The sequence below is a fragment of the Sesamum indicum genome, linkage group LG13 (genome assembly GCF_026168435.1).
Source record: "Sesamum indicum cultivar Baizhima isolate 11 linkage group LG13, ASM2616843v1, whole genome shotgun sequence".
Classification (NCBI taxonomy): Eukaryota; Viridiplantae; Streptophyta; class Magnoliopsida; order Lamiales; family Pedaliaceae; genus Sesamum; species Sesamum indicum.
Window position 1 is genome coordinate 558,211 of NC_142669.1, and position 72,089 is coordinate 630,299.

Genomic DNA, 72,089 nt, shown 5'->3' on the forward strand with positions numbered 1-72,089 from the left:
AGTGCGATCTGCGATCTCAAGCCTGATCATTTTGGCGCCGTCTGTGGGAACGTAAGTAGGTAACGGAGAGACGTTCTAAGAAGTATATACCGGAAATGGAGACTCCGGTGGAGGACCGAGAACCAAATGTATACTTGACACGGCGAGAAATAGAGACTCCGGGGGATGACCGGGAACTAGCGGTACACTTGACACGACGAGAACTGCAACAGATGATGGAAGAAGCTGGAAGAAATGCCCTTGTAGCATACGAAAAGGGACAGCTACTCCACTTGAGAGGGAGGTAGCCGGGAAAAGGTTGTTCCAGGAAGGAGACGAAGGGCGAGATCTTGAGGGAATGAGTAAAAAGGAGGCAAATAAGAAAGGTCATCCCCCTTCGGAGGTTGGGTCCAGCAGTAAGGCTCCAAGTCATCCAAGGGGACCAGCTATATCTCGAGCTGAGGTAGACAATGTTAGTAAACAGATAGCTTTGTTGGGAAAGCAAATTGATGAGCTCAAGAAGCGGGGGGAAATAGTGGCACACAATCGCAACTCCCCTTTCTGTAACAAGATACTTATCGAAACGGTTAATCCGAGTTTTAGGATGCCAGATCTTCCAAGATACGATGGAACACGGGATCCGCAAGAGCATCTAGCCGCCTTTGATATGGTAATGAATCTATATGGGCAGTTAAGTTCCATAGTTGCTAAATTGTATGTTACCACGTTGACAGGGAAAGCTCAAGAGTGGTTCACGAATTTGCCCTCGGGTAGCATAGAGTCGCACGAGCAATTGGTACAAAAATTCGCATTCCACTTTGCGAGGAAGAGAAAGCAAAAAAGATCGGCCACACATTTATTCACCATTCGGCAAGGGGAGAATGAAAGTTTGAAAAGCTTCATGGGGCATTTCAATAACGAAACGTTAGAGGTGCAGGATCTCAGGATAGATATGATGACTAGTATCCTTATCCACGGGCTGAAAAAAGGAGTTTTTGCATCTGCTTTAGCAAGGGACCCGCCAATGGATACAGAGCAGTTGATGGCATTGGCGCAGAAATACATTGATGAAGAGGAGATGAATGCAATGAAGGATGAGGAATGGAGGGTTACATCAGAGCAGGCAAGAGATGGAGGATTTGGTAGAGATCGAGATGTGCGACCTAAAAGGGAGAAAGAAAAGGAACCACCTTACCAGTCGAAATACAGTAAGTACACCCCTTTAAATATGACTAGGGCCAAAGCTCTCATGTTGGTGGAAAAAGATAATGTATTGATATGGCCGAAGCATACAAGGATCACTCCAGCTAAAAGGTATTCGAACAAATACTGTCGGTTCCACAGAGAGAAAGGACACGATACAGAGGAGTGCTACCAGTTGAAAGATGAAATAGAGCGGTTGGTTCGACAAGGGTATTTCAGGAGACAGAGTTTTCATAATTTTGAAGAAAAAAGACGTGATCGAAGAGGTAGGTCGAGAAGCAGGGATCGCAGGTCCAATTGGGCAACTGAACGAGAGAACCAGAAAGTAGGAGAAAATGCGCCTGTGAAAGGCATCATCCATACTATAGCAGGGGGATCGGAGGGATGGTCGAGAAGAGCTAGGAGGAGATTCGAAAGAGAGAGTAGATTGGAGCGACGCAAGCAAGTGGTAAATATGACGGGCAACCCCGAGATCGTGTTCGGAGATCGAGATGCAGGTGCAAGGATCGTAACAGATAATGATCCGATGGTGATAAGGATGGATATAGCAAATTTCACGGTCCATAAGGTTTTGATAGATAATGGGAGTTCAGCAGATATAATTTCAAAGAAGTGTTGAATAAGATGGGGCTTGATAACATAAGGGTGGAACCAGCAAGTACTCCGTTGGTCGGTTTTGGAGGAGGCGAGGTCGCTTCGCTGGGAAGGTGGATTCACCTGCATCCCTGGGAGAAGAGCCAAAGCGTAGAATGTTGATGGTAAAATTTTTAGTTGTTGATATGCCTTTTGCTTATAACGTTATCCTGGGGAGACCTGGGCTTAATTCTTTCAGGGCGGTAGTGTCAACATACCACCTCAAGATGAAGTTCCCTACTCAGTGTGGGATAGGGGAGGTCGTGTGCGACCAGATTGAAGCTAAGAGGTGTTATAACTTGTCCCTGGGAAAGGGTGAGAAGAAGGAAAAGAGGAAACTTCATGAAGCAAAGAAAGAAGAGTGGCAAACATTGAAGACTGGGAGGTTAGAGCCCGTTGGACACAAAGAGGTGGAGTTGATACAAGGAGATCCGTCGAAGACCACCAAGATAGGACCCAGTCTAGAGCAGTTTGAGGGTGTCATGATCGCCTTCCTAAGAAGTAATGTTGATATGTTCGCATGGGACCCGTCAGATTTTCGAGGTATAAACCCGGAGGTGATAGTACACAGGTTGAATGTTAACCCTTCAATGGGACCTGTCCAACAGAAGAAACGAACCTTTGGAGGTGAGAAAAATACTATCATTGAGGGAGAGGTAAATAAGTTGCTTAGAGCAGGTTATGTGTTCGAGGTTCAATACACAGATTGGTTAGCTAATGTGGTGTTGGTACCGAAACCGACTGGTAAATGGAGAATGTGCACAGATTTCACAGATCTCAATAAGGCGTGCCTAAAATATCTTTATCCATTGCCTAGGATTGACGTCCTAGTGGATTCAACGGCGGGATATGAAATTTTCTCTATGATGGATGCGTATCAAGGATATCATCAAATTTATATGGCAACGGAAGATCGAATAAAGACCTCTTTTGTGACTGATCGGGGTATTTTTTGTTATAATGTTATGCCTTTTGGACTGAAAAATGCAGGGGCAACATACCAGAGGTTGGTGAACAAGATGTTTGCTCAGCAAATTGGGAAGACCATGGAGGTGTACGTGGATGACATGCTCGTTAAGAGCCATAAGCCAGACGAACACTTGGAGCATTTGAAGATAACTTTTGCGATCATGAGAGAACATGGGATGAAACTCAATCCCAATAAATGTACATTCGGTGTCGCTGGAGGAAAATTTCTAGGCTACATGGTCAGCGAGAGGGGAATAGAAGCAAACCCTGAGAAGATAGAGGCCATATTGAACCTGAAGTCACCCACGTCCATTAAAGAGGTCCAGAAATTGACAGGTAGGATCGCCTCTCTTAATCGCTTTATTTCTAGATCTGCAGATCGCAATTTACATTTCTTTAAAATATTGAGAAAAGTGAAAGGATTTGAGTGGACTGATGAATGCGAGCGAGCCTTCCAGAAATTAAAAAGTTACTTGAGGTGGCCGCCTCTTTTGGCAAATCCCAGAGAAGGGGATATATTGTACCTCTACTTAGCTATTTCGAATAATGCGGTTAGCTCGGTACTAATAAAAGAAGAGGGTAAGATTCAGAACCCTGTATATTATGTGAGTAAAATGTTACAAGGTGTGGAGACCAGATATGCTGAGATCGAAAAATTGGCATTAGCCGTGGTCGTGACTGCCAGGAAGTTGAGACCATATTTTCAGTCGCATCAGATAGTGGTAAGGACGAATCATCCCCTCAGAAATATCCTCACGCGGCCAGAGGCTTCAGGTAGAATGATAAAGTGGGCAGTCGAACTAGGGGAGTTCGACATTACTTATCAGAGTAGAACAGCAGAGAAACCCAGATTTTAGCTGACTTTGTGATAGAGATATCCGGCGCCCCAGAGGATCCAGGAACATGGATGTTGCACGTGGATGGATCCTCTAATGCTAGCAATGGAGGAGCAGGGATACTGATCGAGGGACCCGGAGGTATTGAGATTGAGGTCGCTATGCGATTATCTTTCTCTACAACAAATAATGAAACCGAGTATGAGCCCTAGTCCTGGGTCTGGAACTAGCATTTGAAGCTGGAGCGCAGGTCCTTGAAGTCTACAAAGATTCGCAGTTGGTCGCTATGCAGATTGAAGGGGCGTATGAAACCAGGGAAAAGTCTATGACGGAGTATTTGAGGAAATCAAAGGAATGGATGCAGAAATTCTCCAAATGTACTATCCAGCAAATTTCGAGAAGTGAAAATGAAAGAGCCGATGCCTTATCAAAGTTAGGGGCTACGCTGGCAGGGATAAAGGACAGAAAAATCACAGTGCTGATAAAGGAACGATCAGCGATCTCAGAAGGGGCGGAAACTAACATGGTAACTTCAAAATGCCCATGGATAGAAGATATCACAGCGTACCTCAAAGAGGGGGTCTTACCTGCTGACCTCGGGCATGCTCGACGCATAAAGTTTAAAGCTCTGAGATTTGCGTTAGTAGGGACGCAGTTATATAAAAGGACGGTAGAAGGACCTCTTCTCAAATGTTTAGATGATCCGCAGGCTAGGTACGTTTTGCGAGAAATTCATGAAGGAAGTTGTGGGAACCATTCTGGAGCCAGATCGTTGGCTCAGAAGATAGCCCGGCAGGGATATTTTTGGCCAACGCTGATGAAGGATTGCAAGGAATTCGTACGAAGGTGTGAGAAATGCCAGAAATTCGCTTCACAGATTCACACGCATGCAGTGCCAATGACTCCTGTTTCAGTTACGTGCCCATTCGACCAATGGGGTATAGATATACTGGGACCATTCCCTCCTGCTCGAGCTCAAAAGAAGTTTGTTATAGTAGCAGTGGAGTATTTTTCTAAATGGGTGGAGGCAGAAGCTGTCTCAAAAATCACCGAAAGGGAAGCTATAAATTTCATATGGAAAAACATAGTGTGCAAGTTCGGAATACCCAGGGTGTTGATATCTGATAATGGGACACAGTTCCAAGGTAGACAGATAACTGCATGGCTCCAGGAATTGAAAATACAGCAGAACTTTACGGCGGTGGGATATCCCCAATCGAATGGTCAAATAGAGGTAACGAACAGAACTATACTACAGCATTTGAAGGCCAGATTGAGTTCGAAGAAAGAGTGGAGCGACGAGCTCCCGGGAGTACTATGGGCTTACAGAACGACTCCTAGAACTTCAACAGGTGAAACTCCCTTTTCTTTAGTTTATGGTTCTGAAGCTGTAATTCCTGCAGAAATAGGAGAAGAATCGCAGAGGATTATGAGCTTCGACCTCGCGAGGAACAGAGGACAGCGAGCATTCGACCTGGATATAGTAGAAGAAAAAAGAGATGCAGCGCGGGTGAAGATGCTGCACCACAAAAGTCTAATGTTGAGAGGTCATAACAAGAATCTAAAACCCAGATCGTTGCAGGTGGGGGACTTGGTATTAAGAAAGGTGGAGGTTTCAAAGCATGTTGGGAAGCTCGATCCCAATTGGGAAGGACTTTTCAAAGTCATCGAGATTGTGGGAAAAGGGACGTATAAGTTACAAGATACTCAAGGCAAGGAGTTACCACGACCTTGGAACATACAGAATCTTAAAAGATTCTATGTTTAGAATGCCCTTAGATCAGTGCCTGAGAAAGGCTAACTAATTGAAAGATATCTATGGTCGAATAGAATTATCTTGGGAAAAAGTTAATCTGTGAAAGATTACGGATGTTTAGTCTGAAAAAGACCGATGTAAATTATAACCTGTAAAAGGTTAGGCTGTAGCCTGAAAAAGGCAAATAAAGTTCTTTTTTAATTTGTGAAAGATTATTTAAACTCTAGGAATAGCTCTATTATGATTTACGCGAGCAAATTATATTAAAAAAGTGAGATTGAATCTGTGAAAGATCAGTTATCACGATCGCAAATAGTAAGTTCGGAAGAAAAGTTGAACAAGATAACGAAAATCCTGAAGATTGAGTTACATATTCTCAATTTCGTCTAAAAGAACAGAAAACTCATCATTGTCAGCAGCGGGGGTATCGTCTTCATCAAGCAGAGGCTGGAGGTTAGCATCAAGGCAAGGGTTGAGGCGAGAAATGTCAAAGTTAGGGGCAAAGCCATTGAGGAGGGTAGTTTGGGATTTGCAACGATCAAAGCCCTACATCAGATAATCAGCAGCCTTAATTTCAATGGCAGAATCGAAGGTTGGGGTTTTCAGAAAATTCCGAACACCTTGAAGGCGAATCTCTCGGGTTTGCTGCGCGAACTCTTCTGATTTTATAAAGGCCTCGCGACCTTCAAGGACGCCCGCGATCTTTCCCGCAGCATGACCCGCCTCAAAACCTCTTTTTTCTCCATCAGCAGCTACTCTAGAAGCTTTGGAAGCCACTTGTGTTTCGAGTTCTTTGATTCGGGCCTCCAGTATCGACCTCAACCTTGACCACTCTTCTTCCTTAGCAGAAAAAGCGGTAAGTTGGGTTCTCAATTCTCAGTTCGTGCGATCAGCTGCGAGTTGATTTTGGCGGAAACCAGCACATTTCAGACTAAGACCCCGAACAAAGTTGGCCGCCTGAACAGAAATAGTTGAGATCAAAAAAATCTAAGTAAGAGAAAACGAGTAAAGGAAGAAATACCTGGATGACAGAATGAGCACAATGTTCTTCCATCCGAGTGAAGGAAGTTTGCAGGAGAGCGGCTTGATCGCGAGGAAGACAGCTGGCGTCATATAGCTCCCAAGAGTCTTGACCGGATCGGGTTCGGAACACAGAACTTTGAGGAGAAATCTGCCAATCCGGAATCCATTTATCTCCCTCAATATGGGCTACGGGGTGGTCTGGACCTCGGAGGTCTAGTCGGGCAGTCCTCCAACATTCCGTAATACCTCGTAGTACGTCCATACTTCTCATGTCTTCTGACCCGGCCCCTTCAGAGGGTAGTCCTCCCTCACCAGATTGGGATTGAGTTCCCATTAGGTTAGGCGATTTACCACGAGATTTCTGCTTCCGCGAAGATTCAGCAAAATCCCCATCATTAAAAGTGCGATCTTGTAACCTCAAGCTATTGGATCGAACGGTAGGTTGACTTGGGGGAAGGAGGCCCCGTGATTGAGTTTCCTCGCTACCTACCTCAATGGGAACAGGGCCTGGAGGTACATCAGCATCGGGCGTCGAGGAGGCGGCTGGAGCAGGTTAAGAAGGGGATGTGAGCTGTGCAGCCGCTCGAGCTTGAGCTTGAGCCTGGAATTGGGCGCGAAGGCGTTTGTTGATGCGGGCTTGGCTCACCATGGAAACTGTAGGAAGGAAAAATGTCCCGTTAAACGCTGTAAGAGAAAAGGAAAAGAGAGATAGGAAATCGTATCACCTAAAGTACCCTCCACCTGGAGGGGAGCAGGAGTTAGATGGGGGAGCCAGAGAATCTCTTCGACTAAAATCTTCTTTGGATTATACCGGTAGGTGGTAATGCTGCTTATTTGATCCCCATCTAAGCCCTCACCTTCGGTAAGGGGTGTAGGCTTATCTACCTTCCAATCAAGGGAGAAGGGCCATTCGCGACCAGGAGGGGGTTTGACAAAAATGAATTTGGCTTTCCAAGGACCAACATTGGAAGTGAGGGGGTCGAGAAACCTACATTCTTTCCGGGAGGTTAAGTAGAAAAAACCATTATCTCCAGACCGTGCTGAGGTCGTGAAGGAATACAGCGACCAAAAGTTTTCGAAGCTGGGTTCAAACCTATGTACGCGCATGATAATGACAAAGAGGATAATGTGCCGAATAGAATTAGGAGATAATTGCATAGGTCATAAATTCAAACGATGTAAGATCAGTGCTACGCAAGGGGGTAAGGGAAAGCGTAATCCTGCCTCAAAGTGTTGCAGGGAGAAGGAACAAAAATCGGGGGGAGGCTGGTGCATACGGTCGGAGGGTTGAGGAATTACTATTTCATAGTTAGAGGGGATGAAGAATTTATCCTTTATTTTTTGAATTTGTAACCTTACAGTGCTGACTATTCATGTCCAAGGAGTAAGCTGCAAGGGTAGGTGAGAACCCTCGGGAGCAAGAACCTCACCTAAATCAGACCTATTTGTTTGATTACGAGCGCGAGGTCTACGCCTAGGAGGTACTAAATCCCTAAGAAGCATATTGGAAGGAGCGGACGAAGAAATATCAGCGGAGTTAGAACCTATATTAAAAGTGTTAGGGGAAGACATGGTACCTGGAAGTAAACAGGAGGATCGGGAGTTGAAGGAGATCAGCTAGTTGAAGGAAATCAACCGGAGATAGAACGCTTCAGTGCAGCAGCTTTTGAATGAAGTGTAGAACCATGGGGGTGATTTGAAATGGATTTGTATATATATATTTGGGAAGGCGGTTTCAAATTTGACCGTTGTCCAATCCCCAGGCAACATCTGTCCTCCAAAAGAGCTTGAATCGAGGTACGGCTCGATGAAGGACACGTGGAGGGTCGTAAAGACACCGAGATCATCAGCTCAACAGTCGGATAGGGCTGTTCGACTTCTTGAAGTGATGTCACTCAAGAAGTGGGGGAGTAATGATGAGGGGAAGTCAGAAAAAGACCGATATACCCTCCAGAGGAGGGGCAGAAATAACCTAAGGAAAAGAGAGGGGTTTGACCAAGTATTAACTTTGTCTAAATTATTAGATAGTTATGGGCAGGGTTAATGCCTTAAAGAACGGACCATGAGGGCATTATGAGCAATCGTGGGAGCAGGTATGAAGATCATGGGGGAGACACGTCAGCTTGTGGATGTGATCAGTATAAGTGGAAGAAAATTGCAAAGAGGGGGTTAATTTTTCTTGGAATCAAAAAGAGAGGTACTTATGGTTAGGAGATTGATTTTTTACAGAGAGGAGAGGAGAGATATCTTCATCATTATTATTGACACTGACTTGAGCGTCAGAGTATCTTCGCCGGGACTTTCCCCGGCTAGATAACATTTGTTTTTCATTGTCAGATTATCGGTGATCAGGAGCGGAAGGTGGATAACGACCTGGAGTGCGATCTGCGATCTCAAGCCTGATCAGACGGGAAAACGACTCAGAACAAGCAGAGCTGATGGTGAGGCGGAGGACGTGATCCTGCGGAAGACGATGTTGTGCTTCTTTTTTTTAATTTTATAAATTTAATATATGAATTAAATCAATTATGCATTTCCATATTTAAATATAATTATTTTAAAATATTAAAACTTATTTACTTTAATTGATATAAAAATATAATTTTAAAATATATTCAATACAAAATCAAATTAATTAATAATATTTAGAATAAAACCATATATTTTGATTTTTAAAAGCTATAAATATTAAAATAATTCTAAAAATAATTGATATATAATAATTTATTAATGTAATAATATTCTATATATATAAATATATGATGAATACTAATTTTTTATTATTTATAATATATTTTAAGTAAAATATGAAAGAGGTAAAGAATTAATAAAAAAATAAAATCAGGGAATAATTGCATAAGATAGGGATAATTTTACCATTTAAAGTGATCAAAGACTGAAAATAGGTCAAAATATGATCGCGCTCTCATTTTCGAATAACATAGAGGGGTATTATGCAATTTTTTCGTTTGTTAAGGTTGCGATAAAACGTAATTTACTCATGTGATACGGAAAAAAATCAAAAACTCCCTGCGAGTAATATGTCTATCTTCATAGGACTGAATAAGTAATAGGACTATATTTAATTAAATAAATAATTTTGAGTATTATATTTTTTAAGGTTAAAAATTAATAAAATGTTTACCTGATATGATAAATTTGTTTTAAATGCTAAATGACCTCGATGTCTCTCGTTTATTTGCCAGTGAAAAATCGGGGACATAAAGGATATTTGAAGTCTTGATTTGATTGCCTTTATTAGCCCAATAACTCAATCCACCACTTTTGATGAGTTGAATCATGAAGCTTTTCTAGTAAATAGACTCGAGCTTGTGTCATTATACTTTACTTTCCGTCGCTCCAAGTAATATCACACTATTTTATACTATTTTGCTTATGTAAACTAATCAAACAAAGTAAACATGAAAATTGTCATCTGGCCTGCCGCCATGGCAAGTTGGAGGAGGAAAATGATACCATGTTAGAAGAAAATAGAGGAAAATTGGACTACTGAAAAATTTTCCATAATTTAGTATTTTTTTTCCCATGTAAAATTAGCATTTTCATCCCAATATATGGGCTTTGGGATTCTTGCATCTTCAAACATAAAGTAATAGGAAATTGAGCTGGATATCACATAACATACGGCTGAATAGTAATTTACATTCCTGTGATATTAAAAATGAACATATTATCCCTTTATGAAAAAAATATAGCAATTTATCCCCCTATACTTTTTAAAATGAAGCAATTTACCTTCTTATACAGGGAGGTAAATTGCTTCATTTTAAAAAATACAGGGGAGTAAATTATTATATTTTAAAAAGTAAAGAGAGGTAAATCGCTATTTGTTTTTTCATAAGGGGGTAATTTACTCATTTGCGATATCACAATGGGGTTACTTGCATTTTTTCCCATAATATATAGACCAATCAAGTAGTCATAAATATAGGGATAAGTATATTCTTTCTGAGGTTTGGTGTAATTACACATAAATTCCCTATGGTGTGGAAAATTACATTTAACATCCTTGAAGTTTGCTTACGTCTAACAAATAAGTTATTCCTTGATCAAAATTCAACGAATTTGTCACTATTAATAGAAAAAAAACCTTTATTTACCTTCAATTGACTTACTACTGATTTATTGCAGGTCATATAAGTCTTTTAATGACCAAATTACTCTCATACGTCTTCACACGTCAATTCATGTGAGGAGGCATATCGTCACCATTATAAGGGTAGTTTAGACAAAGAAAAAATTATTTGACCTGCAATAAGTTAATAATAAGTCATTCGATGGACTTATTTGTTAGACGAAAGCAAATCTCAGAGCTGCTAGATGCAATTTTTTAAACCATAAAAAATTTAAATATAATTACACCATACCTCATAAAAAACAGAGTATAATTATCCCTAAATATTATGAGTTTAGTGGACAGGATGAAATTTCTAACTGTTTAGAAAGAGAAACATGAAAATAGTGTGCTGAATTCAAGACCCGGACAACCCAACCTAAAAATTTATGAATTTTAGCTTTAGATTCACCAGACTTATCATAATCCTAAAAATATTAAAAATAACTTTGCAAATAATATCATCATAACTTTTAACATGAAAAATAGTGTTATCAATATAAAAGCCTAACCATGTACAAATCTATATGTGGATACTTAATTTTTGGCAAATTGAATCATTAAAACATATTTTTTTATTGTAAGTAATGTTATATTTGGTCCTTTAAGTTTTCGTGTAAAATCACTTTAGTCCCTCAAATTTATTTCTTGACTTTAGCATCACTAAACTTCAATTTTTGTCTCAGTTTGGTCCCTTTGATCATTTTTCGATGAAAATGTGGCCGGAGTTTGATTTTTTAGAGGGTAAAATGATTAATTTAAGTTTGAATGTATCACTTTAGTTTTTTAAGTTTGTAAAATTATCAAATTATTTTTTTTTCAAAAAGGAGACTATTTTTTTTATATTTTTATATATGGTGAATATGATGTAATTATTTTGTACAAAAAATAAAAAAAATTTGAACTCTTCTGAACATAATATTAACATATTGCTTAATTTAAATAAAATAGTCTCTCTTTTTTTATTTCTAAAAGTGACTGAAAAATCAAAATTATAAATAAATTTAAACTTATCAAATCTAAAAATATAATAAAAAAATCTAAGTTGGTTTTTTAATCTATGTCGAATAAAATTAAATCTTAATAATATTATTAAATATCAACAACTACAATTTTGAATAAAAAATTGGTGGAATATACTTTTAATTAGATTATTTGATGGATTTCAAATATATATAAAATTCATTTTAAGAGGTTTTTATAGATTTTTTTCTATAAAACTTAAAATGATTTATATATATATTATATTCACACAAAAATAAAAAAACCAAGTTAGAAAGCATTATCTATACTTATTTTTGTTCGAAAATTCAAATATTTAGTAAATATTGTTAAGGTTTAACTTTTTTATACTTATCTTTAGCTCTTGAAATAAAAAATTAATGACTTAGGTTTTTTTTTTTATTTTTTCATATTATATCAATTTTATAAAATTTATTAACAATTTTGGTAATTTTAACTACTAAAAAAGAGACTGCTTATTTAAGTTAAGTAATATATTATTATTATATTCACAAGAGTTCAAAGTTTTTATTATCAACATATCAATATAAAAGTAAATAAAAAAAGTTATTTTTTTGTGTAAAAAAGATCAATTCAAAAATTTTACAAACTTAAGGGACTAAAGTGATAAAATTAAAGTTATTGACCATTTTACCCTGTAAAGAGTCCAAATCCAGCCACATTTTCGTTGGAAAATGGTCAAAGGGACCAAACTGAGACAGAAAATAAAGTTTAAGAATGCTAAAGTCAATAAATGAACTTTGAAGGACCAGTAATAAACATAAAAAAATATATATTATTAAGAGTTACAGTAAAACCTCTATAAATTAAAACTATATAAATTAATAAACTTTCTAAAATAATAAAATCTTCCATTCCCGATTTGGGCCTTTGTAAAAAATCATCAAATTCGATAAGATAATAAGATAATAATTTTTTGAAAAATTCTTTTATAAATATTAGGTCACATTAAAACTCTAAATTAATAATTCATAAATATTACAATTATATTGTGGTAATTTGCTAAAATATGAAGTTTGTAATGCTTTACGCATTTGATCATTCATGGATGATTTTGCGATGCCTTTTAAATGAGAAGACATGGTTGGGTGTTATGAATTATTTTATTTTCATATTGAGATTTATACAGTATATGTTTCATTCATCATGCATCAATATATTTAATTGGCTAGAATAATTTTAAGTGCAACGAATTAATGTAAATATGTATATTTAAGTAATTTCAATGAATTGATACATATGTCTATAAATATAATAGTTAATTGTATACAATGAATTGATATTATACATGAATATATTTATTTAATTACAAAGAATTGATTGATGCATGAATATAATCAATAAAACATATATGAATTAATTTATTTTTCATACATATGTACTAAATTTGCTGAATTTAAAAAATCTATCTTTTAATTAATAAAATATTAATTGATCAATAAATTAATATCTATCTAAATTAATAAAAATTCATGATTCCAAACTTATTAGTTTATAAAGGTTTTACTGTAATTTTATTTAAAACTGACACCAAGTTCAAGAATCGGGATCCACTGTGATCCTGGTCATTGACACCAAATAGTGAAAGTTCAAAGGTCAAAATGCGATTTCCTCTAACCTTAAGGCTCAAACTGCAAAGAGAATTCTCCAACGATTTTAGTTTAGAAACCTGGAAGAAAGAAACACGCACTGACAGTGTGACTGTGTGGGAGTAGTTGATGAGGAAAGATGTCCAGAATCCCGCATGAGCTAATCCGCCAAGTCCAGATCTCTACCCGGACAGCTGCGGGCCTGTCCGATTACAACCCCTCCAATCCGACCCTGCCCGCTCTGCCATCTCTCTCCGCCGTGATAGCTGCCTTCGATCCCTCGCCGCCACACCTGCGATGCGAGAACTGTAACGGAGGGCTACTTAGAGGATCCGAGTCTATAATCTGTGTGTACTGCGGCCGTGGGCCCCATTACGATGTCGTTCCAGACCCCATCTCCTTTTCTTCCACCATTGGGTATCAGTGGTTGCTCCGCTCTCTTCATCTCGATGGATCGGTATGCTTTTGATAACTCTCGTTGCTTTCTTTTCCGGGCCTAATTTTTGTGCAATGTGCAATGCTTTAAGCGTAGAGTACTTTTTATGGGTTCATGATGTGCTCATATGCATATTTTAATGGGTTTATGTAGAAATGTTTTAGAATTCCTGTTGTGCTATAATCTGGTGAAGTTATGGGAACTTTGCCGTTGAGTTTGGATTGATATGATATTATCGGTTACTGTTTCAGTCTTGTTGTGGATTATGTTGTTGGTTCATGCTATAGGACATCTTTTTTATTTTAAGCGAGTTGCTTGTATCAGAGTTTTATCCATTTCAAATGGCCCATTTACAATACAGAGTCATTTTGGTTGGGTTCAACTGTTGGAGCATTTGAAAATGGTGACTGGTCCCCCATTAAGGGTGGTTTAAGCCATTCTATTTTTAAATGTTCATGGCCAAGGTTGTTTTTGGGGTATCGGAAGGGTTTGGTCTGGGGTGTTTTTGGGGGCAAAGTGGATGCTTGAATGAGGTCAGGGGGTTGGGCCTCATGGGATTCTAGTGGGGGAAGAGGCTGTTTGGGGATGGAGGGGGTGATGGAGCAGGATTGCAACAGCAGTGAGATAAGGTGTTAAGCTGGTGGGCTAGCACGGTTAGTTTGGGATTATATGGGGATGGCTGCAATGGAAGGAGGTTTGCAGCCACGGGTGGAAGGTCTGATGCGATGAGAGCTGGTACGTGTAGGCAGCGGGGATCAGCTGACAATGAGGATGTTGGGAGCCATGGGGTGGGAGGAAATGTACATGGGCCCAGTAAAGGGGCCAACTGGTTAGGTCTTGGTGAGGTTGGGTGGGGGTAATGGAGAAAACAGGTAGAGATTTGCATGGAATCACCACATTATGCTAGTCTTCCTCAGTCCCTATTTATAACATTTTGATTTAATTGTGATGCCTCAAATGCCAAGGAAACTATCTGTGAGTATACAAGTGCATATGCTCCTAGCCAAATGTTCCAAAGATGAATGTAAACAAAAATATTCATTCGTAGTGATCATATTCATATTGATTTGATTAGTTTCCTTTATTTAATATATATATATATATATATATTTCTAGGCGTCCAGTAATTGCAATTCATAGTCAAAAGCTAATAAGTTCAAAATGATGAGTAAGTTTATAGGATAATGATTATTAATCACTTGTGATCTTGACATAAGAAGGACCTGAGCAGATAAGTTGCTTGTAATCTAATTACCAAAGCTCTTTCCTTTCATACTTTCTAGGTGGAGATCAATTCTGCAACCAAGGCATACTTTTTAATTTAAATACCTCATATATTAGTAGTTAAAAATTTCTGCTTAACAAGCATCTTGGTTCTTTGGTTGTACAGCAAATGATCGTGTTGCTAAGATTGTAGGCATTTTATGGAAACTTGAAATTTTTGTTATTGATATTTCTTTTCTTCGGTCTTGCTTTGTTCTCTTCCCCATGCATTGATTGTTTCCTAGAAAAAATAAGTTGCTTAAAGATTCTAATGGATCAAGCCGAAAGCAGAATTTTTCTTTGACGTTTTTACTCATAGAAACTGAAGGATCTAAAAATTGTAAATTGATGAATTTCTTTTGAGTGGTAGCATCGGACTAGGAAGGCACAGGAGGATCATTCATCATGATCAAGACAGTCAAAGTAGGACAATATTATATTTCCTTGTCCTTGGATTGGTTTTCCACTAGCCAGGGTTTCTATTCGTTTTGGTTCTGTAGTTGCCCCCCAAAGAAACACAAAGGAAAAAAATATGTGGGTGTCTTTGTCTTATAATGACCATTACATTCGAAATAACAGCATTCCTTGCAGGAAATGGTCAATCGAACAAACAAAAGTGAGCAAGATCAAGGCCAGAGCTCACCTAAAACTTTGACCCCATTGTCTGATTTCTTAAACTTTAAAGTACAATGGCCAGCTGAAACAGAGAAGGAAGAGAGTAGTTTATCAGACAAGCCTTCTGAAGAGAGTAAAGGATCCTTGAGTTTAACTGGAGTGGCTCCACATAAATTCTTTATAAAATCAAAGAGGGATGTCCTGTCTGATATGCCCGCCGAACAGCTGTTTATGGACAACCAGTTTGAGAATGCAGGAAGAAAAGATATTGCTGCTCCTGACCATCAAAATTTGTTTCAAAATTTTCAATCATCTGATCCAGCTGATAGCTCTTCCGAACACAAGGCTAGTGAAATGTCCTCGAGGTGGGAGGCAGATTTTCAGTCTGCTGATTCTGTAAATCATCATAGTGGTTATGAGTCATCCAAGAATTTCGCAGGTTCCTCAGACAATTCTGGAAATAAAATCCAGGATTCCCAGTCAATTGACTGTTCCACTGATGTGGAGGGTGATCTTGCTGCTGAAATCGATTCTGTGTTTGGACCTGGAAAAGATCAGAATGATGAAAACCCAAAAGACAATCCAGCAGTTACTCCAGCATTTGATGACTTGAATTCACAAGACATGTGGAATAATCTGAGGTCCAATGACTCTCGCTTTGCTGGTGGTTTTGATGCTACTATCAGCAGTAAGGATGCTCCTAAGGATGATCATGCATTAGAAAATTCGAAAGATTTTTCTACTGGTGTTGATTTATTTCAAGACTTCCAATCACAAACCAACTATACAGAGATGACGGAAAATAAGATGAGAAATGAGGACCGGGAGATAATAAATGATGACAAACAAAAAGACAATCCAGCAGTTACTCCAGCATTTGATGTCTGGAATTCAGATGACTTGTGGAATAATCTGAGGTCCAATGACTCCCACTTTTCTGGTGGTTTTGATGCTACTATCAGCAGTGAGGATGCTCCTAAGGATGATCATGCATTAGAAAATTTGAAGGATCTTTCTACTGGTGCTGATTTATTTCAAGACTTTCAATCACAAACCAACTATACAGAGACGACAGAAAATAAGATTAGAAATGAGGACCGAGAGATAATAAATGATGACAAACAAAAAGACAGTCCAGCAGTTACTCCAGCATTTGATGACTGGAATTCAGATGACATGTGGAATAATCTGCAGTCCAGTGACTCCCGCTATGCTGGTGGTTTTGATGCTACTATCAGCAGTAACGATGCTCTGAAGGATGATCATGCATTAGAATATTCGAAGGATCTTTCTGCTGGTGCTGATTTATTTCAAGATTTCCAATCACAAACAAATTATATGGAGATGACAGAAAATAAGACAAGAAATGAGGACCAAGAGATAATTAATGAGGATTCATTTGAAAAATGGAATGATTTCTTTACAGGCTCAAGCAGCTTACAAGTTCCTCCCCAAAGTGCTGGCATTCAAAGTGATTATCAGGTTCCCATTTCCGACCAAAAGTCCTCAGAGATAGATTTACTCAGCTTGGACAATCAGTTCAATGAAGGAAATCTCGGTAGCTTTTCTCAACCAAATCTGTCCTCAGAGATAGATTTACTCAGCTTGGACAATAAGTTCGACGAAGGAAAGCTCGGTAGCTTTTCTCAACCAAATCTCTTTCCCACCTCAACTAGCGATACCGATGCTCTTACAGAAGCCAATATGATTATGCCTGAAAATCATGCTTCAAGCGGGTGTGTACTTATTCTGCTTATACGAGATTCTTGCTTATTTTTACTGTTGGTTGCTGGCTTTTGACTGTTAAAGTAAATCATGCTTCAAGCTGGTGTGTACTTATTCTGTTTATACGAAATTCTTGCTTATTTTTACTGTTGGTTTGCTGGCTTTTGACTGTTAAAGTGTGTCTGTCGAATATGGAGTTCTTTCTCTTGACAAGTAGCAATTCTCTTCTGTTGGATCTAGTTGGGGCATGCAAACCTTTGAATGACGGGTCCAAATACTTCAGAGTGAGTTTGAACTTGTTAAATTCCACCAGAACGCTCGCATAATACCCAATTATGTGATATCAGAATGTTTATCTGCATGAAACAAATAGTACTGTGTTTATCCTCCACTCTATCCACATTGTGCAGTCGTCATACCTCAAACTTAAAAGTCTATTCATTTCTTGGCCGCTTCCATATCAACCTGTCAACTGCTTTTACTTATACCTGGTGCCCTGCTGTCTATGAATTCAGAACTACAGCTTCATGAATAGGGTTTTCCAGATACGGGTTTCATACCAAGGTGTTCAATTCTGTTGTTAGAACTCGTTGTCAAACTCAACCACTCTACTTCTTTACTTATGTTTGAAATATAAGTTTATGAAACTTCTTTCTTATAACCTACTTGTGTCTATTTGATGCACTAGATGATGCAATGTGTCTCGGTTATTTGGATTAATTTGTTAGCTAAACTAATCCTCTTATGGAAGTAAAGCAGTTGATCGCTCTTTGGGGTCACCTCATTGTTCTTAGATCAAGCCACTGATTGAAAGTATATCGTGTTATCATTGAATGGTCCTTCCTAGTCTGCCACAGTAGGTCCGGTCTGGGAGTAATCATTTGCATTGTTATGCCTCTTAACATCTATTGTTAAATCTTTTTCTCATACTCTGATGATGTCTGATCTTCTTGATCAAGGTATTTATATATTAGCTATTCAACTGTATTGGGGGCTCAGGAGGAGGAACAAAATACTTAAAAAGCAAACTGTTCTACTTGAAATCCAACTGATTAGCTTTCATTAAGTCTGAATGATATTTTATTTAATTTGCATAGCAAAAAGTTACCAGAACTCTTGGTATCCAAACCAGAAATTGAAACCTTGAATTTGTGAACCTGGTCCACCCCCTCTTGGAATGTTAGATATAGAGAACAAAAGTTCTCAAGCATAATTCGCCGGAAATTAGCATGTTTTCTGCAGTTTGTTAGAAAAAGTTCCGAGTAAACTTTCTGATTAATAATTACTCTGATGGAGGTATGAAGTGTTGAATTTCTTTTTGTATGACCTGCCAAGATATGAGTTTCCTCTCTAATTCTGGTGCAGCAGTTTACGACATAGAATTTCCGTAAATGGGTGAGACTGGGAATTCGGTTGGTATGGTTTGACCCCCTTAAGTTTAGCTTCTTATGCTACCCAAAACTGTGTGCATGCGTGTGCAATCATTGGTTTATCTGCAACATGGACAAAAACTCGCAAATTTTAGCTGACAAAGTTCTCCTCTTTTAACTTGTCCTGTTTTTGCCTTCATATTCCTTTCTGGATCAATTCTTGTGCTGGATGAGTGTAAAGTTCCATACTGTCTCTTCTTTGCTCTTTTGCGTTCCTCAATGTTGTCCGACTTCCTAATACTTCCGTTTGAAACTGTTTTTCAAGTGATGCTAGCAGCCCTTCTTATGAATCTGGACAAGGTGCAAATAACGGAGATGCTGCTGGAAAATCCCTCGACGATGATGTCAAGATGCTGATTTCACAGACGCATGATCTTTCTTTCATGCTCGAGACCAATCTCTCCATCCCCTCAGGTTCAGAGGCCCCCAAGTCGCCTCCAAGCCCCAAGGATTGAGAAGCTGTGTTAAATCTAAGCGTGTTTGTTGCTTCTATTGTACTTGTCTTGGTATGCCTTTTAAGTTCCGGGACATTTTTTTCATCAAGTCCCACCATTCCTTTACCACCGTTTTTATCTGTATGTCATGGTTCTGTAGATGCAGTATCAGGTACTGAGAAGCTCTAGTCTTTTGGTGCAGAGTTTATCATATTTTGGTAATATTGTCTTAGATTTGTGCTCATTATCTTGTTGAACTGTTCTTTTCTGGTAATTTCATGAAAGGAGAGCACCTCACAGTTCATAGTTAGGTCTCTTACCTCTCATTTGACCTACCAAAACCAACGATGTTTATAACCACCAAGTACATAAAGAAGCAGGAAACCACGAAGATCACCTTGAGCAAGTGGATAAACTTCCCAGCATTTTGAATCTTGTACCATATTTTTCCCGATTATGCTTTTGCAACATCAAGTAGGTGTACAAATTCTCTTATGGTTTTGAGTTGAGCTTCATATTGATCATTGTTGTTGATGTGCAGAGGTTACCTCAACATTGCATCCAGGTCCAGCAGCCACAAATTCAACTTGCACTGAGTTTGGTGGCTATCCCTTTCTCGAAGGTTGGGGTTTCGTGGCCGACGCCCCCCCCCCCCCCCCCACACCCCCAACCCAAGGAAAAAAAAAAAAAGAAAGGAGTAAATTCCTCTACAAGCGTCCTAATATAAATAGTTGATGTGTGGCCTTTTATTGTAATTTACACAATTTATTCTTTCTGTTCATGTTTTTGTACAAGTTCGCAATTTGTTATAAAGGATCCTAACAATCATACTAATCCAACCAAAAGATTATTTGATGTGCGAATGTTGTGTATGAAACGCCAATATGTATCAATCTTTTATCATGTTTTACGATGTTCTTGTCATGTAACAACTATGAAGTTCAATTTACCATAATTTTTAATGTCATAATTGTATAACAACGTTATCCTTTCACATTTCAAGAAGATTGATTGTTAGTTTACTTGATTGATTGGTACGTAGGAACTGAATTAAGTAGGAATAGAGTACAGATGAATAAAAAATTGGATTTGAATAACATTCATATGATTGGTATATGTAATAAATTAAAAAGTAATATAATTATCATTCCTTGGTTCTTAGTTAATTTCATTAATATAATTAATAATTTGAAAAAATAATGTTTAGTAATGAAATTAAATTATTGTTATGAAAAATTTGTTATTTAATAATTTTTTACAAAAATATTTATTCATATTTTCTTGAATATATTGAATTCAATTATATAAAAATAGTATTTTCAAAAATTATTTAAGGTTATAAGCAATTTATAAATCATCTGATATGTTGTTGGAAAAATATATATAAATTATTTATTTACGTAATAAATAATATATTGATTCATTAAACATATAGATAATATTTCTCTGCCAAAATTAAAAAAAATGATTCGAACAATCAGATGGGCTAATGTATTTAATCAATGCATCTATCATTATTTATTCAGTATTCAGAAAGAATTTTTTTGAGTTAGTAAAATAATTAAATATCAAAGTAATATTATTTTTTCTTTATCATGCATACATAATTATTTCTTAATAAAAAATACAAAAAATACTCAAATTTTATAACAATTAAAATTAAATATTAAATTAATACAAGAGAGAGAGAGAGAGGGAGAGAACTTTCATTCAATACATGTTAGAAATAACTAATACCATGTTGACTGAGGAAATAACGAATCCTTTATTAAAAGTATAAGAATTCTGATTGCACCATTCTCATTCTATTTTTATGTATCAATCACACTCTAAGAGTTGTATCCATTAGCAACATTGATGCCACAAGATTTATGCCACTATGATGTTCATTTTCAAAAATGTTATCTGTCGCCGATGTTTTTGATATTCCTTCCCCACACCCATCAAAATCATTCAAAATTTATTATTTGATCTGTTGTTAGTGAATTCTTCTTTTACTTTACTTTCTCTTCTTAAGAAAGGCATTACGATTATTTTATTTTATATCATATATTATTTACATATTACATCAATTTTATTTATTATATAAAGTCATCTCAGATCCAACTGGGAGTATTTTAAAAAAAATATTTTCACTTTTTTTCATAACATTTCTATCTTAAATTACAACTACAAAATTCTTATCTCCTATATTAAATTTTTTTAATAATTATAAATCAGAAAAAAAAATATTTTTTTTTTAAAAATTAAATCAGCAAACATGTCAAGGAAAATTAAGAACAGAATTGCCATAAAATGAATTTTTACTAATAACACGAATTCTACATACTTGAATTTGTGAAGCTCAATTATTTGAAATCCAAACAGTCCCTTAAACCCTCTCTTCTTTCTTTTCCCTCTCTCAGATTCTTACACTCTTCTGCGTATCAACCAAGCAAGCAAAAATCTCCAATGGCGGAACCCAAAACCAAGTACGATCGTCAGCTCAGGTAGTTGCAGTGGATTTTTCCCTGTTTCCATTTCCCTCCCCTGCATTTCCAGTATTCTCGATTTCCACCCTGCATAATATCAGTCACAATTTCGTTTGTGCTTGAAAATTGGTTTTTGCAGAATATGGGGTGAGCAAGGGCAGACAGCTCTCGAGAAATCAAGCATATGCTTGTTGAACTGCGGGCCCACGGGCTCCGAAACCTTGAAAAATCTAGTTCTTGGTGGGGTTGGAAGTATTACTGTTGTTGATGGCTCTAAGGTTGAGCTTGGGGACCTAGGGAATAATTTCATGGGTATAATTATGTTTGTTCTTCCTGAATGTTGGTCACTGTATTTGCATGTTTTTGTCTTTTATGTTAAGGGGTTATGTTTTGATCCTATTACTTTGATATGTAGTGGATGAATCGAGCGTTGGGCAATCGAAGGCGAAAACTGTTTGTGCATTTCTACAGGAGTTGAATGATGCAGTCAAGGCGAAGTTTATTGAGGAGTATCCGGAGGCATTAATTGAGTCCAACCCATCATTCTTTGCGCAGTTCACTTTGGTTGTTGCTACACAGGTTTGATGCATGTCTTTGCATTGTTATTCACTTCCAATTGATTTTTTATTCACTTCCAATTGGAATTTTTGCTGGGCTTTAAGTGGATATTGAATCAATATAGTGTGGGGTTTCACTGTGTTACCTCATGGTAGCATGACTCGTCCATATTTCCCTAACTCAGAATTGGCATGGAGTTAATAGTTACTTATTTTCACTAGCAATTTTCTAGATGAAGTTAGATTGCACACCTGTAGTTTAAGAGAAGGTCTACTTGAAGAAAAGATTCACCATGTGAAGATCTTTTGGGAGGCAGGGAATTATGATTTATAATCAATATTTGCCAGATTATTTGACTTTATACGGCAAGGACTAGACCTTGTAATGATCTGGATTTGACTTATAAGATCTCGGACTATGGCATCTTGCTTCTTTGGTCTAGCTCAAGTAAGCTCGAACCTTTACGAACTTATCCAAATACGAACTTTACTGATACTTGTTAGGTGACAAGAGGAGTGCACCTTAGAGTTAAGTGTCTTATTGATATGGTTCAGGAGATAGTAAGAATCTTCCAGAGGTTAGTTTATGGAAAGTTGATTCTGAAATAAGCCATATGGTTCAACTACTGCTTGTTGTTAAGTCAAGTCAGTCGAGTATGCATATGAGAGCCTCTGTACAAGCTTTCCAAAAGCTTCTGAACTGAAGACTTTGAACAATAGTTTAGTGGCAGTTAGTTAAATGCAACATTAGGTTGATGGAAAAAATATTGTCTTGCCTGCTTTTAAGCTTGCAGGAATTAGGTCTTTTGGCTTAAATTTCTGAATGCCTTTAATCTCTATATTTGACCATCTTTATTATGCATGATAGGATGGATAAAGAGTTACCGGTTGTTCAGTTTTGAATGCTTTTGAATTTTCCTGTGTAGCTTATTCAACACTTGAATTTGAGAGCCTGGACTTTTCGAACATTTGTCTTTCATATTCCTCGAGAACAGTTTATTTGGAGAAGGAAGAAAGTTCTAAACAGTCTAAAAAGACAATAAACAGTCTCAAAAACTTCAAACTAATTATTAGTGTGTGGATTCAATTTAATCTGAAGGTAGAGAAGGCACAAAAGATAAATCCATTCATGGTGCTTTGATACTGATCCTCTTCACTCGATGTCCATGGGTTAATTTTTCCCAATTGCCATTGTTTTGGCATTTTGGTTTGCTAAATATGAAATTTTATGAACTTGAACGATATCATCTTTTGAGAACAAGGTGATAGATAAAAAAAATTGTCTCCCCTGCCATAAGAAAACATCTCTTTTATTATGTGAAGTTCATTATCCATATAGCATATTATTACCCATCGTTTGCCTTTCTGCATGATTTTGTGTTATGATCTGTGGATGATAAGTTTTCTAGTTAAAGTCATGCCTTGTTTTCTTCTTCAGCTTGTGGAAGACAAAATGATGAAACTGGATAAGATCTGCCGTGATGCTAATGTCATGTTGATATTTGCACGTTCTTATGGCCTCACTGGTTTTGTTCGGATCAGCGTGAAGGTAATTTCAGGACATGCCATTGTTCCTTCGTTCTGTCTTGACTAGAACAGTATTTGATACGGAATAGCTCCAGGAAAAGAAAATTTTGTTATAGTAAAAGTAATTCTTTATATATACATACTGAAGAATGAGAACTTCACATTTTTGTGGGTAAGGACAGTAATCTGACTTTTCCTGCAGGAACATGCAGTGATTGAATCAAAACCTGACCATTTTCTGGATGATCTTCGATTAAATAATCCATGGCCGGAGCTAAAAAGGTTTATCGTCTATTTTACTGTATAGTTTATATCTATGTCTGTTATGACTTACAGTATACTTCTTACATTTTGTGAACTGCATCATATATTCCCCTAAAAGCTAGCAACTGAATATTTTTCACCAACAGGTTTGCAGAAACATTTGATCTGGATACAGCTGATCCTATCGTTCATAAGCACACTCCTTATGTCATCATTCTTATTAAGTTGGCAGAGGAGTGGGCAAGAAATCATGGTGGAGTTCTTCCATCAACAAGGGAAGAGAAAAAAGAATTTAAGGTGCATGATAAGCTTTTTGCCATTATACCTTATTGTTTAGCATTATTCTCTTTCTGTTGTCTTTTGACGGCGGTCCCTGCATTCTGGTTGGATGTCTTAGGATTTAATCAAGGCCAAGATGATTGCATCTGATGAAGAAAATTATAAGGAAGCCATGGAAGCTTCATTCAAAGTCTTTGCCGCTCAAGGAATTAGTAAGTTATCAATGTCCTCAAACTCCTACTTGAAGGAAAAGCTTAGTCAATCTTTGTTAACACTGAGTTTCATAATTTTTGATAGATAATTAATGAATAAGTTTGGCTCTAGAATATCAACCTTTTTCTCACATAACTAGGAACAGTTGTGACATATATATTGATAAACTACTCGATTATATCTTTCTAAAGTAACAAATATAATCACTTGAGTTGTGCTGAACATCTCCCTCTTTATCATACTAGGTCCAAGCTTACAGCAGATAATTAATGATAGCTGTGCTGAAGTTAATTCCCTTTCATCGGATTTTTGGGTGTTGGTGGCAGCTCTTAAGGTAAATATGTTGACATATAAATGTAACAGTTGGTTGAACTCATCGCTTGAACTGTACTCTTAATGTTCAAACTTTTTTGATAGTCATAGTCCTATTGTGTTTCTTATGGCAATGAAACAATTAATCTTTGAATTAGAAAGACACTGTTACATTTATGTTATGTGTCAGTATCAACTCATTATCTCCTGAATTTTAGTAAGAGTTAGTTCACTGGTTCTTACATAAAAGTAAAATTCATTCACCACCTTTCATTTTCTTTTCTGCTCAACTTCCAATCTAGTAATCGCTAAATATTTGGGGGAAGCATTAGTGATTCATGGAACTAAAATTCATTTGCTGCATTTCGTTCTCTTTTTCTTCTCAACTTTTAATTGAGTGAAAAGATCCCCAAATGTTTGGGGTAGCATAAGTTTGCCAAGCTTAGGATGGTTAAAGTTGGACAGTATTGTGATTTGGCCTATTGGCATCAAATCAGAACTTTAGGACCAATAGATCAAAAGCTTAAGATTTTGAATGGATTTTGATTCTTGTTTTGAAAGTTTATGGACTGTAGTTTTCATTAAAGCTTTATATTTCTAGCAGAACTTATGAGCTTAGTATGAGTTCTTACTCTAGTGAACATCTTTCCCAACCAAACAGCCCAAGATACACTAGGCCCTGTTTGTACATGATTATATTAGGCCCAGGAGCATGCTATGCAATTTAGGGTTTTGTAGGTTGCACGGCCCACCAGAAGAATGTTGCATGTAAAGTTTTTGTATGTTGAAGGGCCATGCACCCCTTACAATTGTGGACTATAGAATCTAGTTCATGTTAACACTTGATCTATATCAAAACTCTACTGCTTGCATTTTCCAGTTCATGCCGCTTACATTTCCTCTTGAAGTGATAATTACCTTTTTCACTGTGTGGTGGTTGGCCAGGCGAATACTGGTCATATAAATTTGGACATTGGCTTGTTTTTCGTCACTTAAGTGAAAGGGAATAGCATGGGTGAATATTGTCTAGATTAATGTGGATCCGTATTGCTATTTCTTCCAACTATCATGACTGCATGTTTCTCAGCAGTTCATTAGATTGCAAAAGTTGAATTTTCCACTTGATTATTGACTGCTTGAGATTGCTACCTCCAATGTTTTAAAGGAGAAGGCACGGAGCAATAAATTGCGTGTTCCTGGAGGCAGGATCTTGATGCATGGACCTAATGCCTCATGGAATTTTTGATATTTTTAGAATTTCGAAATGATGTTAAAAGTTGTGATAATTAGCATAAAAGATTATGGAAGAAATTCATATACTGAATTTTGAAGACAAAAACAAGGAAGAACAAAAAGAAAAGGAGGTTTAAGCTTTCTCATTATTCTTATTTTTGAGAACAGAAGATGAGTATAAAATTGTGAATAATAACAAACCTTTAGAAAAAAATGGTATATTCTTTATAATAAAAAAGCTGAATTTATGCAGAATGTCTTGAGGTGTGGGACGACGAGGTTCTTAATGTCTTTTGGTTCTTGATTTTGTTCAAGAATTTATTTTACAATCAGACTCTTTCATTTATTAGCCTCAATGAATTGTAGGCCAAAATCTTTAGTTAGAAGAGCATGTGAACCAAATTGCATTTCAGCCATATGTTCTCTAAAATGGATCAAATCCAATCCAAGAAATAGGAAAACTTTTGGTTTGAATACTAGGCTTTTACACAAGCTAAGGTGCATGACAAACTTCAAGGCAGTTGCTCCATGCCATTTTGCACACGGTGCGCCCAAGCGGTTAAATGCTACCCCCCCCCCCCCCCCCCAACTAATACAAAGGGGCCCAGGGCAGGCGTCGAGAGTGCCTTTCCTTCTTGCACAAGTTTTCTGTATGCCTCGAGTTGATGTCCGAGGCTAGATAGTTATCAATCATTACATGTTATCTGATTTTTCATTCTTTTGCATTTTCTTTCCACACACTTCAGGAATTTATAGCTAATGAAGGTGGTGGAGAGGCACCTTTGGAGGGATCAATCCCGGACATGACATCTTCTACTGAGTGAGGGACTAGTTCTTTGTGTCTCAGTTTGCCCTTTTGTGTTTCAAGGAGACTTATGCCAACATCTGTATTGTTTCTTGAGCCTGCTGTAGGTTATATGTAAACCTGCAAAAGATCTACCAGGCTAAGGCTGAGGCTGATTTTCTTGTTATGGAGCAGCGTGTTAGGAAAATCTTAAAAAAAATAGGTAGAGATCCAGATAGCATATCAAAGGCAACCATAAAAACCTTTTGCAGAAATGCACGGAAGCTCAAGGTTATGCTCAAAATATTTGTCTTCTTCTCTTTGCTTCTCCCAGGTTTAAATCACATAACAGGTTTCTACATGATCAATTCTGCATGTGGGCTGCCCATTCTGTAAATTTTACAGTTTATTGCATTTCAAATGTCCTGTGTCTTTTATCCTATTTAAAAGGTTAACATATTATTTTGGCTTATTTTTTGTAAAATCCCAAGTAATGAAATTTTTGTAAAGAAATTTTTATTTATTAAAAATGGCATCCAAAATCAATTATCTTTATCGAAGTTCATGACAAGTGTATCTCTCTTTGGTTTCTATCCCTTTAAAATGTCTTAGGTATGTAGATATAGCTTGATGGAGGATGAGTACAATTCACCAGTTCAATTGGAGTTACAAAAGTATCTGACCGATGAAGACTACAGGTAGTTTTTCTCTTATGCTGTCAACATTCAAGAATTTCATGTGGAGATATCATTTTGGTTTTTCACTATGCGAGTTAGGGGTTCCAAAGTTATGAGAAGGATAATTAAAATCAAAAAGGCATGTGAATATTGTTTGCTGAAGCTGCGCTGCTTGAATTAGTTAACCAATTGTGTGAAGACGTGGTTTTAGTACTTGGAATGCCTTACAGTAAGTTCCAAAAGCTGGAATTGCTCATTAGGTGAGAGTTTGACCTAGTGACTGAAACACTCAAAACAACTTTTGGAATTTAATTATAGTTGCAAGTCATAATGGTGTTTGGCAACTTCAATTCAAGATCACTCTGTCAATTGTCATCTTGAAGTTGTTTGGCAACGTAAAGTGTAATTGTTTTTGGTTTGTTCAAACACTATAATATGGGTTTTGAAAGTTAAAATTTGAAGCTGTTGGCTAACTCTGGTTTATTTAATCAATTATTTCAAATAAACTTTTACAGAATCAATTACCATCAGAATCAACTAGATGAAAATCAGTTCTTCTATAACCAGTTATTTAAAAGCTGGCCCTAAATCAAGTGCATGTAACTTGGAGTCTGTACCACTCTTTCAAGAAATCAAACTTTGAGAAACAGTACAAAAGTTTACTAGAACAGAGGTTGTGGGCATAAATCGTGCTAGGGTTCTCCTGATTTCTGATTTTCAGATTAGTGGAATGTGTTTTTGTCGGTAGAAATATGTTTTGTTTGTTTTACTTTTAATTTGATAAATTTATTTTAGTATCTTTCTCTTAGTTATTAATTTCATGAAAATATAATAAATGTTAGTAACAATTTACTCCAATCATATAAATGATAATCAAATAACTGCATAAGTACTTAACTAATTAGTTCAATTAGTCATTAACTCTTAACAGATGAAAGTGATATATATTTTCATTTTAACTAATCAAGTCGCTTATAACCAAATGATTAATTTTTGACCAATCGGGTAATTGATAATTTAATATAACTCTTTTTCCCCTAACCAAACAATTCAAAGTGATTATTTCAACTATTGATTAATTATTTCGAATGAATGAAATAATGAATAATTGATACCTGTTAAAATAAATTTCCATTTAATTTGTTTGTTTCTGCCCCTTTTAGTCTTACCCCACCCCCCCTCTTCTTGAGCATACATCAACCCCTTTTCCCCAAACCCCATATTCTCCTTCCCAGCTCCCCTCACCCACCTCTCTCCACCACCAGTTGTACCCTAACTCCAACCTTCCCAGCCCCTGGTAGCCAACACCTAAACCAGAATTCTCTGGTTGCATGCATCTATATATATATGTGATTTTGTGTGCATTTAACCATGTGTGAATAGATATGTATGCATGTCCATTTGGGGATGATGTTGTGTATGTATATTTGTGTGTCTGGTCTAAGTATTTATATATACAAGAGTGTGTGTGTGTGTGTGTGAGTATCTACAAAAGATAGAGAGAGAGAGATGTGAGAGAGAAGAGAAAAACAGAGGGATTTTAAAAATTTGAAATTTAAGGTATACTTTTGTCCACACGATATTTTAGTTTTTTGGTAATTTTTACTTGACTTGTTTAACGGAGAACCAAGAATGACATTTGGTACTTTTGGCCAATTTTTTTATTGCAAATTAATGACAAGGGATGTAATTGCAATTATTCAGAAATTGGTGGTTTCTGTGTCTTGACCATTTTGCACGGGGTCTTACTGTAGTCATCTCTAAATACTATGATTACCTCACATGTGACTTGAGCCATATGCTCATTCCCAAAATTTCCCATTTTACTCCTCTTCATTCCCAAGGATTTTTCCAACTTATTTCCAATAATCCAAGACCCTCAACTTGAAATATGAACAAAACTAGGTTGCATATACCCAAAATCTGTATATCAAAAGAATGGGTTTTACACCCTAGATTATAAATTTCGATGGTGGCCAGCAGTCAGACTTGTGACCCAGATGTGGACCAAAGTGCTACTATTGGGAGCTCTTTATTTTTCAAATCACTTTCGTTCTACTCTTATATAGGCTGTTAATATCTTGGTAAATTAGAAGGTGGTGGTGCTCCAACCAGACATGGTGGAAAGAAGATACTGAAACAAAGGCTGGGAAGAGGGTGATGAAAATTAATGGTAGGTGGTAGTGATAGAGGAAGAACATGAGAAAATAAAGAGAGAAAATAGGTGCTCAGAGTTTGAAGAAAAACTGAGAAGCGCATTACCCCATAATTTGGGCACCCATATCAATCAATAGTCTCTGCGTGATCCAGATGAGCTTGGACTGTATCACTCATGATTCTCTTTAATTCCCAAAGTGTGTGCTATACACTATTTGTGTGAACGTAAAATGGGAGAATTTATGTAGAAAAAGAGGGAAGCTACTTGTTGTTTAACAGTAACTGATCAAGTTCCCTCCAATCCAATGCCTTTTAACTTATAACGAATTAGTACGAGGCAAACCATTTTTGTACGACAGTGAAAGTAGTACTGCTTGTGTGCATAGTTAGATAAGGCGCCCCATGGTGCGTGGAGCAAGCTCAGTGCCATTTTTATAAAGGTTAACATAATTTTGTGTTTATGTTAAATTGTTTGTGCATTATTGATGTTAAAAGATATTGATGTATCATGTATGAATATATAATTTAGCGGCTCCGCGGCACCTTTGAGGCATGATGCACCATGCACCTTTAACAACTATGCTTATGAGGTCACTTGAGGAACTAAAATTGTTAAGGGGATTCCGGAAATGTCTCTTGGGCTTTTGATATGGTGGTGATCATAGAGCGTGGGTGATGCATTGGAAGGAAACTTCTCACTGTTTAACTGACTGAGAAGTTGAAATTTTGAGGACACAGAAGCAAAACTCATTGTCGGATCTGCTGAATGGGCCGCTATGCTTTAAATGAGAGATTTTCTCTTAGGATTGTCAAAGCATTTGACAAGAGCCTTTGAGTGACTGGAAGAATGAAAGGAAGAAGTGAAAATTTTGGAGAAAGTCATTTCAGCTTCTTAACCTTTTCTTCTCTACTGCTAGGATCCCTGCCCATGTGGGGATTATTTCCTTTCTGGGACCAAGAGGGTTTGAACATTTATATTGACTGTAGGAACTCTGTTGTTTGCTTGAATATCTTGACCTTTTGTGTCATAAGTGGGTTTATTGCATTAAGTTCACTAACTGATGGCATTTCGATTTTATGCTGCAGTACTGCTGTGGGATTTTACATTCTTCTACGAGCTGTAGATCGTTTTGCTGCAAACTACAATAGCTTTCCAGGGCAATTTGATGGGTAGAACTTTAAGCTATTGTGGCCATCTAATCATTCCACTACACAGTTATCCTGCTGACTAACTGTGATTCATATTCCACAGTGAGATGGATGAGGAGATATCAAGACTGAAAACAACAGCTGTCTCACTACTTGCTGATTTGGGATGCAACGGATCAAACTTAACAGAAGACCTTATAAATGAGATGTGTCGTTATGGTGCTGCAGAACTTCATGCTGTGGCTGCCATCATTGGTGGAATTGCGTCACAGGAGGTGATTAAGGTTGGTTTTTCATTCTAATCTTGAAATATATTGTTTAGTCATAACAAGAGTAGCTGAGCCTCTTTAATAAAAAGATCTTTAAACAAGGTATTGTCACTTTCCGAGATTGTAGCATGAGTAAGAGGCTGGTAGCATCTATTCTAAGTTTAAGCTTGCAATTTGGGTAGCCTGGAAATTAATTCTTACCGGGACAAAAATTTAGAACAAAAGAGTTGGGTATAATTCCAATGCTTCCGCGGCGGTTAAAATAGTTACTACCTATATTATTGACCCATTTGAAATTACAAAAGTCTCTACTTCACGTTTATAACATTTACAATATTTCCCCTTTAATGTTCAAGAGATAATATTTTAAAATTTGTTGAGAAGTTAATATTTTACTTTAAAAAACATGGTATAATTTTTTGTATCTAATGATTCTAATCCCATAAAGAAGGTGATGTAAGATTTTCTTTAACATAGAAACCTTTGTAAGGGATGTTTTTGCAATTTCAAGAGCAGGGGGTGGGGGTGGGGATTAAAGTCAATAATTACATTAAGTTCAGCAGATGGTTGCTTGAATTAATCCAAAGAGTTATTCACCTCTTTCATGTCAAAGCGGGGAGATGAATTTTCAAATTTGAGGCGTTTAATATGAACTTATACAACAGGAACTAAACGCTATACCTTTCGGAAGACGCTAAGCATACATGTTTGACTACAATCAACAAAAGTATACCCCACCTTTTTAAGTTAACCTACACCTTTAGGCATCAATTACAAAGGAAATATCACAATCACCATCCTCTTCCAGTACGATTAAATTTAAGTGCTTGCGTATCTGTTTGTAACTGCGATTCGTGGTGTTACTTTGAACTGCAGCTCATCACAAGACAATTTGTTCCAATGAGTGGGACTTTTATATTCAGCGGCATCGATCATAAGTCGCAGTTGTTGTTATTTTAGGATACAAAGAAAGCAACATGGTACGTTATATGTGCTTCCTCTAGTCTCAGGAACTTGTTTCATTCACCTTCAGGCACTGATAATACTCGTGGGCTGCATGTAGATTGCAGTGTTCTTTATGATGGAGCTCATAAACTGGTTTTGGAGAAATCTTGGATCCTATACTGACAGAGCATGCAGAAGAAATCGTTCATCTTGATTAGAATAGTAGCTTCTGTACGAATGTTCATTAGCTATGAAATGACATTCAACACAGGTAAGAAAAATACGTAATTTGACTGTCTGTGAACGCAGTGAGATATGCTCATGATAGCTTGTCTACATTGGGAAAGAAAATTTTCCTATTGGTTTGAAGAATGGATAGATGATGATGCACGCTAATTATGGCCAGAGTGATACTGATCATCGATCTTTCTCTAATCTTCTCCCATTTTGTGCGTTGAAGAGTTTGAATTGACTTTTGAGTACTTGCATTTTGCCCCCATCTACTTACTCTCTTCAACGCAGACGTCGCTCCATCGATCCGTTGTCTTTCGCTTTGCACCCTGCAGTTATGCAGAATACTTAAATTCGAGTTTTCTTTACTGTTGCAATGAAACATGCCAAATATGCCCAACATATAATGTTCTTGGCCACTTTTCTTTCATGCTGTCTTTATATCACCTTTGGGGGCATATTTGGTAGTTTATTTGCAATATTTTGTAAAAGAATTTGGTTATTTAATATTTGAAGGGGAAAAGTATATATATAATCTTTTTTGATGGTTAATAAGTGGCAAAGTAATGCAGTCGAAAGATATAGTGTACTTTCTTGATTGAAAATAGTGTCCAAGTGGCAAAGTGGAATATACCATTTAAAGTGTAAGTTAACATTGTTATTTTTAAACCTTAATTTATATAATCTTTTGGAATTTAGAAAATGTATTAATATACTCTTTTTTTTTTTTTGTAAAATAAGACTATAAGTTTATTGTATTATTAAACATCATTTGCAGACGTGCATAATTGATCTAACTATTTATTTTATTTTTATTGTGTAGGAGAAAAGAAAAATAACTTCATGGTATAAGTAAAGAAACACAACTTTCAGATATTTGATAATAAAAATAAATAAATATTGCAATGGAGGATTTTTACGATAATTTATTTTGTTATAAGCTTTTTTTTGGGTTCATCTTTATAAAAATAGTTTATGTAAGTTGTAGTTTACTCATAAATATGTATTACATGAATTTGAGTTCAGACTACAAGGACAACTTAAATTATATAGAAGTGATAATATTTATTAAGATAATTATACTTTCCTCCCTCGAGGTTTGGTGTAATTATACGTGATCTTCTATATTTTGAAAAATTACATTTAGCACCCATGAAGTTTGCTTCTGTCTAGTAAATAAGTTTATCCGTTAGTTAAAATTCACCAAATTTGCTGACATTAATAAAAAGTTTGAATAAAATTGATATTTACCATTGCTTGACTAATTGCTGATTTGTTGCATGTCGAATATTTTTTCTAACTAAACTATCCTTATAATGGTGAAGATATACCTCTTCACATGTATTAACTCGTGAAGACGTATGAAGGTAATTTGGTCTAAAAATATTTATTTGACCTGCAATAAATTAATAATAAGTTAATTAGAGAATAAATATAGATTTATTTCTATTTTTTTATTAATATCAACAAATTCGGTGAAGTTTAACTAATAAAGGGATTTATTTGTTAGATGAAAATAAATTTTAGAGGTGCTAGATGTAATGTTTCAAATCACAAGGAATGTATGTGTAATTAAATCAAACCTTATGAGAGGAAAGCATAATTATCCCTATAAGATATATGATAGAGTGCTATGAATAAATTGGAGATTATAGAAATGTAAAATAACTAAGGTGTTCACAGTTGAATAAAATCGAACAAAAACAAAATAAAAATTCGTACATAACGAAGCTAAACCAAACTTGAGTCTGCTCTCCGTCATAGTATTTTGGCAATGAAAATTCTTAGTTGTAGTGTAATCAAGGTCAAATTGTATTTTACCCCATGTATTTTTTAAAATTAGATAAAACTATCCTATATTTCAAAAATAAACAAAAAACCCCCTATAATTTATAAACTCAGCAAAAAGTCCTCTTTCCGTCAGAAACTAACGGAAGATGGGTTACACACGCGAGTGTGAAAGTTGGCATGATTTTTTTTTTTTTTTTATCTTTTTTTGTTATTAATTGATAAAAATACCCCTATATAGTATTTAACATTACTATGATTAAATATACTTATTTTAAACTTGTTTTCAATGATTTTCTTTATATTTTCTATCCCTCCTAAACAATAAATAACTTTATTTTTAAATATATTTATTTAAATATCAAAACACAATATATATATATTTACAAATTTATAATTTAAAAAAAGAAATATTAAATTGATATGACAATACAAAATATAATATTCTAGATTCAATTTTTAAAATTTAAATATTTATCAATCTAAATGTTTATAAACAAAAACAATAATATTTTTTAACTAATTAAATTAATATTTATTTCAAAAAAATAATAAATTATTTATTATAAATAATTTAAATTTTACTAATATATGTATTTGTAATGAACATTGAGTATTTTCTTTTACTATTTTTAAATTTTAGAAATTTAAATAAAATTTTCTTATCATTTTTAAATTTTTGCATTTTTCTTGAATTAATTTTTAAATTTACTAAAAACGTTAAAAAAAAATCGTTGTCCAAAATTACTCTGGGCGGTCGTCCAAGTTGACATCGCCGCCCTTTGCCTTGCAACGTTGCCGTCGCCCCCTTTGCCTTGCAACGTCGTTGTTGCCCTTCTTGGCGTTGGGTTGCGACGACACCCCCTTGCCTTGGGCGGCGTGAGAGGGATGGGGTGGACGGAGGGTGGAAGAAGGAGAGGGGCTTGGTGGCAGGGGTGGGGAGGGGCGACGGGACGAGGGGGGGGGGGGGAGAGGGGCCTGGTGGAGTGGGGGTGGGGTTTATTTTGTTTATTTATTTATTTTTTTTTATAAAATAATAATTTATATTTTACAATTATAAATCTAATAGTTAAATCTTAACCCTTAATAATTTAGATGTAACAATTCAAATGTATTTAAAATTACTATGATTAAATGTACTTATTTTAAACTTGTTTTCAATGATTTTTTTTTATATTTTCTATCCCTCCTAAACAATAAATAATTTTATTTTTAAATATATTTATTTAAGTATCAAAACACAATATATATATATATTACAATTTATAATTTAAACAAAAGATATACTAAATAATATGAAAATACAAAAAATAATATTCTAAATTCAATTTATAAAATTTAAATCAATGTAAATGTTTATAAACAAAAACAATAATATTTTTTAACTAATTAAATTAATATTTATTTCCAAAAATAATTAATTTTTTATTATAAACAATTTAAATTTACTAGTATATCTATTTGTATTGAAACTTTTAATATTTTTTTTTACTATGTTTAAATTTTTTTCTTATCATTTTTAAATTTTGCTTTTTTCTTAAGTTAATTTTAAATTTATAAAAAACGTTAAAAAAAAAAATCATCGTTCAAAATTATCCTGAGCGGTCGCACAAGTTGACGTCGCCCCCTTTTGCCTTGCAATGTTGCCATCGCCTTTCTCGGCGTCGGGTTGCCACGTCAACCCCTGCCTTGGGTGATGTGAGGGGTTGGGGTGGGCGGCGGGTGGAGGAGGGAGGGGGGCTTGGTGGTGGGGTGGGGAGGGACGGCGAGGGGCCTGGTGGGGTGGGGTTGGGGTTAATTTTGTTTGTTTTTAGTTTTTATAAAATAATAATTTATATTTTATAATTATACATTTAATATTTAAATCTTAATCCTTAATAATTTAGATCTAATAATTCAAATGTATTGATTAAATCCTATTGTTGTTATGCAATAAAAAATTGAACGATCATGAAAATAAAAAGTAATATATAATAGATAAAGGTATAACAATCTTTTGATAAAAAGACTAACGTCGTTAACTTCAACTAACAGTGAGGGGCAAGTATGTTATATTTAAAAAAATAGAGGGTTTATTTTTTTACTTATTTTTAAAATATAGAAAACTTTTAGCTGATTTTTTAAAACACATGGGTTAATATGCAATTTGGCCTATAATCAATGCATATTATACAATGGAAAACATCATTGGAATCTAATATTATATTTTTTAAAAATTTAGGGTTGATTACACTTAAACGCCATCTAAAAATAAAAAATTATGTTTTTTTCTCTTTTTTTTTTGAAATTATATTTACACCTCCTCTAAAAATTCACTATTTACACTTGATCCCTTTTTGTTAGGATTTGGACGAAATGTTGATGTTAGCCAAAAAATTGCATGAATTTTTAATTTTACTCCTCATTTAATATTTTTTAAGAATAATTTTTGTACTTATGAAGGGAAAAAGAATATAATGATGTTAACTTCATTCCATATATATATAGTATATTTATCTCTTTATAAGAACAAAAATATATATGGGAATGTTCAATGAGGGGCAAAACAAAAAAATTATTTATCTTTCTTCTTTTTTTTGTTGTTTTTAAACTTATGTCAGTATCTTTCGTTCGTCAGTATTTGTCAGATAGAAGCAAACTTAAGAGTTGCTAGATGTAATTTTTCAAACTACAGAGAATTTAAGTATAACTACACGAAATCTCGAGGGAGTGAGTGTAATTATCATTACTTAATATTGGGGCAACAACTTGTCGGTACTTTGATAATATTGACTTGATAAAAGCAGGGTAAAATTTTAGCTATCTTCTTTAAAATTTGGCATAATTAAGAATACCCCCTCATTACTTAAAATATTACAAAATACCCCCCTCAAATGAAAAATAATTATATAGTCCCTAAACGGTGAGACTGATACTACTAATTTACTCTTGCTGAAATTAAAAAAGAAAACAAAAAAAAATATTTTAAAAAATAAGAGTGAGTAAGATAAATAATCCATATAGAATATTAGTCCATTAAAATATCTTTAATTTATTTTAAAAATATAAAAAATATAATTCATGATTCAAAAGAGTATTTTAGTCATCATAAAATTTGAACGAAAACCTAATAAAAGCTAACAAAATGGGCATATTTTTAAATGTATTTATAATTTTTTAAACATTAAAAAATATTTATAATTATGTCAAATTTTAGGAAAAATAATTATAATTTACCATTAAAAAAAAAAGGAAATTTAAGCAAAAGGTGTGGAGAAAGTCAAGAGTTGAAGGAGTGGAGAGTTGACCGCCCATTTTTATTTGTCCTAACTGACAATGGAGAATGAGAAATCTCATGCTCTATTTTGCCCACAATCAATTATTCTTCACTTATTTTATTTTATTTTTTATCTGCATATTTTCTATATTTTAAAAATTATTTTCATTATAAATAATATTTTTAATTTTATCATAATTATTTTTCATTTAATAATTCATTATGCCAATTAAATACTTTTAAAATTACCTAATTAACCATAAAAATAAGAATAATTTCAAATTTCGCATAATCGACATTAAAATTGTGAATCCAAACAACATAATCATTTCTTTCAAAATAATTATTAATCCAACATCAATTTTCTCATAATTAATTATCTTAAAATCAATTATACAGTCGTTGGACCAACTCGCCTCTATAAATATAAAGATGGGACCAGCTTCGGTGCAAGTCACTTCAGAAGAAATATAATTTTTTTGGTCATATTCTAATTATCATAGTTAAAGACAAGAAAATGCAACGACAATTAATTAACCACAACTGCGTAATGAGTATTAGTTATTGGTTCGCAAGCGAGACAAACGGATCACCCTTAACTAGAAATCATTACAGATGTTTTAATCATAACTAAAATTATGATAAATATTAATTAACTATGATCAAAGTTTTAATTTTTGTATTGCTTTTGCTTGATTTATGATAATAATATTCATCTATCATATTTTTTGTGTCGTACTCATTTATAATACGAGGAATAATAGTTCATACTTTTTTTTAGTGCTAATTAATAAAAAAGGACTACTCTTATATGAAACTTATATAATTCCTGGGAGATGTTTGTTTTTGGAAAATGGCTGTCGAAGCCAAAATTAGTCAATATTTATACAAAAAGAACCAAAATTAAAAAAAAAGAGTGATTTTTCACATTGATTAATTATATGTTATCAAAAGAAATTCAAAGAAAATAATTTTTCTCGTAGCATAATAAATGAATTTTTTGTTTACTCTCACGCATCTAAAACACACTTAAAATTAAAACACGAAACACGCATTCAAAACACGTATAAATTCAATCACAAAACCTCACGTAGGGAAACTTTGTACTTAAATCATTGAATTGTCCCTTAAAACCAATAAGTGATTTTTTTTGCACTCATGCAACGAACATCCACATATATATATATACCAGAAAAATGCAATAAACCCCCTTATAGATATCGTAAAGAAGCAAATTACCCTCTTATAAAAGAACAAATAGCGATTACCTCCCTATATTTTTTAAAATACAATAACTTATCTCTCTATATTTTTTAAAATGAAGCAATTTAACTCTCTGTATAAGGAGGTAAATTGCTTCATTTTAAAAAATACAGGGGATAAATTGCTATATTTATTTTCATAGGAGGATAATATGCTCATTTTTTAAGGGGGTAAATTGCTATTCATCACCCTATATATACCCAAAGTTTGAATTCAAAACATTTTATAAAAAAGTTTTGTGTCCGAAGCATTGGGACCATGAAAATGATGAGGGAGGGAAGGGTTCCGGGAGAATAGGGGCGGTGACTTTCAAGAATCAGTCGACCTCAATTCTTAAACAGCGCGTAGCCGTCTGTTCTCTTCTCGCTATGCCCCATTCATCGTCTTGACTCTCTCTCCCTCTCATCAAATTATTGGTCCCGGGAGTGTTTAATGTAATGAAAGATGACTGATAGAACGAAGAAGGTCTAACATTTGTGAGAAAGACTAAATAATACATCTAGAATTTGAATGTAATAGATTAATGAAATTATGTCGAAGCTTGTTGGTTCAATTAGGAAAAATGAATTGCTTGCAATTAAATGATTATGGGTTCGATGGTTTGTTTCTCGATGTGGAAATTGTATTGGTGCGTAATTTATAAGTATGTTTACAAATAATTTTAGAGATAATTATATTTTTTTTTAAAGATCGGTGTAATTATGTATAATTTTTTTGCGATTTGAAAAGTTATACTAATATTTTTGAAATTTGCTTCCATCTAACAAATAAGTTCAGAATTTATTGAATTTGTCGATATTGACAAGAAAACTGGATAAAAAATTATATCTACCCGTAATTGACTTATTACTGATTTATTGCACTACTAGAAAGAAAATGACTATTGGCTACAATTTTAATAGCTATGAACTAAATATCGTGGTAAATATTCATTGCAGATACCACAACCAACAACTGTTGTATGGCCGTGGTCAACGACTATGTGCTACTACTATTTTGTGTTTAACCATGACAAAAATAAATATTGTATTTTTTTTTAATGCATATCAAAATAAATCTTTTTATAACAAAATTAACCTTTAGCTATATGCATGTACGAGGTATATTTTCACATTTATAATGACAGTTTAGTCGAAAAGAAATTTGACCTGTAATAAGTTAGTATTAAGTCAATCAAGGGTAAATACCAATTTATTAACTAGAATGACCTATTTCTTATTCGGAAGCAAACATCGAGGGTACTAGATGTAATTTTTCAAATTACAAAAATTTATGTGTAATTATATCAAACTTCAGAAGAGAATAGTATAATTATCCCATAATATACTATTAAGGGCATATCTTGGTTCATAATGATAATTGAAATCAAAGCTACCCACTCTTTTTGTCTATCAGAAAAGAAACTGAATTATTATTATCTTAAATTGAACTTTTTGAATTTATACAAGTCTCATCAGAGATTGATGGGATGCTAACTTTATGCATAATTGTTGCTAGAAAGATGACAATATATATAAGGTCTTTTTTGTTTTGTAAATGTCAATATATGTAGTATTGATGTTAGGAAGAACAATCAGATTCGATTTTTTGGGTTTTGACTCAGACTCGCTCTGAATGAAATGAGTTTGATATTCATATTATTGGGTTCCGGGAGGGGTGGGGGGGGGGGGGGGTCCCGGTTCAGTTTCTAAAATATTAGACCTGGCCGGGTCTGGGGATAACAAATTTTGTACTGGATCCCTCCAAACCCGCTTTGCTTTATCTTTTTAATATTTTTTATACGTAATACATTATTAATATAAAATTATGATATTATAGGTAACTTTCTAAATAATTTTGTATATATCCAACTTTATACATGAAATACCGAAAAAATAGCTGAATATGTATTATTTGTATTATATAATTTATTTAAAATAAAACTATGTTAAATAACCTAAATTTACAAAGATACTTAGTATTACTTATAGAAAAAATTAGTTAAGTGTATTATCTGTATTATATAATTTATTTTACATAAAATTATGTAAATTTTTTTAAATTCATATTTACTTATTGAGGAATTAAAAAATTAGATGAATGTTTTGTTTATATTATATAATTCGTTGTACATTGAAAATTATGTTAAACTACCTAAATTTAAAATGATATTAGTTATTGAAATAATAAAAAATTATTTGATATTTTTGTATTATATAATTTATTTTAGATCAAAATCTATGTTAAATTACTAAATTTAAAATGATATTATTTAATAAAAAATAAAAAATTGGTTGAGTGTATATTTTGTCTTATACAATAAATTTTAGATTGAAAACTCTATTAAAGTATTTAAATCTAAACTAATATCACTTATTGAAAAAATAAAATATTAATTGAATATATTCTTTGTATTATATGATTCATTATAGATAAAAAAAAATTATGTTAAATTACTAAATTTAAATTGATATTACTTAATTAAAAAAAATTAAATCGGGCAGGACTGGGCCAGGCCGAGATTTTAAGGGGAAGGGACGGGGTACGGGGATGGATTTTATTAAAGATTATAATACATAACTAAGTTTCTGGTTTTGTCTATCCCAAATAAAAAAAAAGTCGAAGGTGTCATTCCACCTTCTCTTGTCACTGATGGATAGTTCGCCTCTGCATCCACTGCTTCTTCGGATGCTTCTCCCACTAGAAAGGAGGAATGAACTGAGTTTCGACTCGAAGTGGAATCATTCGATCGGTCTCGGCTAATTGTTAGACGACCATTAAAATCAGGAATTATTGATAATTTTTCAAACAATGAGAGAGTATTCGTAATTATGCCAAACGTCATGGGAGGTTGTTCTAATTTACCCTAAAAAAATTAATAAGATGTATAAATGTGCATTTTGCCAGATTGCGTATTGAGAACTATTGAAATATTAGAGCTTGATTTTTTTTCGTATTTTCGTTCTTCTTGCTCTCGTTTTTTGTTTTCAACAATATATATAACAAAGATAAGTTTGTAAATAAGAATTGCAAAAGAAATATTAAAATAATAAAGAGTTAAATGTATTTTTTGTTGGAAAAATATTTGGTTTCAAGCAATCGAAACGACGTTTTGAAATATTACAATCGGATTTGAGAAATCAAAAGCAAATAAAGCCACGTTGGAACAAATAACATAACACAATTAGAAACGCTATTTATAATAAGAAATTTAAATCGAAAACTAACAACGAGAATTTTATCATATTAATTCTCAGTCCAATTTGAAGTCGTTAATTTAACTGAATTGCAGAATTACTGCTTGCCTTGAAGAAAATATACGCCCAGTATCAGCAATGCACCGGGTCCAACGTAATTTCTCCCAGGATAAGACGATTACAGTTCTTTCGGTTTTAGCACTATACTGAAAAACACCTCGATCAAACACTCAGAAGCTTGTTATCGAAACAAGAGACTCAAATATTAGACACAATATAGAAGCCGAAAGAGGGAATTAGAGAAAACTCAAGAATCAGAGTTTGTTGTTTGTGGTGTGTCTCAAATGAAGAATGGACAAGCCTATATATAGGCTTCCAAAAATTTTAGCAATAAAGAAGGACATAATGGCAGTAATTTCCCCACATGAAACCGTCCAAATGAAATGAAGCAGCAATGAAATTTGGTGGCAGTTTTTCTTTCTCAATAAATCACATTCAAATGCAGACTAAACCAAATTCAAAGTGAATTCAATGGCTGTTGCTGTTACAAATCTGTGGGTTTCTGCTTTTGAAAATTCAAATACAACAATCCCCCACAAACACATAAATTTGAACTCAAGTTTCTATGACTTGCTTTCAATAATGGTACATTCCGGTTTGAACCACTGTCTAAGTTATCTGACATCAGTTATCAACATGTTAAATGGAACTAAGCCTTGAATTTAAGCCTGTGAGTGTGACAACGTCTGTCAGTAACAACAAACCACCAGCTTTGTGTTGATCTTTAGGGTTGACACTTAGGTTATGTGTCCTGATCCTATTCATGAATGCTTTCAGGAATAACCCAATTCCTTAGTTGCGGCAAAACAACGACATTCACTTAGTTGGGCGTCTCCAGGGATGCACTGCTAGCATCTCGTCTTATAAGACATGACCCCATTCAGAGATAAACTCTTATTATACTTGCAGTAGCAGCACCTTCCAGAATTTCAGGGGACAGACTCCAAATACAAAGTATCAGTCTATTTGGTGCTCTGACATACCCTTACAACTTGTTGATACCACATTGAACCTTCTTTGTGGGATCTCCACTCAAAAGGTTGGGTTGCCGTCGTAGATATATCACTGATGGGTTTTCAGTCCCATCCCCAATCTGGACTTATAAACTTGTGACAGATTCAATCCTTTCGTCAAAGGATCAGTCACATTGTCCTTTGTTCCCACAAAAGTCAATGCCCATTACTCTGTCTGACACTAATGCTCTTATAGACTTCAATCTAACTTGGATGTGTCGTTTGGTCTTTTGATTGTATTTACAACTCATCACCTTTGCTATTGTGGTTTGGCTATCACAATGTACAACAATTGGTGAAAGAGGTTGACTTACAACGGGAAGTTGCGGTAACAACCCAAATAGCCATTCTGCCTCAGTACCAGTCGTATCTAACGCACATAACTCGGCTTCAAATGTAGACCGGGTTATTAAAATCTGTTTTGCAGACTTCCAGGAGACTGCGCCCCCACCTAAGATAAAAACATATCCTGAGCACCCATTACTCCCGGAGTTTTTGGCTATCCAGCTAGCATCACTATATCCCTCAAGAACAACAGGGAATCTGCCATAATGTATGGCCAGTGACACCGAGCCCTTTAAGTACCTTAGTACTCTATCCAAAGCACCCCAATGAGTTTTGTCAGGACAACTAGTGTATCTAGCCAGCTTAGAGACAGAAAATGATATATCTGGTCTCGTGCCATTTGCCAGATACTGTAAGCTCCCAATAATTTGGGAATACCTTAGCTGTGCAATCGGAACACCACTTTTATTTTTGAATAAAGCTACAGAAGGATCATATGGTGTTTTAGCAATTCTACTGTTTTGATAACCAAATTTCTCAATTATCTTCTCAACATAATGAGATTGAGAAATGGCTATCCCATCAGTTGACCGAGTCAACTTGATGCCAAGAATCACATTAGCCTCACCCATATCCTTCATTTCAAGCTTATTTTTTCAAAAATGACTTGGTTTCGGTAATAATATCTAAACATGATCCTATTAATAAAATATCATCTACATACAGGCATATAATTATCATTTTATCTCCTTTAACCTTGCAGTATATACATTTATCATTCTCATTTACAGTGAAGCCAAATGCAAGAATAGTTTTATCAAACTTTTCATGCTACTGTTTGGGTGCTTGTTTAAGTCCATATAGTGACTTAACAAGTTTACAAACTTTATGCTCGTTACCATGAGCTACAAACCCCTCAGTCTGATCCATGTAAATTTCTTCCTCGAGTTCACCATACAAGAAGGCTGTTTTCACATCCATCTGATGAATCGGGAGATTATACACCGAAGCAAGTGCTATAAGCACCCAGATTGTAGTCAATCGAGCTACCGGAGAATAGGTATCGAAATAGTCTATTCCCTCCTTTTGTTTAAATCCTTTAGCCACCAATCTGGCTTTAAACTTATCTATGGTCCCATCAGGTTTCAATTTTCTTTTAAAAATCCACTTACATCCAATAGTAGTACACCCCGGAGGGACATCAACTAGCACCCATGTTCCATTGGAAACAATGGAGTCCATCTCACTTTTGACAGCTTGTTTCCACTGCTTGGCTTCTAAAGAAGCCATAGCATCCTTGAAAGTTATCGGATCATCCTCGATGTTATAAGTGACAAAGTCACTTCCAAAATCCTTGACGACCCTAGCTCTCTTACTCCGTCTAGGTTCATCTGACTCCTCATGAGTCTGATTAGAACTACTAGGACCAACCCTCACATTCGACATCTTTTCCACATGTTCAGGAATAGATGTGGAGGCAAGTGAATCATCAAGCGAAACATTAGAAGGTATTCCTGTTTTTAAAGGAAATACATCTTCTAGGAATACAACATCACGAAATTCGACTATTGTGTTGACCTCAATGCCTGAAATTTCTGATTTAATAACCAGAAATCTTAAGGCATAACTTGTCTCCACATAGCCCAAGAACACAACATCGACAGTCTTAGGACCCAATTTCTTTCGTTTGTGTTCTGGGACTAGGACTTTTGCTAGGCACCCTCACACTCGAAAGTATTTCAGGCTTGGTTTCCTATCTTTCCACAACTCGAAAGGAGTACTCGTATTGTGTTTTAGAGGGACTCTATTCAGAATATGACAAGACGTATTCAAAGCCTGTCCCCACAAATACTTTGGTAACCCGGAGGTTAGTAGGAGACTGTTAATCATATCTTTGAATGTTCTATTCTTTGGTTCAGCCATTCCATTAGACGAAGGGGAATATAGAGGAGTCTCTTCATGAATAATGCCAAAAGTTTGACAATATTCATTGAACTTACTCGACTCATACTCTCCTCCTCTATCGGACCTTAGTATTTTAAGTTTCTTACCAGTTTGGGTTTCTGCTTCATTTTTAAACAAAATAAATTTGTCTAAGGCTTCATCCTTATTTTTCATAAGAAACACATAACGGTATCTACTGCAATCATCTATAAAGGTTATAAAATATCGTTTGTGGTCCCTGGTCAAAACTCCATTGAACTCACAAATATCAGTGTGAACTAAATCAAGTATTTCCGAATCCCTTTCAATTGACTGATAGGGTTTCCTAACTTGTTTAGCTTTTACACAAACTTGGCATTTGTAATTTCGTTCAATATTTTGACTAGGAATTAAATTCAAATTCATCATTCGTTTGATCGAATTGAAATTTAAATGACCTAACCTACTATGCCACAAAGTAGAAGATTCCACATTCAAAATAATAGAATCAGAAACATCAATTTTATTATTATCAACTCGAACTTTGAACAAGCCATCGTCTAAGTAGCCTTTACCAACAAAAATACCAAATTATTGAATAACAACTTTATTAAACTTGAAAACCAATTCATATCCCTCCCTAACTATTACAGAACTACTAATAATGTTTCTTCTGACAGTGGGTACATGATGAACTCTTTTCAGCGACAGAATGCGCCCTGAAGGAAACTTCAAGTCCACGCTTTCTATCCCAAGTACTTCAGCTGTACTGGAGTTCCCCATGCTTACTGTCCTTCCACTGATGGCCTGATAAGACACGAAGAGAGATTTATAAGCACAAACGTGCACATTCGCTCCAGTGTCAATCAACCAATCATACGGTTTGTAAATTGTCAAGAGTTCGGGTTGTACAGATACATACCCACCAGTTGCTCCTGAGGTGCTAGCACTGCTAGAACCTCCCACAACCATGTTTACAACTGCCTGCCCAGTCTTGGCCTTTTTATTAGGACAAAGCTTGGCCCAGTGTCCAACCTGCCCACAGTTCCAGCATGGTTTGTTTAATTTTGGTTTCTTATTTTTGGAGGCCTTGCTTTTATTGATGGCTTTTGAATTCGAGTTAATCTTATTCACTTTCTGTTTTCCCACTATAAGATTGGCCCTTGGTTGATGTTCAACAGGCATCTTGTGCATTTGATTTCTATGTTCTTCCTCAATGCTGATAGCAATCATAAGATCATCTAGAGACAATCTCCCTTTCTGATGCTTGAGTGTCATGCCAAAGTTTTCCCAGGATTTGAGAAATTTGTCCACTATGGACATGACCAGAAACTTCTTGGGAAGTTTCATCTCAGCATCAGTCAGAGCATGTTCAAGGTTGATAATCTCATGAGTCTGTTCAGCAATAGACCGGTCCTCAACCATTTGATACCTCATGAACTTGGAAACATAATACTTTTCGAGCCCTTGCTCTTCAGTATTATATTTCTGGTCCAACTCATCCCACAGAGACTTAGCAGTGTAAGAATCGAAACAATAGACATCGAAGAGCGTATTTGACAGGGCTGACAAAATCGCTCCTCTCCATATTTGATCCCTTTCTGTCCACTGCGCTATCTCAACAGTTTTGGGATCGGTATCAGTAGGTTCAGGTCTGATCACCTGAATCACTGACAAAAGTCCTTTCATCGTCAACCAAATTTTCATTCGCTGTTGCCAGCGTTTGAAAAATTGGCCTGAAAACTTGTCCGGTAAACCGGTCAAGTCGACCTTTTATGTGATCGGAATTGCAACAGAAATCGGCTCGGCCATCTTTAGTATTTTTGAAAACTAAAAGTAATGTATCAAATAAAGAATTTGAAAATAGCATTTTCCAAAACAGTTCCAACGACAAAATTCGATTTTTCAAAACATGTATATTTTCTTCAAGACTGTTGGAAAAATATTTAGTTTCAAGCAATCGAAATGACGTTTTGAAATATTACAATCGGATTTGAGAAATCAAAAGCAAATAAAGTCACGTTGGAACAGATAACATAACATAATTAGAAACGCTATTTATAACAAGAAATTTGAATCGAAAACTAACAACGAGAATTGCATCGTAACAATTCTCAGTCCAATTTGAAGTCGTTAATTTAACCGAATCGCAGAATTACTGCTTGCCTTGAAGAAAATATACGCCCCGTATCAGCAGTGCACCGGATCCAACGTAATTTCTCCCAGGATAAGACGGTTACAGTTCTTTCGGTTTTAGCACTATACCGAAGAACACCTCGATCAAACACTCAGAAGCTTGTTATCGAAACAAGAGACTCAAATCTTAGACACAATATAGAAGCCGAAAGAGGGAATTAGAGAAAACTCAAGAATGAGAGTTTGTTGTTTGTGGTGTGTCTCAAATGAAGAATGGACAAGCCTATATATAGGCTTCCAAAAATTTCAGCAATAAAGAAGGACATAATGGCAGTAATTTCCCCACATGAAACCGTCCAAATGAAATGAAGCAGCAGTAAAATTTGGTGGCAGTTTTTCTTTCTCAATAAATCACATTCAAATGCAGACTAAACCAAATTGAAAGTGAATTCAATGACTGTTGCTGTTACAAATCCGTGGGTTTCTGCTTTTGAAAATTCAAATACAACATTTTTGGCCCTGTAATTTTAGCATATTGATATATTAATTTATCCGTTATCTTTTTAGAGTTACAAAATAGTCCTATAATTTTATAATATTTAAATATTTTGGCTCTTTTGGTGCCAAATTTTGAAAAAATCACCAAAATTAATCATGTGTCCTTATTTTCAATCACCAGATTCTTTTAAGGTTTTTCGCCAACGGGACCTAGTTTTGTTGGTGAAGTTGAGGTCTCACGATCTTAAAGGTCATGGGTTCAAACTCCATCTTATGCATGGGATGTTGTTTCCACTAGAATAATAAGTGTGTTATTTTTACTAGAATAATAAGTGTGTTGTTTCTATGCATAATAGACGTTGGTTCCTCCGTAATAGTTCATTTAATTCAATCAATAATAATTCATAATTCTTATTAAAAATAAAAACTTATAAAGAGACAAGGGAAGGAGGGAACGAATAACTTTTCTTCCTTTTCTTAGTCAGTAATCTGACGTGACATTTAATGCACGTTATTTTTTTTTTTTTTCTAAATTTTCATTCATATTGTCAAAATTCTACTAATCAAAACAAAAAACCCAAATTTAAATGAAATGCGTGAAGGGCACATGATTTTATTTCGACGACTTTTGTAAAATGCAACACTAGCTAGAAGAATAAAAATTACGAAATGTTAGAAAAATACAGATTTATTTTACAATTTAAAAAAGATAAAATTATCAAAATACTCAAACTATAGCACCAAGATATATTTTACCAAATAACAATTGTTTTGTTCCTCCATTAAATTGCACAATGAAAAATTGCTGGACAAAAGGTTTGAAATTTGGCATGCACGTTATAACTTTCAGCCAAAATTGGCAATTTTCAGCCACAAATATATCAATATGTCATTTTTTTTTAAAAACAATTATGATTATTCATTATCAATTGAATTTCAAGTGAACCAGAAAGTGTTATCACTCCCTATTTTATAGGATAGAAATTACAATTTTTTCAATGTCATACGCATAATAGTAAAAAATCACGATAATGTTTGAATTCGTTTTCTTAGTGTTTTGTGAAGATATAAGTGTGTATTAGAGATAGTGTGTATATTCGGATTTGTTTTTAGAGATAACTTAAAATAAGTATTGTATGTTTAATGTTGTGTTTTGAGAGACAAAAATTACTCTTTATTGTCAAATTATGTCTTTTTTATATATATGTGTGTATATATATGTATGCATTTATGTTAAAACAGTTTAAAACACCTAGACAATGTGTTTCTAAATGATGGCAAATATTGAGTATGTTTTGACTCGTTTCGGAGATAACTTGAAAATGAAAATAAATATTATACACATTTTTGGACCCATATGTTAAAACTTTTTTAATTCAGTCTCATTTATTACGAATTCATTATATTATATTTTATAAATTTTCTTTAAGTCCTTACGTGACTTCATGATTAATAATTAAAGAAGAAGTCACAGGATTGTTAGTTCAAATCCATGTTGGACTACAATCCCGCGATTTCGATCTCCATAATTGGTTATTGAACGAAAAAATCACGTGAGAATTGAAAATATAAAAATTTCTAATACGTGATGCAATAGAAAATAATAACAGCTGAGATTAAATTATTTTTCTCACATAATACGTATATATTTAAAAATTAAATTGAATAAAGAAATAAAAGAAACCGACAAACAAAACTTAAAACTTATCTTAATCCTCTCTCGTCTCACCTTGTATTTGGTCTTCATTCTCTAGTCTCAATCTTCCCATTTTATTGCCGAGTCATTTGCAAGACTTGCCACTTTCTCTATCTCTTCCTTCTACCATATATGGCCAAAGGAAGTGGACTCTCCTTTGATCCAGATCACACTACTCTCACCACCCCCACCGCCCCAAAACCCACCACCACCTCCTCCGTCTAACAAGAACGACGTCCATGGACTCCTCCGCCCGATCGCCCCCCACCTGCATCCAGTTCCCCGTAAACCTTAACTGCACCACCCATGATCACCCTGATGATCATCATAATCTCATAGACGACAGACGGAAAATCATTGATGAGATGGACTTCTTCGCCGACAAGAAAGAAGCCCGCCGCTGCGAGCCCACTTCCGATGATGGTGCCGATGGGCCCTCGTCGTTCATGGATTTTAATGTTAATGTAAGTATGTCCATAGGCAATATTAATTAGTGCGTGTTGTGTGTATGTGTGTGTTTGCGTGTTTTTATCTCTTCTTCTCTGAGTTTTATTAGTTGGTTTCTGGTCTGAATTACGCAGACTGGTTTGCATCTTCTGACGGCTGCAAACACCGGCAGCGATCAGTCAGTAGCAGACGACAGAATATCTTCCAACGCTAACAATAAAAGAGGGAAAACTGAGGTGAGATATATAGAGCATTTAAGATTGACCCTTTAGAAATACGCACTTAGTGTGTGTCTGTGTGTGTGTGTAGAGAGAGAGAGAGAGAGTTGATGAGTAGTGGTATTGATAGAGGAAATTTATAATGGCAGCAGGTGGGATTTCTGAAGACTGAACTGCAAAGAATGAACTCAGAGAATCAGCGATTGAAGGAGATGCTGAATCAAGCGACAAACGACTACAAAGGCCTGCAGAGGCATCTGATGACACTGATGCAAGAACAGCAAAGTGATAATAACGGTGGAGGCAGTGCACAGGAACGCAGAGGTTGCAATGGAAATGGGAAGGTGGTCTCCAGACAATTCATGGATCTTGGACTGGCAGTGGCACCTGACACTGATGATGTTTCGTCCGAGGGGCCGATGGCAGACAAGGAAATCCGAGGAGGGGAGGATCTTGGTCCTGATAACAAGATTCCTAAGCTCAACAATCGGTCTCCTGATACAAGTGTTGATCAAGCTACTGAGGCCACCATTAGGAAGGCCCGTGTTTCGGTTAGAGCCCGCTCAGAGGCTCCCATGGTAATCTATATATATATATGTCTGCGTGTGTGTTTGACTTTGATTTCATTATCTTTGTGTTTGAATGATCATCTTTCACTTATTGAGGATGTTTGATTGATTTCTTGCATTGTAGTAGCATGTAATTCGATGTTGTTTTGGCTTGTGAATGATGAACAGATGACAGACGGATGCCAATGGCGGAAATACGGGCAGAAGATGGCGAAGGGAAATCCATGCCCTCGTGCATACTACCGTTGCACCATGGCTGCTGGTTGCCCTGTCCGAAAACAAGTATGGATGCTTTGATCACTGTTAAAGCTTTTAGCACCATCAGTCTTGAGGCTTTGATCATTCTTGCAAAGTCCTAATTTTATATATATGTAGAGTAATTTTTGATAATTAGGGGGTCTAGGATGTCGACCCTTTTATTTCAAATCAGTGTTTTATCTAGTTTTGATGATCATCATAGGTTTTCTATAATATCTTAGTAGGATATCACTATAAAATTCTCTACACTAACATAGTCGTCTCAACTGCAGGTCCAGAGATGTGCAGATGACAGAAGCGTCCTAATAACAACCTACGAGGGCAACCACAACCATCCACTGCCTCCTGCAGCCATGGCTATGGCCTCGACAACATCATCTGCCGCGAGAATGCTCCTCTCTGGATCAATGCCGAGTGCTGACGGCCTAATGAACTCAAACTTCCTAGCACGGACGCTCCTCCCTTGCTCCTCGAGCATGGCCACCATCTCTGCCTCCGCCCCATTCCCCACCGTCACATTAGACCTAACACAATCCCCCAACCCCTTACAATTTCCGAAACCTAATTCACCTGCAGCCCTCTTGCCCCAAATCTTTGGCCAGGCGTTGTACAACCACTCCAAGTTTTCCGGCCTACAAGTATCTCAAGAAATTGATCAAACGACTCAACAACTACCACCTCTAATTTCTTCCATGAAACAAGGAGTCCAGAACCAGTTGAACGTCGACACAGCAAATACCCTAGCAACGGATCCCAACTTCGCTGCAGCTTTAGCAGCAGCCATAACATCGATCATGGGTAGTTCGTGTCCGAACAACAGCAACAATAGTAGCACCAATAACATTAGTGGTGTGAACACTAGCGACAATAATAGCAATGGTAATAATAAACTCAGCAGCTCAGGCTATCCAGTTAACTGATACTCCATCCATGCAATTAGTCCTATTTTTATGTATGCCAATGTAGTATTTTTGGTTTTTTCTTGGAGAGTTCTCTTTTATAGAAAAGATCGAAATCACACATCTTACAATTCTTTTTCTTGCCTCATTGATTTCATTGATGTAATAATCCGAATTGATGTAAACAGCTAAAGAGCATTACATATGTAAGCTATAACAAGAAATACAGAAAAAGAGGTGTTTGTTTTTGTACCGATCTGGAATTTTGAAGATGTTTTGTGGATTTTGTCAAATGCCCTTTTGCGTAATTGTCCGTGCATGTCAATAAGCAAATAGTTCGGAAGAAAAGACATTAGCAAGAGAGGAAATTTATGACAGGGTTGAACTATTCTTGACCTGGAGTGTACGGCGTGATCCATGCTTGAAATAATATATATATATATATATATATATATAATATGTTATATTTGAAGTCCTATTCAAATGGAAGTGAAGGAAGGAGTCAAATTAGTCAATAGAACCTTCCCAAAATTGTCTACAAGTTGGAACACTTCAGAGGAGGAGAGATTTTGATTTATTGTCTTATTACCTGTTTGCTCGTGTCTGTTTGATCCTGCGATTGAATAGATTAAATTTAGGGCAAATTGCAATTTTCGTTCAGTTTTTTAGGGGTGGTAGCGTTTCCAGTCCAGGTCTTTTTCAAAATAGAATAGTAGAACAATAATTAAAAAAATTTGGCAATTTTAAGACAAATTACCCTAAATCAGTCGGAATTGTGCACATGGGGGGCACGTGAGCGTCTGAAAGTTGGGGGAAGCTCACGTGTCCGGTTAAATGGCTTAGGTGTAAAAAAAAAAGGGGCAACAAGACGTGGCAAAGCTAACGTGGAAAAAAAGGCCACTTAGCTTGCCCATAGATTAAAACCGCAAGTTTTCTTCTGCAAAAATCATTGACAAGTTACCCCCAATCTTTGCTATGCAAGAACCCTAGTTCGCTCCCAATCTTTGCCACGCAAGAAAAAATTCGCTCCCAAGACACGATTTAAGGAGAAATTGAGCAAGGAATTGAAGATGAGCAGTGTTTCATATCTCGTCGATTGCTATTGTGGAAAGAAGGCAGTGCTTCGGACCTCATGGATTGAGATTAATCCTAGAAGGACATTCCATTCATGTAAAAACTACAATGTAAGTTTGTTTTTCTTTTTTGTTCATCTCCACTTTGCTGAATTTTCTCCTCATTATATTTTTCTTATTTTCTTAACTGATTGTAGATGGGTCGGTGTGGTTTTTTTTATTAGGAGGACCCTCCAATGTGTAGAAGGGCGCGTACAATTATCCCAGGTTTATTGCGCAAGAAGAATGAAATGGAAGCTGAAATTTTGAAACTAAATTTCATGCATGGAAGACTTTGGGTGAGTGTTTGCATAATGTGCATTTGGGTGAGTGTTGGATTGTGTTTGAAGAAGCAACAAGAAAAATGTAGGGTGTAGAAGATGAAGAAGATGGTTAGGCTTAGTTCATATTGTACTATGTTTAGCAAGTGTTTGAATGTATTGTATTTGGTATTTTTGAAGTACTTGTATCACAAAATTCATATGTACTCATTTGGTTATGTGTAATGGAATTTTCCCCTGTTTCAATGTAATGTATTTAGTATTTAGTCTTATCTTTCAATTAATTGTATTACAAATTCATATTTAACCATTTGGTTATGTGTAATGAAATTTCTGCAAACAGAATTTAAGTGAACTTGGACTGTGAACTCATAATTTCTGCAAGTACCTGGACTGTAATCTCATACTTTCTGGCAAAATTTCTGCTAACCAAAACTTCAACAATGCAAACAAAAAACAAAACACTTAAATACCCCTGCTTCATGACATTTCACTTCACTTGCACAATGCAAACAAAAAACAAAACTCATAATTTCTGCCAAAAATTCTTACATTGCAATGTGTTTGACTTCATGACATTTCACTTCACTTGCACAACTAAAAAACACTATCCACAAAAACTAATAATTTGACTCTATTCCTACCACCATAAACTATCCACAAAAACTAATCATCTGACTCCATTCCTACCACCACAACACAAAAACCGATCCACAAAAGCAAGTGCACAAAAACTAATCCACTACAAGTGTGAAATAGACTACTTTTGCCCGTGATTCTCAGAACTTTGGGAAGGCCATTTAGAGATGTCAACCCACTTTCTCCCATGCTCCTTCACTATTGTCTTGGAAATAGGAGCTGTTGGCCTGCTTGAAAAAGAGGGCATGAAACTGGTACCAGTCATTGGAGGAGGTGCCCTGATGTTGAGTCTCGGTTGCAATGTCACTTGGGGTTGGAAAGATATGTTTGTCTTGGCCATCTGCAATTGTTCATACATCGTAGGCCCTTGAACACATGGTGGAGTGGGTGTAAGGCCAGGTTCTGTCAGTATTTCTGGCTCGACATCATGCTGCATTGGCTCATGTTGTTCCACAATTGGAGGTAAAATTGATGGTTGATCATTTACTCCACTATTTGTAGCAGGTATAGTCACCTAATTGAATAGCATTGAACACACTGTCAACCAATTTGTACAATAGGATTAGACACCCATAAAAAGTGAGCATGCTTACCCTATTTTCACTTCTTGGATGTTTTTTTTCCCTGTTTTCTTGCAATCTTCGTATTAGATATTCCCTTATCCATTCTAGAATTGTAAAAATAGGCTTATCTCTTGCATCCATTATGTTTGCATTGAAGTTTTCACAATAATTATTAAGTAACATATCACATTTTGGCAATTCAGTAAAATGTGACTTACTCCACTCACTTGGGGGCTTCTCATTCAACCAATCAAAAGCTTTCTCATCTAACTTCTTTACCTCTTCCATTCTTAGTTTGAACTCCCCCACTGTGCTTGCTCTTGCTGCCTTCCACATTGTATTTTTATATGCAAGACCCTAAAACCCGTATTCTTGAAATTATTGTGTACACAAAACCTGTGTGCAGCATTAGGAAAGACACTTTGAAAAGCCTGTATGAGTCCTTTCTGTTTGTCTGAAATAAAAGTGTATTCACTGTCCCTCTGAATACACACATCCTGTTTCAGCATCGTTAAGAACCATTCCCATGTGTCTGTAGACTCCCTCTGGACCACAGCATATGCAATGGGGTACAAGTTATTATTCGGGTCCAGCCCTACAGCAGTTAGCAATATTCCCTTATGAGGTCCCTTCAAATGACAAACATCTACACATATAACAAGCCTACAACCTCCCAAAAACCCCTGCTTCGAAGCACTGAAACATACATAGAACTTTTCAAATCTGTTCTGCCCATTTTCATCATTAATCCCCAATATGACAGTTGAACCAGGGTTTGTTTTCCTAAGCTCCTTTGCATAATCCCACAGTTTTGTGAATTGATACTCCGGGCTTCCTTCCAGTTTCTTTAAAGCTTCTCTCTTGGCCCTGTACACTTGATCTCTAGACACATGACATCTAAGCTCATTCATGATGTCTACCCTCCACCCCTTTACACATCTTTTTGGATTATACTTGAAGTCCTGAAGATATCTTTCACTTAGCCAACTAGTTTTCACATTTTTTACTTTGAATACTTGTGGGCATGTGTGCTCATCCTTGTACAGATTAACCTGGAAAGTTTGTTCATTCTTCAACTTTGTTGCATGTATTTTCCACTCACATCCCTCCCTAGAACACACAGCATAGACCCTGAGGAATCATTCTCAGTGAACTTGACAGTTCTCTTATTTTTTATTGCATGTGATTGCACTGCTTTTTTGAACTCTTTTTTAGAACTAAAAATCATTCCCAAGTGCAGGATCATACATTTGATCTGGATTGAATGCAACAAAATTAGGCCTTTTCTCCTCATCATCTGACTGCCTATGTTCATCTAGATAATTCTCACTAGCCACCATATCAATTGATTCATTTTCAAAGTTGTCTACCTCAGCATCATTTGACCCACTAACAATACCTATATCATTTTCATTGTCTAAAAACTCTACATTTTCTTCAAATATATCCACACCCCCTGCCTCAGTTTCATTATTAATCTCATCATTCTCCAAACCCCCTTTTTCAGCATTCATGTCATTTCCTCCTCCTACAACTCCCAAAATCACTATGTCATCATTCTCCACTACTTTAGTCTTCCTCTTCTCCTTATCCATCACCTTCCCCTTTCCCTTTTCCTTTCCCTTCCCCTTTGCCTTTGTTTTACCCTTTTCCCCCCTCACTGGACCAGTTTCAACAGCAACCTCATTAGGTTCTGGAGGCGTATCTTCGATATATACTGTAAATTCCCTAGTTTGCATGTGATTAAAAGCTTGTTCTAGTATATCTTCATCACTGAACAATAGTTTAAAGCCACCATTTTTATTATGTAAAACCTTATTCCTTCCCTAGAAACCCCACATTTTTCAACACAAAGTTCAAGATTTTGCCTGTTCATATGAGTCACATTAACATAATCAAATTTCTGTACTTTCCCACCAGTGCAAGCTGCAACAGGCATGTTTCTATGTTCACCCCCCTAGAACACAACTACAGTTACGGATTCTATTTCAGGGTCTATAAAAGAGCATAAAAAAAAAGAAACATAAGCAACATAGCAATAACAACACACCATACCAACACCAACATTATATTATTATGATAGCAATTTCATGGGGGACGACATTTCCACTTTACAAAATAGCAATACAAAGAAAAAAAAAAAAACAGACATACACAGACAAAACAACAAAGAACAATCATCTTTATGGGGACCATGTTTTCCCTTTTCACAATAGCAAATTTATTTCCTTTAAATACTATTCTGAGAGCACTAAGCATAATGCGAGCAAAATAACAAAAAAAAAATGGAGGAACCACTTACGATAAGCAGGCGGAGGCATATTCACATACCTGTCTACGTGAATGACGACCATCTTCCCACAATCGATTACCGTAGTAAAATTTCCTTTTCCTTCGTGCTAGAGTTCAGTAATTTCATTTTTCACTCTTTTTGTTTCTTTACATTGAGGGATTTGGCTGGGGATTTTTACCCCTCTTTCTTTACCCTAGCCTGTAAAACAGGTGAGAAGACAACAACACGTGCTAAAGATGTGCTGTCTCTTTTCCCTCCAACGATGTCCGCGTTGGCAAGTTGATGCGGATTTTTTTCCACGTCAGCATTGCCACATCATGTGGACCTATTTTTTTTTTTTTACACGTAAGCGGTTTCATCGAACACATAAGCTTCCCCGAATTTTCAAACGCTCATGTGCCCCCCCACGTGCATAATTCCGGCTGATTTAGGGTAATTTGTCCTAAAATTGCCAAAATTTTTTAACTACTGTTCTACTATTTTATTTTGGAAAAGACCTGGACTGAAAACGCCACCGCCCCTAAGAAACTGGATGAAAATTGCAATTTGCCCTTAAATTTATGTGTAAATACAATTTCTTTTGTTGCCTGCTGCATTTTCAGTAATTAAATTGTAAGTAACTTATTTTAAACTTAGATTTTGATAAAACTTATAATCTGTAATTCTACTGCAATTATTTATTTTATTTAATTACCCGTTATGCCTATTAAATAATTTTTTAATAACATTTTCTAAAACCAATTATATTATAATTAATTATGCAACTCATGTGGACCAAAATGTGCCTTAATTGAATCCACACTACAAAAATATTATTTTATATATAATACAATTTTTTTTAACGATCATATAAATATTTTGTAATAGTTTTTTATTAATAGTAACGACTATTGTAATGGCAGCCTTCCGCGGCTTTTGTGAGCGTTACAAAATATTTGTAATGGCTTAGCTAGCGGCCATTACTACTTGTAACGCCTGTGAAACCGTTACAATACTTGACCAGATGCAAAAAAGTGAGTTTGGACCTGTTTTTGGAATTGCCAAATTAAATTTGATATATTACTGGAACGGCTAGTGTAATACATATAGTTATGAGATTGCTTCAATTTGAAAACAATCTTTTGTACTCCCTTTGTAACTGGCGTGCATTATGTTGTAAAGATTTTTATCACGAGTTTTGTAATACTTTTTTCAGCACATGTTACAACGGCCTTTGTGGCTCTTGTTGTGAACGTTGATTTAGTTTTGCATCGACCTTTGTCACTTTTTCTTATACTGCTTTAGTAATGATTTTTTGAGAGGCCTTTTCAAAAATTGATAACTCTATTTTATACGGTCTTTGGAACTGTTTCGTAATTATATGATAGTAATTATTATTCAAAAATTGTTAAAAAAGCCATTACAAAGATAAAATATTTTTTATATTATTTATTTGTGTTTAATGTATTTTAATATTCATTTTTGTAAAAATAAATTATTGCATTTTTTGTTATATATAGTTTAATTTGTTAAATGTAAAATATTATATTGATAACATTTCATATAGGAAGAAAAAAAATAATTTAATTAAAAAAATAAAAATATTGTATTTTTATAAATAAAAAGAAATCATAATCTAAATCAGCTTCCCGCGATCGATAGCGTCTTTCTTGTCCTCGTCGTCGTTGTGGGTGTTGGGGGATCAGTTGGAGGCTAGGACAGTTGGGACGGCGGAGGAGCGGGCCAAGTGGTCGCCATTCGCTGCATCCACTCCTCTAGCGTCGTGACCCCATCATCAAGGTCGGGGCGTGGCGGTTGTAGTGGCAAGGGCGATGGAGCATTGGACGAGCTAGGTTGTGATGGTCCAACAATCGTGTTGTGGGCCTTCGAGCCGTGACTGGATACTCTGCCACCTGCAGCTGACAACCACAACAGTTGCTCGGTTGGGGCCACCGAGCCTTGAGAGGATGATGGAGGATCTTGATCACTGTTTGGCTGGGTCTGATGTTCCTCCATCATCCTCAGGAACAACTCCTGTGAGTAGATTAATTGATTAGTAAAATTAAAAAAAATAATTTTAAATTAAAAAATTAAATTATAACATACTTCCTGCGATGTTCGCTTCCCTTGGACTGCTCCATTAGTCGTCTTACTTCTTTTTATAACACTTTTCGAATACCTCCATCTGCTTGATAAGGTGTTCGAGTTGTGCCTCCTGTTCAAAAATCATTTAAAAAAATAATTAGTAAATTAAAAAAATAAATTAAATTAAGACTATAGTTCAAATTACTTACCATTTTATGCTTGTGCGCCCCTAAGGAGGACGAGCCCCTGCAGTGGACGGTAGCAGTTGCGTCCAGCTTGTCTGCCCGATTGGCCTTATTTTTCGTCGACTCTGACTGGAAATTTGGGCTCGCCTAGTAAGCAAGAGCTGGGGGTATACCTCCTCGGCTAGCCACAGCGGTCGGACCAACTGATTCCAGTTGTTTGTGAATCGCTTCTGCAGAAACTTATCTGCCTATGACTTGACGACCTTGAACATCTACTCGTCACTGTAGTCACACCAATAAGACAATGGAAAATTTCACATATTAAAAACAAATATAAATATTAGATAAAAATGTTAGTATTACATAAAAATAAATACTATTCTTCTCTTTAAATTTAAAACTAGAATAACTGGTGTTCTTATGGGATCTGCGATATGGATCCCCAGGGATGCGGATAATGTCTGCGGACCATACCATTAATCGTAGATTGAAAATCTTAGTCTAACCCAAAAAACTAATTAAATATTAAAAATAATAAAAAATAATAAAATTATTAGAAAACAATTAATAAATTTTGTTATGTTGCCTCGCATCCCGGAGACTGATATAATGTCGTTGAGACACTGGTGGTAGTGGTGGTGCATCCTACGGCTTAGGGGGTTTATGAACTGCTCGGCCGTGCTGCAAGTGACCCTGCTGTGGTGGGATCTGCAACCATGGTCGGCGGCAAGAATGCAGGCTCTGGTGGTGGGGGTGCATCTAGTTATAGGACCAAAATTGTGATTTTTCCTATAAATTACACCAACATATTTACATGTATGACACATTTTTTAGAAAGGACATGACAAAAGCAAGTTGTTAGGCCAAGTATGAGGGGCTGGCAATTTTACTCCCAGTGTGCAGAATATTGGCACCATGAAGTTATAGGAGCTCCCATATATGCAGTCACCCAAAGTTAAAGGCTCTCAAACCTGTATTTCAGGAGCAGTGGTGGAAGAAGGGGAACCTGACGCATAATATACAACTTGTGAAAGGATTCTTGGAGACGGCACAAACTTTAGCCAACTTGAATAGACAAGATGAGCTGTTCATATTCTTGGAACACTGCTGTCGCATTATTTATTCCAAGACGGTCAAATTTGAACAAATTATGCTACAGCAGTGAGCTAAGATGGAGTGGATGAAGGGAGGGGACCAATGTTCTCGCATGTTTTTTCGCAAAATTGCACAGAGGCGGACTGCGAGAAGGATTCTTCAAATTAATGATGTTCATGGGACCACTCACATGGAGGCGAATGCTGTGAGCCATGAATTTGTAGTTTATTATCAGTTCTTGTTGAGAGGAGTTCGACGCTGTGAGGTTATGGATTTTCGATACATGAGACCATGGGCACAACATGTATTATTTGATGAGGAGGCCTCACAGCTTGTCTTGCCCTTTACGCCGGAGGATGTGAAACTTGTGATATTGATATTGTTGACGACAAAGCTCCGAGGCCTGATGGTTTTTCTTCAGGATTCTTTAAAGCTGCTTGGCCGGTGGTGGGGAGTGAGGTCACTAATGCTGTTATGAATTTCTTTACAACGGGGAGGCTACTGAAGCAAATTAACAGTACGCTTTTGGCACCTATTCCTAAGAACACTCCCCTATGACTGTTGCTGATTTCTGCCCTATTTCGTGTTGTAATGTTTTGTATAAGATTATTGCAAAACTACTTGTCCAAAGATTGAGTGTGATGTTGGACAAGTTAATTAGTCCCTGTCAGGCTGCATTCGTACCTGGTAGAAGTGTTGGGGACAATATTATGTTGGCACAGGAACTCTTTACCGGCTACAATCAAATGCGGTTACCACGGAGGTGTGCGTTAAAAGTGGATATTCGCAAGGCCTATAATACAGTAGAATGTGATTTTTTATTAGTTGTGTTGCAACTATTTGGGTTTCCAGTGGTATTCATGAAATGGATTGAGAAGTGTGTCACCACTATCTCATTCTCGGTGGGGATGAACGGAAAACCGCATGGTTTTTTCACAGGTGCCCGGGACCTTCGACAGGGTGATCCACTCTCGCAATACCTACTTGTACTTGTGATGGAAGTGATGCACTTGGTATTCTTACAGATGATCGACCAGGACGGAGGCTTTACCTTCCATTGGAAATGTGAGCCTTCTCGTCTTTTTCAGTTGGGGTTCGCTGATGATTTCTTATTGTTCTGCCGTGTTGACATTGACTCCATTAGAGTATTCAAAGAAGGATTAGATCGGTTTGGGACGTGGTCAGGACTATGACTTAATGTGGAGAAGAATCATCTTATTATCTCCCGATCTGCACAAGGACTGAAAGAGCAGATGTTAGCGGTTCTTGAATTTCAGGAGGGGCTTCTACCGATGAGGTACTTAGGCTTTCCCTTAATCTCTTCTAGACTGTCTATTTCTGACTGCCAAAAGGGGTTATTAAGAACATTTAGAAGCGCCTGCGGACTTTCTTATGGAAAGAAAAAGGGAGCAGTGGTTACACCAAAGTGGCGTGGAAGAAGTTTGTAAACCACTGGTTGAGAGAGGACAAGGGCTGAGGGATATTAGCACAATGAACCCTACTCTCATATGCCAAAATTATGTGATGTTATCCGGTGTGATAGGACTTCCATTTGGGTTGATTGGCTATACCAAAGGCGACTACATGATGCTCCAATATGGACAATCCCTGATCATAGAGGCTCGTGGGGTTGGAAGAAAATGGTATGTCTGCGAACGTGGCTGGGACCAATAGTGGAGTACCATATTGGAGATGGAGGTGACTTTTATCTCTGGAAGGACCTATGGCATCATCTCGGTCCTCTTATGGAAAGATTCATGAGGGGGCCGATCACCATTGGTCTTCATGAATCCATCAGACTTAGCTTTGTCATCCAGGGAGGTCAGTGGTAGTGGCCTCTCATTACCGGCATAGAGTACTTGGAGATTACTCACACGCTTCCACCGATTTATGGGGATAATGATCGAATTATTTGGAGATTTTCAGGTGGAATCCCTACGATCCAGGCTCTATATCGATTATTTGATCCACCAGGCCCGAAAGTAGGTTGGGCTTTACTACTTTCGGGCGCTTTAAGATACCTCACCACATGTTTATCTTATGGCTTGCTATATTGGAGAAACTACCTACGATGGACAAACCATGGTTATCTCACTTAGGTAGATGTGTATTGTGATGAGGATGAGGTGGAGACACACACACACACACACACACACCTATTCTTCCGATGTCGATACAGTCGCCAATGCCTTCACGCTATTAGACGACTTGTACGCTTTGCGTGGCCTAATAGAGATTGGATGACAGATGTTGAGTGGGCTGCAAGGAAGTGAGGGGTAAATATATCGTCAATGTGTCCTATCACGCATTACTAGGTGCGTGTATCTATCATATATGGAGAGAGAGAAATCTTAGGCGATTCGAGCATACTGAGCGGAACCCGAATATTGTAGCTAGCTTAATTGTGGAGGATGTTAGACAACATACACTTGGCATTACTTTAGCTAGCTCTCTTAGTACACATGCGCTTTATAGATTGTGGTGTATCCCTTGGCCTGTCGAAGGAACACTAGTTGATTCATGATTGTTGTATTATATCTTTTTCTATTTATGAAAATTACATTTACCGAATTTTTTTTTTGCTCCTGTTTGAATTTAGTTTGAAAATTAAGCCCTATAATTAAGAAAGGCACATTAAGGACAAAATTCATTGAACATTGCAAATTTGACCAGAATTCTGCATTTGCCCCTCATGCGAGTCCCAAATTTTGGCCGATTGCAATTTGCGGTAGATTTTGACCTTAATGTTCCAATCTTTTAGATTAGGGTTTAATTACAAAGTTGCATTCCAATAGGACTAAAATTGTCACCCCCATTAATTTTTTATGAAAGAAGTAATGATTTGTTTCCAATCCAAAATCAACAACAAATACAGAAGTCATCACACAAAATTATAGCATAAGAAAACTGTGTATCTTTTCCATGCACACCAAAAAAATATGATCATCATAATCGAAATATACATGCATGAAAGATCCTAAACTACCATTAACCCGTTTTCCACTCAGTAGAGACAACTTATATCTTACACAACTTGACTAGCTCACACTTCTTGATATTCATTCAACATAGTCAATGCTTCCATGAGAATCTGCAACGACCCATTCTTTTTAATTCCATCAATCTCTTGTTTCTGTTATGCCATAAAGACCAAAAAAAGCATGAAAGAATGATAACTCTCTTCATTCCCCAACACCAAAAAAGTTTCAGAAACCTAGTCTGCAACCTCCTCTCTCTATTTCGAAATTACACTTCATGGGAGATGACTAAGACCCTAAATCTATCTCGCAAAAGGACATTCAAGCATAATATGCTTAATAGATTTAGTCCCACACAAACAGATTGAGCAAAACACATCTACTCCATGTTGCTGCCTCGATAAATTCTCTGTTGTTGGCAACGCACTATAACACAACCTCCAAACCATCACACGTACCTTTAATGGAACACTCATGTGCCACAACCTTTGTCAAAACTTGTCCCAATATGCTGGAATGTACGACAATGAATATGGCGATGATGGCACACTCGTTCATCCCATTTCCATAGCAAGACGAGAGGTACTTTTTATTGAAAATATACTATTTTGATAATACTGGCTGGTTTTCCAAAAGATGAAAGACAATCCAAGGAAGACGCAGAAATCAGTTAGAGATCTTCATATGTCTTCTCATGATTCCCAATCAGCATCATAGTAAGCAACCAAATATAGAGAAGCACCTGTAGGAAAAAATAAACCAGTGTTAGGGGTGCCTTTAAGATATCTTAGCAAATGATGTGCTGCATCCCAATGTTGTTGGCATGGGTGTTGCATAAACTAACTAAGTTGTTGTGTTGTATGGGAGACATCTCGCTATGTAAATCTCAAGTAAAGAATCCTCCCAATCAACCATCTATAGAACTCAGGATTAGATAACAAGTACCCTGTTTCAGCTGAAGAAAATTTAATGCCAGTATGAAGGGGAGTTGAAGTTGCCTTAGATTGTGTCATCCCTTGCATCCAAAAGCAAGTCTTTAATGTACTTAGTTTGTGTAACTACAACCTCTTCGTTGGACCGAGCTATCTCTAGACCAAGATAATACTTGACTGCTCCCGGATCCTTTATAGCAAACATGTCGTTGAGATAAGTTTTAACTTCTTGGATAGCAGATGTTGATTCTCCTGCAATGAGAATGTCATCGACATAAACAAGTAAACATATAAAACCTTTAATTGAAGACTTAGTGAAAATGCAATTGTCATGTTTAGATTGTAAGAAACCAAAAGCTTCAAACTTTGAAGTAAATTCCACATTCCACTATCTTGATGCTTGCTTTAGCTTATAAAAGGATATTTTTAGCTTGCAAACATAGCCCTCTGGAACTTCATATCCTTCAGGAGGCTGCATGTATATGTTTTCTTTCAAGAAACCATGTACGAAAGCATTATTAACATCCACATGGTGCAATAGCAAATTTTTTAGAAGTTGCAACAACAAGAAGAATCCTAACTATTACAGCTTTAGCTACTAGGGAAAAACTATCTATGTAATCAATCCCTTCTATTTACTTGTATCCTTTGGCAACTAATCTAGTTTCATACTTATCCATTGAACCATCAGCCTGAAGTTTAAGCTTATAGATCCAATTGCAGGCTATTGCCTTTTTTTTTCTTTGGGCAAGGGAGTGAACCATCCCAACTATTATTTTTATGTAGTGCATCTAATTCAATCTCCATTGCTTGTCTCCATTCTTGTGATTGACAAGCTTGTTTATAGCTCTTAGGTTCCTAAAAATTAGATAAAGAAACCAAGAAACAAGTATGCAAGGAACTAAAGGAAGTAAGAAAAGGAGTAAAATCATTAGAGTTAGCATAAATACAGTAAAAATCTTGCATCCAAGCAGGTTTATTAGTGACCCTGGAAGATCTTCTCAGGACAGGTTCATTGCTCAATTCAGTTTCTTATTCAGTGACAGGCAATTCCACTGAGTTATTATCTAGACTGTCTTCAGCGATTTCTTGAGTTTTGGAAGGCCCAAAACCTGCATCATCCAAGTTAATAGGCAAAGCACAAGTAACAAGGTCCAATTATTTTTGTGCATAAGGAAAAACTCCTTCATGAAAGACCACATCCCCAAAAATAAATAAGGAATGTGTGTTAAGATCATAGAACATGTATCCTTTTTGTCCAAAAGCATACCCCAAAAACATTGCGTTGATGGCTCTGCAATAAAAGAATTCGTCTTATGAAGCTACATATTAGTAGCAAAACATAATGTTCCAAACACTTTCATGTGTTCATATCTTCTATGTAAAACTTTGATTCCAGTTTAATACCTGTGTAGGCAATCTATTATTTTTATAAGTTGCAGTGAAAAGAGCTTCATACAAAAACATAGTAGGCATATTGGACTGAAACGTAAGTGCCCGGAAAATTTGAAGCAAAGTGTTTATGTTTAATTCCAACTATTTAATTTTATTGTGGGGCATGTGTGCAAGTTCTTTGGTGAATAATGCCTTCCTCCATCATGAATTTCTGACATTCAAGACTACAAAATTTTGTACCATTATAACATCTAATAGTCTTAATTATTTTCTCAAATTAAGTAAAAATCATTTTATGAAGAACCTTTAAAACAGACAAGGCTTGAGATTTATATTTCATTGAGTATGCCAATATACTTCTACTATGATGATCTACTAAAGTAAGCATAATAAGTACAATAAGATAAAGAAGGTTAATTGTATGATCCCCATATGTCCATAGGTATAAGATCAAACGCATTTGCAACTTGTTTATTATTAAGAGAAAGAGGTAATCTAGGTTGTTTTGCAAGAGAACAGATTTCACACAAGTCAAGTGATGGCTTTGTCTTATTTAAAAACTTTAGATGATTGAGTATGACAATAGATGTGTGACATGATCTTTTATGCCATAGATTTACATCTAAAGTTCTAGCAGCGAGCCCTTGTTCTTGAGAAAGTTCCAGTGAGTCATTGATGGTGTCAATCTTGAAAGAATTTGCATCCAAAATGTACACTTTTCCTAGTAGCCTTCCTACTGCCACAATTTGACTAGTCCTGTGGTCCTGTAAAACAAAATAGAAAGGGTAAAATTTGAACTCAACATTTGAATTATCACATAATTTTCTAATAGAAAACGAGTTAAATTATAAGGAGGGCACATGTAGTACACTGGCTAAAGAATATTGTTTGGAAGTTGAACATTTCTCACAGTATCTACATGTTGTTTAGAGCCGTCTACTAGATGGATGCATAAATCAGATTTAGGTTTCTTAGGATTTTGGAAAAGAGACACATCAGTACACATGTTTGAAGTAACTCCACTGTCAATAACCCAAACTTTAGAGCATTCAACACAAAGTTAAGGACAGACTTACCTAAAAAAATCCTCAAATTCATCTATTCTTGTTCTTTCAAAGGTACCAAGTGCAACACCCTCCATAAATTTCTTTAGTTCTCCTCTTATGAGTTCTGCCACTGCTGGTTCATCTATGGAACTTTGAGTTGATTCCTACCCAGGAGTGTGACTGTCAACTGTGCTCAAAATTTTGTTGGAACCAGCTCCAGCCTTTTTCTTTTTTTCTTTTTCCAAATTTATAAGTACCTTATACCAGTCAGGATACTTTAAAAGTTTAAAAAAACTTTAATTTAGGTGCCCAGACTTCCCATAGTAATAACATATATGTCCTTTCTTTTCTTGTGCAATTCTTTTATTGAGTCGATTTTTGGCCCCATTTTCTTTTCCTGTCTGGAATCCTCTTACTTGCATTGCAACATTATGCAAGGAGTTCTAAAATATTGAGCTGATTTCTCTTTGTCTTTATTCTATTAGGACCACTGCATATGCTTTAGATATAATTGGCAAAAGCTCCAGCATTAGAATTTGTCCTCTAATGCCTTCAAAGGTGTGATTCAGACACATTAAAATTGCATCAAGTGATCTATTTTCCCTCAATTATGGCAACTCCTTAGAAGCTCCACAACTGCATGAAGTTGTTGTCACCAAATATTCCAATTTATCCCAAAGTTTCTTTAATTTCTCAAAATACGCTGACACTAAAAGTGTCCTTGAGTGGTTGTGGTGATATCTCTCTGTAATTGATGTAGTAAAGGGTCATTACTTACTCTATATCTGGATTCTATTTCCAACCACAACTCCCTTGTAGTGTCAATACAAAGAAAGACTCTATTATATCTTTCGAGATAGTGTTCAAGATCTAAGAAATTACCAAGGAATTTGTTTTAATTAATTGCTCATATTCTTTAGAGTTTTCTGCCGGTCTGGGGCTACTGCACGTTATGAACCCCAACTTCATCTTGGTTCTCTTGATGAATCGAATCCACGGTGGATAATTTGTTCCTGACACCACATTTGCGACCAAGATTGCACCATGATTTTCAGTGATCTGCATCTGTAAAAGATCCAAACTTTCTTCCCCTTTTCTCCTAGTTTTGTGGGTCTGGTCATGATGGACTCTATTGTTATAGGTTGATTGTTGATCGTCTTAAGGATTACTTTTACTGTTGAAGAAATGAAGTGAGAGCATCAAAAATCATCAAAAGATGGCTCTGATACCATGATAAGATAGAGGATGGAAGAGAGTAGTACACTCAACCATGGAAGAAAAATGTATAGAGAATGAACAGAGTAGTGCTTCCGGATGAAGGAAAAATCTATAACAGTAGCAAGTTCAAGTGAGATATAGCTGGAGTCAACCAAGTGCCACTTAAATAACTAAGCAAGTGACTAACTGCTAAAACCGAACTAGACTAACTAACTAATAAACTGCAAGCTGAATGACTAACTAAACTAAAACTAATTAGTTGCTAAACAAAGAAAACATGAATATCAAAAGCGTGTATAGTAAAGCACGGTTACTGCTTATAATGAATATAATGAAATACATTGAAGTTAACAGACTCCTCCTCGAACATCTGCCAAATAACCCGCCTATAAAAACTTATGAGCATTTATAATACTACACCAAGTCAGTAATGGTTAGCCCCCACTCCCGCTTCAAAAAATGTTGAAGACGAAAATATTTTGCCTTCAACACTCTACTCAACAAAGAATTCAACCGCGAAAGCAGGTGCCACGTTTACTTAGCCAACAATGCCACATCAAACGCCTTGAAACAATGAAACTCGAAACCTTCTACTGCGGTGCCATGACACAATTTCTTCCAAGTCGCCCAATGTACATGTTTGTCCCTTTTGTTGTGCAGCATAAATCTGCTAATGTTGATTCAATACTTCCCAACACATGATTCGCTAGTTTGAAACACGATACTGCAAATGTGGGCATCGACCAAATGACAGGTTTAATAAGTACCTCTTTTCCCTCTTATGACAGCAACTTTATGTTCTAGTTGTGAGTATTACTCTATATATGATTCCGAATACTTAAAAATAATTCTGCCAGGGACATTCCTGCTACCGTCGGCAATCCCAAATATTTCTTATGATCATTCACCACCCTCACTCCCAAATAGCTGCCAAATGCAACAGAATAACATCTTGCATCTTAGGGCCCACAACATGCTCGACTTACTAAAATTTATAATCTACACCGACATCATAGCATACAAAGCAAGAATCCTCCTAATCTCCACCAACTCAGTCTCCTTTGGTTAGCAAAATACCATGTTATCGACAAACAACAAACGTGAGATTCATGGGGTACTTTGAGCAGCTGCTACTCCTGTCAAATGACTACAAGTTTCGGTTTCCTATAGTAAGCATGAAAATTTCTCAACGCAACAAATAAATAAATAAGGTGATAGAGGATTACCAGATGAACACCACATTGTGGCTTAAAGAAACCAAATGAGGAGACATTAACATCAGCAGATATGACAAAGTAGTCACTAACAACATAATAAGATCCACAAAAAAAGAACAAAAACCTAACACGAGAAGAACTTGTTGAAGAAAAACCCATGCTACTATTTCATAACTTTTGCTCATGTCAAATTTTAAAGCCACATAGAAAGCAACACATCGTTGGTAATAAGATGATTAGGAATAAAATCAGAATGTGTTGGAGAAATAATACAATCAAGGTATGGCTCAAGCTAATTGGCTATGTGTTTTGAAGCAATTCTCACAACCACATTATGTAAACTAATCAACTATCATTGAGACACTATTTTCTGTGCACTACATTTAGGAATGAGAATGATATGGGCATAATTTATTTTATTCAACATACTTGATCATTCAAAATATGAAGGAAAAATTTAATAACATCTCTACAACTATATGCAGGAATATTTGAAAAAATAATGGAGACATACTATTCAGACCTGTAGATTTAAAAGAAAACATACTAAAAGTAGCAAGCTTTACCTCTGCGGTATTAAAAGGTTCAACCAGGGAAATTTTCTTTTCATTGGTGACCTACAGGGTAATTGACGATAACACCTCATGCACTATTGATTCTGATGGTTGATTGGATGTAAAAATAGATTGGAAGTTATGCATGAGGATAGATTGAATTTGATCTTCATGATATTGCTACACACCATCAACATTTTTCAATTTTGAAATATTATTATACCGCTATCAAGAAGATGCTCTAGAATGAAAAAATCGAGTATTTTTGTCCCCATCTGTTAATTAGTGTGCCTTACCCCATTGTTGCCACTTTGCTATTTCACGAGCATGCAATTCAATAAGTTTATTGTTTATCCGCTATATTTTCTAAAAACCTCACCATCAACCATCCTGGCTTCTAACCGAACAAATTGATAGCTTTCAACTGTCGAGTTGTTTAGCTGAAACACAGAGCATAGCAATCTACGTCGCTGAATTTTTCAATAGAGCACCTCATGTGCAGGGAAACCCATGCATTTGCCACTACCTCACTACACTCGTATGATTGAAGCCACTTTGATTCAAAATAAAAAGGTTTCTTCTTTGGTTTTCATCGTTCAATATGGTTCGGATCCAGATTAACTCTAAGCATCATATGCTCAGAACAACTGTTGGTATATGATCAACAAAAGCATGTGGAAAATGAGCTCGCCACCCTGAATTCACGCATACCCTATCAAGTCATCCGCACACTATGTGAGGCATCTGCCTTTGATTGCTGCAAGTAAACTTCCGACCCTGAAATCCCAAATCTCATAAATCACATTTATCCGACATTGTTTTGAAATTCAACAATTGCGCTAATGGTCGTGGAGCACCCGTTTTCTCATGTTGATAAAGGATCTCATTAAAATCCCTAGTGCATATCCACGATACATCAAATTGGCGACTAAGATACATTAATTTATCATATAGGAACTATTGTTGCACAACGTCACCCTCCCTACCAGAATCTCCAATTTGCACTTGCGCCATCTAATAATACATCTGTATTAATATGGTGTTTTGAATAAGACTGGAGTTGAACTACAATCTCTTAACTCATAAAAATCCTAAACCACCAAACGTACCTACCAACAACACACTGACCCTAATTAAACCAAACCTCTGATGTAAATGTTCAAAACAATTTGATTAAATTTGGTCTCAATAAGAAAAATCAACAAAGGCTTTTGTTCTCGTAAGAACTCTTCAAGCTTACAGACTGTCCAGGTAGTCCCAAAACCTTGGTAGTTCCAAACTAAAGCGATCATGGAGACTGACAAGGCAGTAAAATAGTCATCGTTGCTGCAAGTACAACATTATGAGACACAAAACATTATTTCTTCATTCTATGTCTCTGAGCTGAGCATACCCTATTTCCATTTATGAACCCCGCTAACATGGCTTATTCCACCCCTTGACGAACCTCACAGAAAGTGAACAAGAGACATACCTACATTGAGAGAGATTGGGACCGTAACCAGTGTATCATCTGCATGAGTAGCAGCCAAGTGAAAGGGACGTACATCAGACTGCAAGGAATATGTATTCAGGTCTGAATAGTTGGGTTTTGGTAATTCCACAAATGTGGGTTGGTTAATATGTTTGAATATGTAGGAACAATGGGTTGATTGATAAAGTTTAGGCTTGAGGGATTAGATGGTGGATTGGGCTCTCGTTAGTGGGTTCCTGATTGTGGAGTGTGATATGTTACTTGAGTTCCTAAAATAGAGTGTGGATTATGCCCCTCAACACTATGGCCCTAGTGAATAGGTATGACAATTACTTGCTTATGTCCATGTAAAACTGATGCCCCCCTCATTGTCCACGTTTCAACATTTTGAGGTAATTGAACAATGATAGGATCACATTTTATGCTTATTTAATGTGATATCTTGACCTATTTTGTGACCAAATTGGTCCTAATTAAATATTATTTTGCAGCATTAGAACAAATGAAATGAAAAATAAGGAAAAGAACCAAAATGAAAATTCGGACAAGACTCAAACTCGATTTCTGGCAAGAATTTGGAGCTACTTGGACTATCTTTTGATGAATGAGGAGTTTAACTAAGATAATAATTTTATTTTCATAGTCTTTTAGTTCAATTAGGAATCTACCTTTTAATCCTAGTAGAATTAGGTATCTAGTTATTATATATATGACGTAATTTACTTTAAGAGCAACTTTTGAACTCTTAATAATTTTAGACCTTGAATTCTCGTCTCTCTATTTCTCTACGTTTTTATGATATTTTCTTACTTTGCTTTTCATGCTTTTTTTCATGAGCATGTCTAGCTAGTTCTCTCATTTCAGTTGACGACTTGGTGAATGCTTAAATCCAACAAGTTGTGAGATCTAATTTATGCTTTCTACTTTCATTCATATTGGTATTTGTGTTCTTCTTTGTGCTTTTATTACAAATAATTTGATTTATGAATGATAGGTACCGTTATTTATTGTCAAGAATATTTGCCTAGCCAATTGAACTTGTAAATCCGTAATTGTTTGTTTAGTTCAATAACTAGTGGTAACATAGCATAATTGATTATGTAGAGGGGATGCACAATCTAACATAAATAAATCCTTGTAGGAATTTATTGGTTAGAATTGAGTCTTTCTAGTTCTTAATACTATCGGTAAATTAAATCTTGAAAACGTTCCCAAGGTTGTTTACTGATTAAGGAATTAGTCAACGGACGTTCGTTGACTATCCACAAGGTAAGGAAAGGTGAGGTCATTAGGTCGTACTAATGGCCATAACCAATTTATCTATCATGATTGATTGTTATCTTTGCATTTATGATCGACCGTGGAATTAAGTAGGATCCTGTCTTTTACTGGAATACTCTTATCTTATATTTATCTCTTATAATTTAATTAGCTCTTTAGT

The 72,089-nt window shown here is 35.9% G+C and overlaps 5 protein-coding genes across 9 annotated transcripts; 4 read left to right on the top strand and 1 right to left on the bottom strand.

Annotated features, from left to right (window-relative positions):
* The first annotated feature begins 337 nt into the window (after positions 1-337).
* LOC105162746 (uncharacterized) lies at positions 338-1,801 on the top strand. Its single transcript, XM_011080865.1, has one exon. It carries the CDS (start codon positions 338-340, stop codon positions 1,799-1,801), a length of 1,464 nt encoding a protein of 487 aa, XP_011079167.1.
* An 11,399-nt stretch (positions 1,802-13,200) lies between these two features.
* Positions 13,201-19,904, top strand: LOC105162625 (uncharacterized). 3 transcript variants are annotated; one of them, XR_016063736.1, is made up of 4 exons: positions 13,203-13,603; positions 15,437-17,196; positions 18,881-19,121; positions 19,591-19,904. XR_016063736.1 is itself a non-coding variant. In XM_088877208.1 (3 exons), exons 1-3 carry the CDS (start codon positions 13,286-13,288, stop codon positions 19,068-19,070), a joined length of 2,256 nt encoding a protein of 751 aa, XP_088733334.1. In that variant the 5' UTR covers positions 13,201-13,285; the 3' UTR covers positions 19,071-19,293. The 3 variants fall into 3 exon arrangements, 2 of the variants coding, with proteins under 2 accessions (XP_088733334.1, XP_011079005.2); XM_088877208.1 differs by lacking the exon at positions 19,591-19,904 and having other exon boundaries at positions 13,201-13,603; positions 18,893-19,293; XM_011080703.3 differs by lacking the exon at positions 19,591-19,904 and having other exon boundaries at positions 13,204-13,603; positions 18,881-19,293.
* A 1,474-nt stretch (positions 19,905-21,378) lies between these two features.
* LOC105162627 (NEDD8-activating enzyme E1 regulatory subunit AXR1) lies at positions 21,379-32,368 on the top strand. 3 transcript variants are annotated; one of them, XM_011080704.3, is made up of 15 exons: positions 21,379-21,538; positions 21,660-21,832; positions 21,936-22,099; positions 23,516-23,626; positions 23,807-23,886; positions 24,015-24,165; positions 24,266-24,359; positions 24,606-24,694; positions 26,652-26,725; positions 26,818-26,980; positions 27,302-27,387; positions 30,610-30,693; positions 30,776-30,956; positions 31,818-31,921; positions 32,005-32,368. In XM_011080704.3, exons 1-14 carry the CDS (start codon positions 21,501-21,503, stop codon positions 31,899-31,901), a joined length of 1,572 nt encoding a protein of 523 aa, XP_011079006.2. In that variant the 5' UTR covers positions 21,379-21,500; the 3' UTR covers positions 31,902-31,921; positions 32,005-32,368. The 3 variants fall into 3 exon arrangements, with proteins under 3 accessions (XP_011079006.2, XP_088733326.1, XP_088733327.1); XM_088877200.1 differs by lacking the exons at positions 30,610-30,693; positions 30,776-30,956; positions 31,818-31,921; positions 32,005-32,368 and having other exon boundaries at positions 27,302-27,391; XM_088877201.1 differs by lacking the exons at positions 27,302-27,387; positions 30,610-30,693; positions 30,776-30,956; positions 31,818-31,921; positions 32,005-32,368 and having other exon boundaries at positions 26,808-26,947.
* A 10,430-nt stretch (positions 32,369-42,798) lies between these two features.
* LOC148784348 (uncharacterized) lies at positions 42,799-46,570 on the bottom strand. Its single transcript, XM_088877144.1, has 3 exons — positions 45,541-46,570; positions 43,844-44,553; positions 42,799-43,557 (listed from the first exon to the last, which is right to left on the bottom strand). Exons 1-3 carry the CDS (start codon positions 46,568-46,570, stop codon positions 42,799-42,801), a joined length of 2,499 nt encoding a protein of 832 aa, XP_088733270.1.
* Positions 46,571-49,267: 2,697 nt separating this feature from the next.
* Positions 49,268-51,850, top strand: LOC105162628 (WRKY transcription factor 6). The gene is given in 6 exon segments (XM_011080705.3): positions 49,268-49,398; positions 49,401-49,675; positions 49,793-49,894; positions 50,026-50,454; positions 50,614-50,727; positions 50,976-51,850. Coding segments are annotated over 6 exon segments (1,623 nt in total). The 5' UTR covers positions 49,268-49,343; the 3' UTR covers positions 51,624-51,850.
* Positions 51,851-72,089: the final 20,239 nt, after the last annotated feature.

Coding starts and splice junctions, on each gene's coding strand:
- LOC105162746 (XM_011080865.1), top strand. CDS start 338: ATGAGTAAAAAGGAGGCAAATAAGAAAGGTCATCCCCCTTCGGAGGTT.
- LOC105162625 (XM_011080703.3), top strand. CDS start 13,286: ATGTCCAGAATCCCGCATGAGCTAATCCGCCAAGTCCAGATCTCTACC. Junction 13,604..15,436: donor CTCTTCATCTCGATGGATCG/GTATGCTTTTGA, acceptor CATTCCTTGCAG/GAAATGGTCAATCGAACAAA. Junction 17,197..18,880: donor GAAAATCATGCTTCAAGCGG/GTGTGTACTTAT, acceptor CTGTTTTTCAAG/TGATGCTAGCAGCCCTTCTT.
- LOC105162627 (XM_011080704.3), top strand. CDS start 21,501: ATGGCGGAACCCAAAACCAAGTACGATCGTCAGCTCAG. Junction 24,360..24,605: donor CTTTGCCGCTCAAGGAATTA/GTAAGTTATCAA, acceptor TTATCATACTAG/GTCCAAGCTTACAGCAGATA. Junction 26,981..27,301: donor GAAATGCACGGAAGCTCAAG/GTTATGCTCAAA, acceptor AAAATGTCTTAG/GTATGTAGATATAGCTTGAT.
- LOC148784348 (XM_088877144.1), bottom strand. CDS start 46,570: ATGAAAGGACTTTTGTCAGTGATTCAGGTGATCAGACCTGAACCTACT. Junction 44,554..45,540: donor TGTCAGAAGAAACATTATTA/GTAGTTCTGTAA, acceptor TTATTAAATCAG/AAATTTCAGGCATTGAGGTC. Junction 43,558..43,843: donor CTCATGGTAACGAGCATAAA/GTTTGTAAACTT, acceptor CTTGGCATCAAG/TTGACTCGGTCAACTGATGG.